The sequence below is a fragment of the Gopherus flavomarginatus genome, chromosome 4, assembly GCF_025201925.1.
Source record: "Gopherus flavomarginatus isolate rGopFla2 chromosome 4, rGopFla2.mat.asm, whole genome shotgun sequence".
Taxonomy (NCBI): Eukaryota; Metazoa; Chordata; order Testudines; family Testudinidae; genus Gopherus; species Gopherus flavomarginatus.
Genome location: NC_066620.1, coordinates 111,670,991 through 111,742,258, shown reverse-complemented (window position 1 = coordinate 111,742,258; position 71,268 = coordinate 111,670,991). Strand labels below are relative to the sequence as shown.

At 44.9% G+C, this 71,268-nt stretch overlaps 3 protein-coding genes across 3 annotated transcripts; all 3 read right to left on the bottom strand.

Moving 5' to 3' along the window:
• Positions 1-9,065: 9,065 nt before the first annotated feature.
• Positions 9,066-24,669, bottom strand: IL22RA2 (interleukin 22 receptor subunit alpha 2). The gene is made up of 6 exons (XM_050949892.1): positions 24,559-24,669; positions 23,595-23,733; positions 22,218-22,396; positions 18,799-18,968; positions 18,043-18,202; positions 9,066-10,366 (listed from the first exon to the last, which is right to left on the bottom strand). The coding sequence occupies exons 1-5, from the start codon at positions 24,650-24,652 to the stop codon at positions 18,047-18,049; spliced, it is 738 nt and encodes a 245-aa protein (XP_050805849.1). The 5' UTR covers positions 24,653-24,669; the 3' UTR covers positions 9,066-10,366; positions 18,043-18,046.
• A 14,369-nt stretch (positions 24,670-39,038) lies between these two features.
• LOC127049202 (interferon gamma receptor 1-like) lies at positions 39,039-65,495 on the bottom strand. The gene is made up of 7 exons (XM_050949759.1): positions 65,353-65,495; positions 50,538-50,652; positions 50,121-50,293; positions 47,576-47,709; positions 45,076-45,253; positions 44,068-44,183; positions 39,039-41,134 (listed from the first exon to the last, which is right to left on the bottom strand). Exons 1-7 carry the CDS (start codon positions 65,444-65,446, stop codon positions 40,616-40,618), a joined length of 1,329 nt encoding a protein of 442 aa, XP_050805716.1. The 5' UTR covers positions 65,447-65,495; the 3' UTR covers positions 39,039-40,615.
• Positions 40,616-50,783, bottom strand: LOC127050073 (interferon gamma receptor 1-like). The gene is made up of 7 exons (XM_050951607.1): positions 50,762-50,783; positions 50,538-50,652; positions 50,121-50,293; positions 47,576-47,709; positions 45,076-45,253; positions 44,068-44,183; positions 40,616-41,134 (listed from the first exon to the last, which is right to left on the bottom strand). Exons 1-7 carry the CDS (start codon positions 50,781-50,783, stop codon positions 40,616-40,618), a joined length of 1,257 nt encoding a protein of 418 aa, XP_050807564.1.
• Positions 65,496-71,268: the final 5,773 nt, after the last annotated feature.

Genomic DNA, 71,268 nt, shown 5'->3' with positions numbered 1-71,268 from the left:
AGTTGATACTGCTCTCAGCTCCCTGCCTTGCAAGTTCTAAGGACTGGAAGACACACAGTGCCTACCTTCAATCATTTTAAAAGTTCTGACCCCCTTCCCCCACTCCTCTCTCATTCACTAAATGCAAATTATGCATTCCTAAATACCCATCAGACCAGATAAGCAACTGCTCAACACACTTCCCCCTCCCCCTCTGCCGTGTGAGCGTGCTGTTTCTCTCTTCAAGCAAACAGCTGTGAACATTCCAAAGTAATTCCCCTGCCTGCCTCCGCTCGCTCAGCAAACAGGAGCTGTGTTTGTTTTTTAAATAAGCAGTTTGGCTGAACTCCGAGCTCTCCCTTTCTTCTGGTTTGTTGTGAACAGGAATTCTGGGATATCTCCTTATACCCCGGAGGTCAATAAAAGCGCTGGTGGGGTCCACACTTGCTGACCAGCGCTGGATCACCAGCGCTGCAATCGCTACACCCAAGGCTCGACCGGGTGTACAGCCAGCACTGCAACCAGGGAGTTGCAGCGCTGGCCGTGCTTTGCAAGTGTGGCCACATCCTAAGTTGCAGCGCTGTAACCCCCTCACCAGCGCTGCAACTCTCTGTGTTACTGGAGGATTGAGGAATTATCAGACAATCAAGCATTATCAGACACCAGGAGGAAGGTCCTGTGGTGAGGATAAAGAAGGTGTTTGGAGGAGGCCATGGGAAAGTGGCCTAGGGAGTTGTAGCTGTCATGCAGCTGTTACAGGAGGCACTATAGACAGCTGCAATCCACAGAGGAGTTGACCCAGACTGTGGGTTCCACCAGAGGGGAAGATCACTGAGGTGAGCAAATCCGCCAATAAGCGCAGGACCCACCAAGGTAGAGGAGGAACTTTGTCACACATTGTACTTCATAGATATGTTTTTGACTCTTGCAAAGTGCCCTTACAGGAAATTTGTAGAAGGGCCTATACTAGTAGATAGGATTGACCAGAGCTGTTTATTATTAAACACATACTTTTTTATTAGACCAGCACTATTATTTGCACAAACATTATATTAGCACCCAGAGAGTCCCATCAGAACTGAGACCTCCATTGTGCCAGGTGCTGTAGAAACACTTCATTAGAGACCTTGCTGCCCCAAGAGCTCACTGTTTAGTTTAAGAACTAGTGCAGCCTGTAGGTGTGAAACAATTGAAAGAAACAGGAGGGGCAAATGAGAGGAACAGTGGTAAAAAGACATGGAGACATAGATTACCCATGTGTGCAGAGCTAGATAGCTTCAAATCAATTAATAAAAGACCAAGGTATGCATATACTGAAAATCAGTGTCCAAACTCTCTATGATGTACTAATTGGTTACTGATACTTCATGAATCAATGGCTACCGGCAGCCAGAGGTGTAATAGCTGGTTTTTTGGAAAAGGAGAGAGCCCCCAGTCTTAGTGGTATGAAAAAGTAAGGTATGGGAGATGATTTCAGTGGAAAAAATGACAGACAGCCTTATACCAGGATCAAGTAGATTTTTTTAATGTACAATTTCTATTTTTGGAATTTGAACAAAATTAATACACAAATAACATGTCTAAATCTTGCAAACTCTTTCTGCAGAACATCTCCTATTTGTCCACACAGCTAAAACTCTCCTTCAGACTCCAATCATCTCAGTTACTGCGGGCATGGCTACACTGGAGAGTTGCAGCGCTGGTGATGGGGTTACAGCGCTGCAACTCACTCTGTGTCCACACTTGCAAAGCACGACCAGCACTGCAACTCCCTGGTTGCAGCGCTGGCTGTACACCTGATTTGCTTGGGGTATAGCTATTCCAGCGCTGGTGATGCAGCGCTGGTCATCAAGTGTAGCCACCAAAAGCGCTGTTATTGGCCTCCAGGGTATTAGGAGGTATCCCAGAATTCCTGTCCACAACAAACCGGAAGAATGGCTGAACTCCGATCTCCCCGTAGCTACTTAGCTAAAAAACAAACACAGCTGCTCTTTGCTCCAGCGAGCGGAGGCAGGGGAATTGCTTTGGAATGTTCACAGCTGTTTGCTTGAGGAGAGAGGGAAGGGGTAGTGTTGAGCAGCTGCTTATATGGTCTAAAGACTATTTAGGAGTGCATAATTTGCATTTAGTGAATAAGAGACAGGTGGGGGAAAGGTCAAAACTTTTAAAATGATTGAAGGTAGGCACTGTGTATCTTCCAGTCCTTAGAACTTGCAAGGCAGGGAGCTGAGAACAGTGTCAGCTCCAAAAATCCACACTCTCTGTCTCCCCCATGCTCCCTGTCACACTCCACCCCACCCCCCTCTTTTGAAAAGCACGTTGCAGCCACTTGAATGCTGGGATAGCTGCCCACAATGCACCACTCCCAACAGCGCTGCAAATGTGGCCACACTGCAGCGCTGGTAGCTGTCAATGTGGCCACACTGCAGTGCTTTCCCAACACAGCTGTAACTCCCAGCGCTGCACATCTCCAAGTGTAGCCATCATCATGGGTGGTGGGTGACACTTCCCCTTGGAGAGGCGAGCTCCTTGTCCTGCTTCTTCCACCACAGCCCCACCCACACTCCACCCCCTGCTCTGCCCCAGGCCCTGTCTCTGCCCACCGCTGACTTGCTGTTCACCTGTTCGCCCCCCTTGTGAGGTCCCCCCTCCACTAACTTCCTCCCCTGCCCAATTGCTGCTTGCCCATCTGCTGCTCGCCTTCTCACCCCCCTGCCCACCATGAGACTCCCCACAACTTCTGTATAGCTTGCTCGCCACCACCTCACCCTGCCGCTGCTCCCCCCCTCCCCGTGAGACCCATCCCCCTTTTCACCTTAAAGCACTAATAACGTTCTCCAAGGGAACGGAACAGCTATAGCTCAATTGCCAGATGATTCTCCTCTGCATGGCAGGGAGTTTGGTGTGTGCTGTATAGAGGGAGACAAAAAGCAGGCTACCCGCACCAACCTGAAACCTAATCTCTCCTTTTGAAAAAGTGTTTGTCATCGACAGCCTGCATTAGGGCAGTAGTTTTGTAAGCAGAGTTAGGATGAGCGCTACCCTGACATCAGGTGGTGAATTGTAGAGAGTGTGGAAAGAATTTCAAGAATTGCATTGGCATCCACCCCACAGCAGCTTGGGATGGTGATTTTAACGGCTCTGGGATCCCCAATTTCTTTGTTATTGGGGCAGGAAAAAAAATTTGTCACCCTGATTGTGTGAATGGGGAGCTGTGGGACTGCTTTGTGACAGAAATGACTCAACCTCAGTTGGGTGGTACTTGCTAAACATGGGACATGGATTCCAAAACTCCATGAATAGAGAGAGGTTGGGGATTGGTGTGTGTACCTGATGATATAGGCCCCTTTTGAGGGCCTGGAACACCAATTGCATATCCTCTCTCCAATGTTAAAGAGTAGAGCTAATTTTTGATTCTATTAGGAGTCAATCTAGAGACAGCTGAGCTGAATTCATGTTGGGCCAATGGTGCACCAGCACCAGGGCTCCCCTGTTAAGAGCTGAACTGAGATCATGGAGTGCTGTTTTAACTAGTGGGGGAGCCTGAAGACCTATTGTTAAGCGGCTGGCAGAGCAGTTTGCAGCATGTTGGAGCAGCCCGTGGAACAGTGAGCGGAGTGAAGTGGTTTGCAGGGACAGCTGGAGGAGCGGCACAGCTGGTGTGGTGGAGCTGGTCGTGGTGAAAGCTGCAGCAGAACTCCATGGAGAGGCGGAGCAGTTGGCCCTGGCCCACGTGAGATGCCCCTTAACACCCGGTGTGGACTTCCCCCCCCCCTTCCACCCAGGCTGTGGGGGGTAACACTCTGCAGATAAACTCTCGAATTCTGGGGTGGCACTGACCAGAGACTTTTGGGTTGTTGGACTTTGGGGTGATTGGATTAAGACCCTAAGGGGAAAAGGACATTGCCAAACATACCTGGGGTTGGGTTTTTTTTGTTTGTTTATGGTTTGTGTTATAATCCTGTTTGTGGTGGTTCTCCAGTGGAATGCCACATTGTTTCCTTCCTTTATTAAAAAGATATTGCTACACTCAGACTCCGTGCTTGCGAGAGGGGAAGTATTGCCTCCTAGAGGCGCCCAGGGGTGTGTGGTATGTAAGTGTCCCAGGTCACTGGGTGGGGGTTATGCATGGTGTTATTGAAACGGAACCCCTGGATACTGAACCCGGCCCTCGTTGCTGCCAATTCAGAGGGGCAGAAGGGTTACAGTTTAATCACCTTTCTTACATGGAATTCCCTGCCTGACTCATTTACTTAAACTGGGCTTGAATAAAATCACTAGATCAGGAAATAAACTCACTGGCTATGTCAGCTCCTCCTTGAGCGAGCTTGGTGAAAAATACTTTTGTGTGGTACAGAGAATAACTGATGGGTCTCTTGGAAACTGTTTTTAACCCCATAACATTTTTCTACAATATGAAAGCCTGCTGAATGTGGCCAAAAGGCTTCCTGGGCATTGGCAAATGCCTGTTAAAGGGCAATAATACCATTTAACAGTTTCAGTGAGCTGCTATTAAGTCTCTGGTCTGGGTAGGGTGACCAGATGAGAGACATGGGGGAGGGGGTCACCGGCAGAGGAAAAAAAGCCACCGGAGCATAGGAAAAATTGGTGGGGCTGAGCACCTACTGGCAGCACCCCGCCGCACTGCACCAGCTCACCTCTGCCTCCCCTGAGCGGGCTGCCACGTCCTGCTTCTTCCCCCTCCCTCCCAGTGCTTGTGCAGCCATAGAGCTTATTCGCGCAAGCCTGGGAGGGAGGGGGGAGGAGGTGGGGTCAGGGCAGGGATTTGGGCAGGGATCCAAAGGGGCAGGGAGGGGGCGGAGTCGGGGCTGTGTTGGGGGCACGAGCCCCCGCTACCTGTGCACCGGAGTGCAAAATACCAGAACAATTTGCGTCCTGACTGAACATTGGTCGGGACATGGGACAAACAAGTAAATATCGGGACAGTCCCGGTAAAACTGGGACATCTGGTCACCCTAGGTCTGGAAGGCTTTTCCACTTTGTAAAGTTACTCAGGAATCCCCTCCGCTTCTCACTCCCCCCCCCCGCCACTCCCATCCTCACACATGCGCGCGCACACAGCGCCTCGCAGGGATGTGGGGTGAGGAAGAGGGATTGCCAGCAGCTGCAGAAGCCTCCTAAATGGAAGAGGGTGGAGTGGAAGAGAGGAGAGAAGAAAGACTCACCAGGCGGCGGCGGCAGCAGCAGCAGGCGGTGGGAGCCTCCAGGAAGGGTCAGAGCAGGGAGAGGAAGACCAGGAGGGGGGCAGGTGTGAAAGTAGAATGAATTATATTGTAAAAATAAGAATGGACTAAAGAAAAGCTGTATGTACCTTTAAGGAGAAATAAGGAATGTTGAATTACAGGTGTCAGGAAAAGAAACATTAAGGCATAAACAATGAGTCCGCTTAAGCTGATAGTGGAAAATTAACAGGAGAGAGATAATAGTTAGCAAGGAAATAAGATATGCATGTCTAGCCCAGGTAAACTTATCAGATTCTGCTTCCTTTGTTATCTTGTTAAGTTTGCATCCTTTTATCTGTATAAATATGATAGTTTGTGTCTTGCATGGTACTCACATTATCTGGGTGTATTAGCAGAGCACTGTGCTAATAAAACAAATTGTGAGTCTGAGTCTGACTTTGACACAGGATACCACAATCCAGGTGTTGGGCAGCAGGGACGGCTGCGCTAGGGGAGGCACCGCCTCCCTTTGCCTATTATACCTGCCACCCATGTGCATCATCCTTTTCTCTGGCCTTGACAAGTGCCACCTTGACCCGCTCCTAGCCTAGATGGATTACCTCAGACAGAGATTTTTTTAAAAATCTAAATACAATATCTCCCAGGATGGCTCAGTCAAGGTTTGGATGGTGCTTTGTAGCTACATGGACCAGTACAATATAAATGCTAAATATAACATGAAAAAATTTCACATTTTTATACATTTGGATTGTGTTGTTCAGACTGAACTAATTCACTTTAAATTATAACTCTTACGTAAATTGCAGTAAATGTGGTTGAGTAACCGGATACATTAATAACGAACCATTTTATATCAGTTTTACATGATACCTTGCTGCCAGTTCCTTTCATCTAATTTACGGTAACTGGTGATGCAATGTGGGATTAGATAGAAGCTCCTTTGTTGCAGTTTTCACAAGTCACTTCCCTTCTCCACCCCACCGCACCTAAAGGGCATTGAATGAGATTCAAGGCTGGAAATCCTTTTCTCTGCTGAGCATGATGATCAATAGAAACTGATTTCTTAGACTGAGAGGAAGCAAGTCTTGTGGATGGTGATTCAGATGCTGGTTTACCATGAATTACACCCACTTTTACAAACATCCTCTTTGTCCTACCTAACTGTCATTGATAGAATGAGGGGGCGGTTCCTTTATGACTTTTGGATTAGCTCACATTTCAGTGGGTTTGGTCATTTAGCTCCCACCTAGTCATAGGTTGGCTTTGCTAACACAAACGCTACGTCTACACTACAGCCGGGATCGATGCGCTGAGATCGATCCATTGGTGGTCAATTTAGCAGGTCTAGTGAAGGCCTGCCAGATTGACAGAAGATCGCTTTCCAGTCGACCCCTGTACTGTACCCTCAATGAGAAGAGTAAGGTAAGTCGATGGGAGAGTGTCTCCCATCAACCCCCTGCAGCGTAGATCCCGCAGTAACTCAGCCTAAGGTACAATCGACTCCAGCTCTGTTATTCACATGGCTGGAGTTGTGTAGCATAGGTTGACTTACCATGGTAGTGTAGACATAGCCAAAGTTACACCTGAGCTTTGAAGGCAGAACACTGCCTTGGTGGGGATGGGATAGTGGGTGGGGGGGGAAGACTGTGTGGCTACCCCTGCACTACACACCAGTGTTGGCAGCGTGTAGTGTATGTGGAGGTGCATGCTGCCGTGAAAAGCAAGCTGCATCCACACTGCTGTGTGTACCTCCATATGCTGTCAGTGAAAGACTCCAGCAGTGGGAAAAGGCTTCAGCAGCTCCCCACTGCTGGAACCTTTCATTGTGCAGAAGAAAGGCTTGAAGGGGGGGTAGGGAAGGAAGTGGGGAAACCACCCCCCTGCCAGAGCCTTTCCCTGTGGAAGGGGAAGGCTCAGGCAGTGGGACACACTGCTAAAAAGAGCAGTGTAGAGAGGGAGGCACTGCTTGAGTGAGTAAAGAGCCATGAAGGGTACCAACCCAGGTGTACACCCACATCCTGCAGGTGTGTCTTTGCTTGCCTGAGCTGTGCCTTGCTGGCTATACTGCTATTTATGCCCATACTGGGGGCAGGAGGTAGTATGCTACATGCTGCCAAAAAGCATGAAATGTAGACATACCTGGTGTGTTTTTAAAAACAGCATACATTTTCTCTAGAGGTTGTATTTTGTTATTTACATTGTTCTGCTAGGATGCAACTGTTTACTCCTGGGGGAATTCTGTGCCATTGCGCAATGCAGAATTTGATGTTTTCCCCTGCAGAATTGGGGCTGCGGGGCTGCAGAGCTGCTGGCAGCCACTAGGGGCTGCTGGACTTCAGAATCCAGCTCACAGTGAGCAGAGCACCCAGCCCCGGGGGGATGGAGACTGCACATTCTGGCTGCCTGGCTTGATCCTCATCTGCCCGGGGACGGGAGAGGGTCTGGGAGACCCAGCTGTGGCAAAAGGTGGGGAAAGGCAGGGCCACAGTGCACCGCATCCCTGGTTGGACAGTGAAGAAGCTGGTGGGAGTAAAGCCTCTGAGGGGAGGAAGGTATGGGTGTCTGGGCTGGGGTGTGCCCCATGGCTGGTCTAGGGGGGAGGGGATGCATGGGCTCTGGGGAGGGAGAGGGGTGCCTGGGCTCTGAGGGTGCTCCGTGACTGGGCTTTGGAGGGAAGGGGGTTCCATGGGCTCTGGGGATGCCCCATGACTGGGCTTTGGAGGAAAGGGGGTGTGTGGGCTCTGGGGGTGCCCGGTGGTTGAGTTCTGAGGGGATGAGGGTGCCCCATGGCTGGGCTCTGGGTGAGAGGATGTAGGTGTCTGGGCTCTCAGGGTGTCCTATGACTAGGCTCTGGGGTGCAGGTGTCTGGGCTCTGAGGGGTGCCTTGCAGCTGGGTTTTGGAGGAAAGAGGGGTGTGGGTGTCTGGGCTCTGGGGGACCCCATGCAGCCCTCTCCAGCACCCACCAACTGCACTTGGGTTGTCACAGTGGTTTCTTTAACTCCTTATTCCTGGGGGAATCTTTTTTTTTTGTTGTTGTCTATATTGACAAGTAATTTGAAGTAAATTAGCAAAATATTTGAAACTGGTGTGATATTGTGTTCTTTTAACAAATGAAATATGCACAATTTTTAATTTTTTAGCGTAGGATTCCCCCAGGAGTAGCAATTCCACAGCACTTTTCTTTTGGTGGTGTGTAGTGTACATACATATGTAATCCACCTATCCCCGGTAATAAACAACAGTATAGAAGTTGAGGCATGGCTTAGGCAAGTACAGACACACCTAAAGGATGTAAGGCTGCACCTGGCTAAGTACCCTACATGGCTCTCTACTCAGCCAAGCTGTGCCTCTGTCTATACTGCTATGTTTAGCCAAATAGTGTCCTGCTGCCTCCCACCACTGGAGCCCTTCCCTGCTGCAGGGAAAGACTCCAGCAATGGGAGATGTCTATGACAGAGGGGAAAGGCTCTGGAGGGGGCAGGGTTGTGATAGGTTCCTCCCAAGGTGTCACCTGGAACTGGGGTGCCACTGAGCTCAACTGACCCACCAACCTGGACTCCCTTTACATGTAGCTACATACAGATGCTGAGATCAGCTCTGCATGGGAAGGCTTCAGCTAAGGAACTGCCCAGCTGCTCAAGTGCACACCCCCCCTTGGGGGCGTAAACCCAAAATTATAGTGTCTTGTGCTGCACAAAGATCTGTACAGTGTAGCTCATGAAATTTGCCCCCTCCCTCAATGTTGAGAGAGAATATACAAAGCTTTTTGTCCCAAGTTATAACTGCCGCACACTGGTTTGTGATAAAGCAAAAGCAAAATTTATTAACTACAAAAGAAAGATTAAGTGATTATAAGGAATAGCAAACAGATCAAAGCAGGTTACCTAACAAATAAACAAAAATGCAATCTAAACTAAATATACTAAAGAGATTGGATATAAGTAGCAAATTCTCACCCAAAATGATGATTTAAGATGGCTGCAGGCTCTTGAGGTGCAAGCTGCATTTGCTTGCAGCTTAAAAACCCCAGAAATCCCTCTAGCCTGGGTCCAGCACTTCCCCCAGTACAGTCTTTGTTCACCAGATATTTCCAAGAGTCTCTTCTTGGCAGGGAGTCAGTGAAGAACCATGATGATGTCACTCCCTTGCCTTATATAGCTTTTGCATAGGGTGGGAATCCTTTGTCTGCAAGGTTGGATCCCACGCCCAGTCAGTGGAAAAACACTGGTATTCCAAGTTGGACTCCAGTACCACGTGATCTGGTCACATACCCCTGTAATGTCATAGCAGCCATGACTCAGAAGCTGTTTAGTGTCCTTAGGAAGGCCTCCCAGTAGGAGATTAGCCTCTTCTAAGACCTTTTGTTTTCTCAAATGGTCCTTCCCAGCCAGCCAGCCATCTAGACTGAGTGCATTCTGCCTACTGGGCGCTCTCCACATGTAAACATACTTGTAATACAGATACACGGTCAATATTCCTAACTTCAGATACAAAAATGATACATGCATACAAATAGGATAATCAGATTCCGTAAATCATAACCTTTTAAATGATATCTCACATGACCTATCTTATATAAAATACATCATAGTTATGCCATAATCACATCAGAATATTACTGTGAAGAGGATGGGGTGTAACATCACACGGGTTTCCCTGCTGTCTCCCACCATCCAGAGCCTTTCCTCCCTACAGTGAACAGCTCTGGCAGTGTTGAGCTGCTGAAACCTTTCCCCGCTCCCAGAGCCTGTCACTGCAGCATGTAACTATCTACACGCTGCTGCTTGTGATGTGTAGCATAGATATAGAAATAAAGAATTGAAACTTTTTTTTAATTCCAAGACTCAAAAAGAAAAACGAATTCTAGAAATGATCCTCCTGCATATTTTCAACCGCCAGAGGATCTCAAACATATAAAAAGGTTTCCAATGAAATGATTTATGCTGTACCTGGCAAGAATGTATAAATTGTATACGTTTTAACATGTGATAAGTAAAGATTTTATTTCCCGTGCTCCATGTTACATTAATTTGATTTGGTGAAGCATCAGAGTCCATTGGTTATTTTAAAGGCATTTGAATGTAGACTTGCAAATGTTAAAAAATACAGGAGTCCACTTGATCACTAGAGCCAGTACAGAAGGAAGCATTAAATGTATCCTCTTCCACTGTTATCTGTAATGCTAGGAGTAAAAAAAAGAGAGAATGGAAAAGTCACCAGAGCACTGTAAGCCAAATACACAACAACTCTTATGATACTGAGCTAACCCTTTTTGCAGTGTGTTCAGTTATCCCTAGCCTCTGTTTGCCAGAAGCTGGGAATGGGCGACAGAGGATGGATCACTTGATGATTACCTGTTCTTTTCATTGCCTCTGGGGCACCTGGCATTAGCCACTGTCAGCAGACAGGATACTGGGCTAGATGGACATTTGGTCTGACCCCACATCATAATATAACAATTCAAGGGGAAGAGTACGTGGCTAAAAGATAATGGCAACACGGACCCAAATCCTGCATTCCTTTGTATGCAGAACTTCCCCTCAAATAGTTCTGAGACTGCCAGTGACACAAGACGCCAGCCTGGAACAGCTGGAGCTTTTCAGATAGAAGCAGCTACTCCATCACTGAAAGCAAATTCTTCAGTACCACATCTACCTCTGTAGAAAATGCCACTGACTGAATTTTCTGAGAAGACCATCACTCTGCAGCCTAACATGAAACTGACAAGGAGGACAGTCTTGGGGTTAAGGCACTGCCATGGCATTTAGAGTATATGTGTTCAGTTCCTGGCACCTCCACACCTTTCGTTTGTGAGCTTGAGCAAGTCATATAAGGCAGGATCCAAAGCCAATTGATGAAAGTGACTTGAGTGCACTTGGGATCAGGCCTTGAATCTCTCTCTGCCACACCTCCTGTCAAATGGGATTAATACGAATTCCCTGTCGCTAACATTTGTGAAGCACCGACATGCTGTGGTGAGAGGCCATATAAATGGATAAAACAGATTTATTGCTGTGGTTTTTCAGATAAAGTCACTGCGTTTGTTCTCCACTTTAGATTGGGCAAAGAAAAGTTTGATAGTTGATGCCTAAAAAGCACATGGCTTGGAAATATAACAAATGAGAACATAAAGTATGAAGTGTTCCATAGGAGGACCCAGACACTAACTACTGTTAGTGTTACTGTTACTGGGTGGAGCTTTGTAAATCCCTAACAACAAACAACTTTTATAGCCCCTCATTGTGCCACAGCTTTACAATCACTAAGGGCATGTCTACACTTGCCATTTAAAGTGCAAAAAAACCCGTCACTCACTTCTCGTATCTTGTTCTTTGAGATATGTTGTTCATGTCTATTCCAATCAGGTGCGTGCACAATGGCCGGAAGATTTTTCCCTTAGCAGCATCCATCGGGTTGGCCTGGGCTTCCTCGGGAGTTGCGCCTTCATGGCGGTCAATATAGAGCCCTGCCGACCCCCCACGCTTTCATTTCCTTCTTGCTGACTACTCCAACAGAGTGGTAGGAGGGTGGGTATTGGAATGGACATGAACAACACATCTCGAAGAACAACAGTTACAAGAAGTGAATAACCGTTCTTCCTTCTTCGAGTGCTTGTTCATGTCCAGTCAGGTGAATCCCAAGCCAAGTTCAGGTGGTGGGATCGGAGCTGTCCATTGACTGGAACACTGCTCTTCCAAAGGCCGCATCGTCTCTGGCCTGCTGGGTAGTCGCATAACGTGCAGCAAAAGTGTGTATGGAGACCACGTCACCGCTCTGCAGATTTCCTGGGTGGGAACCTGAGTCAGGAATGCTGTCAATGAAGCCTGCACCCTGGTAGAGAGCGCAGTGATTGGCAGTGCAGGAACATCTGCCAGGTTGTAGAACTCACGGATACAGGACATGATCCATTATGAGATGTGTTGGGATGAAACCAGCTGACCTTTCATCCTGTCCACCACTACCACAAACAGCTGAATTTACTTTCTGAACGGTTTCATTCTCTCAATATAAAAGGCCAGAGCCCTGTGGACATCCAGAGAGTGGAGTCTCTGCTCCCTGCCACTGGAATTGAGGTTTAGGGTAGAAAACCGTGAGAAAGATGTCCTGGTTGATGTGAAACTGCGAGAAGACCTTTGGGAGGAAAGCAGCCTGAGGCCTGAGTGAACCTTGTCCTTATAGGACAAGGTGTAGGGAGGTTCTGATGTCAAGGCCCTGAGCTCAGACACCCTCCTGGCTGAGGTTATTGCTATCAGGAACGCGACCCTGTAAGAGAGGTAGAGCAGGGAGTATGTTGCTAAAGGCTCAAAGGGGGGCCCCATGAGCCTTGAAAGGACCAAGCTGAGGTCCCAGACAAGGACCGGCTGACGGACATGAGGGTATAACCTGTTGAGCCCCTTCAGGAATCGGCTGACCATGGGGTTAGCAAATACTGAGTGGTCCTGCACGCCTGGGTGGAAGGCCGAGATGGCGGCTAGTTGTACCCGTATAGAAGATGACGAGAGACTCTCCTGCTTCAGATGGAGGAGGTAGTCCAGAATGTGCAGCATTGAAGCCAGTGTCAGAGGCAAATGGCGCTGCGCCGACCAGACTGAGAATCTCTTCCACTTGGCAAGGCACATGGCTCTTGTAGAGGGTTTCCTACTACCAAGGAGGACCTGTCTGACGTGATCTGAACAGAAAAGCTCCAATGGATTTAACCACGGAGCTTCCATGCCATAAGATGGAGCGACTGGAGGTTTGGGTGTTGGAGACATCCATGATCTTGTGTGAGAAGGTCCGGGGACAGCAGCAAGGTAATCAGGGCTCCCAAAGACAAGTCTAGGAGGGAAGTGTACCAGTGCTGATGGGGCTAGGCTGGTGCTATCAGTATGACCTGTGCTCAGTCTCTGTGGCTCTTGAGCAGCACCTTGTGAGCGAGCGGTATGGGTGGAAAGGCATATAGGAGAGAACGTCCCCAGTGTAGAAGGAACACATCCATGCTGGAGCCTGGGCTGTGTGGAAGAAGCAGAACTGCTGGCACTTCCTGTTGCACCACGTGGCAAAGAGGTCTATCAGGGGAAACCTCTACCTCTGGAAGATTGAAATTGCGATTTCCGGGCAAAGGGACCAATCGTGGCTGTGGAACAACCTGCTGAGGTGTTCTGCCAGCTCGTTCTGAACCCCGGGGAGGTACGATGCCTGCAGATGAATTGGATGTTCTACACAGAAGTCCCATAGCATGAGGGCTTCATGGCACAGGGGAGAGGAGTGTGCACCCCACCATTTGTTGATATAGAACATTGCTGTTGTATTCTCCATGATCGATACACATTGTCCAATTAGGTAAGAACAGAATGTTTGACATGCTAGGTGCACCATTCTCAGCTCTCTGACACTGATATGGAGACCCAGATCTGCTTGCAACCAGAGGCCTTGAGTTCTGTGGCCTCTCAAATGAGCTCCCCAGCCCAAGTCTGATGTGTCCATCACCAACGACAGAGATGGCCATGGGGCAGCAAAGGGGACTCCTGAGCACACCTGCTGAGCATCAATCCACCACCGGAGCGAGTCAAGGACCGGGCGAGGCAGGGTCACAATCCTGTCCAAGCTGCCCCGGGCTGGGCGACACACTGACGTTAGCCACGACTGGAGCGGTTAAAGCCTGAGTCTGCGCTTTGGCATGTGCTTCCCCCAGGCCACACAGTTTTTAAACCTCGGGAATCGCGGCACATCACGGCTCCAGGGAGACGGGATGGGGGGGAACTCCAACAACTCTATACTAAGAACTCTAATACTTAGAAGACAGTAAGGTAACTATATACGATGAGTACAGAACGCGCTTGCTAAGCAAGGGCTAAGGGACGTTCCAGCAACTGTCACTGGCAGTAAGAAGGAACTGAAAGGGCGGCTGGGCTCTATATTGAGCACCATGAACGCGCGACTCCAGGGGGTGCCCAGGCCAGCCAGATGGATGCTGCTGGAGGAAAAATCTTCTGTCCATTGTGCACGTGCGTGCGCACACACCTGATTGGAATGGACATGAACAAGCACTTGAAGAGGAATGTCCCTTTTTGGTGCTAAAACCGTGGGAGCTTCTACACTTGTTAATGACTTTTTGTGGCAAAACTCAGAAGTTTCACCTCAAAAAGAAAACCACCTTCATGAGAGGTGTACAGCTCTTTCCACTTCTTTTTGCACTGATGTGAAAGTGAAGACACGGTTTTCTTGTGTAAACACCTTTTGGTCTCCGGAGGATATCCCACAGTTCCAAAAGTGACCACTCTGGCCAGCACCTATGCTGCTCTGACAGGTAAACGGACGTCTGCCCCGCCCCCTGTAAAGCCCCAGGAAGTTTGAAACTCCCTTTCCTGTGGCAAGTGCTCATCTGCCCAGGTGACCACAGCTGCTCCACATAGCAAATGATCCCCATCTCGGAGCAATGCTGAGCTACTGGACCTGATCAGTTTTTGGGAAAAGGAGGTTGTGCAGTGCCAGCTGCATTCCAGCTGTAGGAATTAATACCAATGAGCAGATTGCATGCAGGAGAAGGAGCATAACAGGGACACACCGCAGTGCAGAGCGAAGGTGAAGGAGCTGAGGAGCGTGTACCACAAGGTGAGGGAGGCAAACCATCAGTCTGGTGCTGCGCCCCAAAGCTGTCATTTTTACAGTGAGTTGGATGCATTACTAAGTGGTGACCCCACCTCCACTGCAAAGAGCCCAGTGAATACTTCTGCATGTCTGGAGTCAATGGAAAGTGGCCCTAGCTAGGAGGAGATGATCATGGATGAAGAGGCGGCGGCTGAGGAAGCTGTGGAGCCCGTTGCTGCGTGCACTCAGGACCCCTTCTGCACTCTGGAGGTGTTTAGTCAGTGTGAGTGGCCACAATCTACTGAGGCAGAGGCAGAAGAGCAGAACTCTGGTAAGTTGCTTTGCTTTGACAATGCATAAAGCAAGTTGTGGGCACAGAAAAGTACTAAGATGGCTATGTTTGTGTGCTGGAAGCCCTCCCTTCACTCTAGCCCTTTTCCGAATGAGTGTATGCAAGAAACCCTGTAACTCTGCATTCCCTCACCATTGCCGGATTCTTGTGCACCATGGGTTTGACTTTTGTCACCCAGACAGTGATTTCTTACCAGTGGTGTATTGCAACATACACAGTGATTCCTGTATGTATGTTTCAGAGCAATGTGTTGCTTTTGTCTCCCCAAAAATGACTCTGGAAGATCCATCCCCGCTGAAGCAGACTGTCTGCGATGCATAAGAAAGCAGCCAAGGTGCACTAGGTGGACATGTTGCGTGAGGTGATTCAGCACTCCCAAGCAGAGACACATGATAAAAATAAATGGAGAGAAACCATGACAAAGTGGAAAGAGGGAGAGAACCAAGACCGGAAAGAGAATAATGCTTTCCAGGGGGACGCCACAGAGAGGCTAATCAACGTTCTGGAGCGTCAGACAGATCTGTTGCATTCTCTCATTACACTGCAGAGTGACCCGATTCGTGCCTGCCCCCCATTGCAGCAAATGGGAAAGAATTCTGCATGCACTCCCCAAACTCCCACTGCACATTCTTATAGGCTCGCTGCAAATTTTTCCATTTCTCAACAATCCACACCCCCAGACAGCTCGACAAACGACAGCTGGAGTTATACACAGCTGCGAGGTATAAGCATCACTCGGGATTGATATATGTGCATGTGGAGTTTCTGTTTTTAAAATAAAAGCACGAATTTTCCAAAAAGCAACTTTATTTGTGTGTTCAAATTTCTGTACCTGTCATCACAGCTACAAGTCAACTAGCACTTCAACTTCACTGAAATTACATAGAGAACTGCCATGTAGCACAGCACATGCTGTTAACACTTCCTTTCCCAAGCACAACAGCAAAGTTTCACGATTTTCATTTTCCAACTTTTCCCCCAAGGCATCTTGGATCCTAACTGCCACATGTTGAGCCCCTGTAATAGGCCTGGTATCTGGCTGCTGAAACTCAGCAGCCAGGCGTTCAGCCTCCAGGCTCCTTTCATGTACGAGTAAACCTTTCACCCTGCCCCTCACAAATGTTATGTAAAGTACAGCACACCACAATAACCATGGGAATATCTTTCCCACTCATTTCCAATCTAGTGTACAAACATCTCCAGCACGCCTTCAAACAGTCAAATGCACATTCGACAGCCATTCTGCACTACTCAGCCTGTTGTTGAAACATCCCTTACTGGCATCTGGGTTTCCAGTGTATGGCTTCATGAGTCACGGCATCAATGGGTAAGCTGGGTCTCCCAGGATCACAGTGGGCATTTCCACGTCCCCAATGGTGAGCTACTGGTCTGGAAAGAAATTCCCTGCTTGCAGCTTTCTGTACAGGCCAGTGTTTTTAAAGATACATGCGTCATGCACCTTTCCGGACCATCCAGCATTACTATCAGTGAAGCACCCACAGTGATCCACTAGCACCTGCAAAACCATGGAGAAGTACCCCTTAAGATTTATATACTCAGTGCCAAGGTGGGCCAGGGCAACAATAGGGATGTGCGTTCCATCTATCGCCCCATCACAGTTAGGGAAGCCCATTCCTGAAAAGCCATCCAAAATGTCACGCACATTACCAAGAGTCATGGTCTTGCACAGTAAGATGCGATTAATGGCCTTGCACACTTGAGTTACCATGGCACCAATGGTCGATCTCCCCACTCCAAACTGGTTCACCAGCTTCCACAATGCGATTGCCACAAGTTTCTCTACAGTGAGTGGGGCTCACAGTCTGGTGTCCTTGTGACGCAGGGCTGGGGAAAGCTCAGCACCCAGTTCCACGAAGGTGACTCTCTGCATTTGAAAGTTTTGAAGCCACTGGTCGTCATCCCAGACATGCATAACGATACGATCTCACCACTCTGAGCTAATTTCCCTAGCCCAAAACCGCCGTTCCACACTGCTCAGCTCCTCAGTTAATGCCAAAAGCAATCACATGTTACTTATTTCCATTTCAGGCAGCTCATCAGGCATCTCTGACTGCAGCTGTCTTTGCAAGTTTAAAAACAGCTGCACTGCCACATGCTATGTGCAAGTGACAGCTATCAAAGTAGTGGACAGCAGTGCAGGATCCATTCCTGCATGTAGATGTGGGGGGGGAAAGAAGCCACACAGCAGAGGGGGGGTTAAAAAATGCCACGAAAGAAACAAGGAAGTAATGGGGCTGCTGGGATAAGAAGCAGTGCATCACGGGCCACTGAGTAGGGATCCAGAATGCCTTTTGCTTACCCCCTCTTCCCACAAGACCTATTGAGAGAGCTGGACAGGGGGGATAGCTGCCCTAGAATGCTGCTCTCATCCGCGATGGAATGTAAACACTCTGCCTGAACAATTCAGTGACTACACAAACCAGTGCTTTACTTTCACTGGTTCCCGATCACCGGGGAAACTTACAGTACAAAACACCTGCAAATACAGACAACGCAGACTTGTAACTTAAGAGTATTTGTTACTTCCAGGCCATCAAAGCTGATGGAAATAATACTGTGTATCTATATTTAAACATAGGGAAATAAGGGGCATTCCTGATCTCTTTATATGAAGGTTTTTCCTAAAGCAGATACTGTGGTGATCTCAGCACTAATGTCAACAAGCAACTAATTAAACGTCCTGTACCTACCATATTTCTTCTGCTTTGGCTTCCTGAACAATTGTGACATCAGCACAGGTTTGAGAGAAGTGTGTGAAAGCTCTGGTTATATTGCCTGAGTTTCAAATACAGTAGCAGTTTCACATGACATTTCGTTCTATCTTGTGTTGGCAAGGGCATGGACTAGGTAGTGCGGTAGGTCTTTACCATCTCAAGCTTCTGGGATCCCATGCAGCTTCTCGTTTGTTTACTTACCATGTCATAGGGGTACCGTGCATTTCTTACTGCTGTACACACTGCTGCGGTCCAGCACTGGCAAGTAGGTTGTAACCACTATGCAGTAGCTGACTTCAGGTTTCAAATCTTCTATTTTAACAACTTTGTCTGTTCCTTCATATGCCAGTATTTTGTTTTTCTGCATATGGGGGGAGGGGGAAATCACAATCAGTACGCTCCTGTAAGAAGTATTTCTATGGCCTGGCTTTGTTAAGGACAGCAGCATTGTACAGCCATGTTTAGGATGTGCGGTGAGCGTATGTAAATAAAATAATTGATTTGCTTGTAGCATCTAAAAAGACCTAGAAAGCCAGAGCCCCGCCCCAGAGAGCTCATTTAAGCATGATAAAGGAGAGCTGAAACACACTAACAAAGGGATAGGATAATGGTTGGTGATACAATGATAAAGTCATGAATTATTTTCTAAAACCTCTAGATTCATTTAGTTATACACAAGCAAATCGGGAGGGTTAATTCAATTGTAAACAGAGGCTGTGCTAGCCCACTGAGGGCCCTACACAGAAATATTTTTGCACTCTCACATACTAATAAACTTGTTAAATAATTCAGGTTAAATGAGAAAGTGAATGGGGGCCCCCTTGAGCTGCTCAGGGCCCTAAGCAATTGCTTAGTCTGCTTATGTCTAGCGCCGGCTCTGTTAAAGCAGGAAGGGTTTGCACAGGCTTATGTAATTCAATTTTTAGAAGTACAATGTGTACGTGAACGTGCACTTACTTCATTTAGCATGTTGTTGATTAGAAACACTCGATATAATAGATCATAATAGTTTGTCATTGGTATCTTGCTGCCTCTTCTCCTTGTATAAGGTGAATTTGGAGCCTGGAGCTTTAGTTGTATGGATTTGTTTCTAGGAGTCACATTTACTGAGGGAGGGCCTATCTTTGCTAGAGTAATAAACAAAAATATGAAAATAATTATAACTTATTAATGCTTACCTCACAGTCCTGAATTGTAAGCCATTGGGAAAAAACAGACCATCAAATAATTTAATTTGTAATGTTACTATCTTTGTATTGTGGCATCATGCTAGTAAAGTGGTACTTACAGCTGATGGGTTGCTTTTAAGGTGGTTTTTTTTTAAATAGTCCAAAGTTTTAATTTACAAACATGAGAAATATCAGCTCAAAAGATGAAAACTTGTGAAATTCCATGTTGCTGTTCACAAGGTATATTTGTTGTAAGCAAAAGGGAATTTTCATGAGCTAGGACTTTCAGAAGTGTCTGTGTGTTTGGATTACTCAAAATGGCTACCTTAAAAACATTTGTCTTGCCATGGACATGTCCTCAGTGAGGACAGGAGCTTTTGACATATTTGAAAAACATTTGGGTTTTTAAATAGCTACGGGGTAAATCTTGTGCAATTTCCAGTGACATGGGAAGGCAGAATCAACCCAGTATTATTTCTTTTCTGGGTGGGTGAGTGGAGTAGGAGGGGAAAGGTGAGCAAGGGTGCTGGAGGTGCTGTAGCATCCCCTGGCTTGAAGTGGCTTCCGTTATATACAGAGTTTACAGCTTGGTTCAGTGGCTCTCAGGATCCCCTACTGTAAAAATTGTTCCACTACCCTTGAAAGTGAGACAGGTGAACATGTTCCATCACCCAAGCTACTGTCATAAAATACTAGTCTCTGCGACAAAGCTTAGTCTCAAACTCAAGAAAATGGTTAACGAAAACCTCAGTCCCTTACACTGTAATGAGGATTGTTAAGTCTGACTCTCACAGATCCACAAGATCAACTGTACCAATCAAAAGTGAGTTGGAAAAGCATGCTATCACCTCTCCTGTTGCTGCTTCTCTGTATGCATCACTAGGATATATATCATCAAAAGAAAAAGTTACACCTACACACATTTTGCCAACTTCTAAATACAAGCTGTAAACCTCCTGTGTCAAAACAAAGGTTCATCTGCTATGAATGTCCCTTCAAACTTGTTCCCCTGGCCCCAGGTAGAAGGAAATGCGTTAGCAAGAAAGTTCAGCATGCAATTAGGAAACAGAACATAGAAGAGACTTCAGTGCAGTAAAGGGTGGTGATCACAGCTATACACCAAGCTTTACAGACTGTTCCTTCAGTGAAAGATGTACTGTGCTCTTGAAAGCACTGAACTTCCACTTGACAGGTGCTGGTGTAGACATTCCCATGCAGCCTATAATTCTTGACTTTCTGCTCTTTTTTTCCATAGCTTAAGGAGGACACATTTCCCCCCGCTTACTCTCAGCTTTCTCGATCCTTTGTCCAGACCTGGCCGGGGTGTTGAATGCTAATGACAGTGCTTGTTCCAGCTCCAGGCCATTTAGTTATCTTGGGGCTTGTCTACATCACAAAGTTGCAGCGCTGGGGAGGGGGTTACAGCGCTGCAACTTAGGAGGTGTACACATCTGCAGGGCATCACCAGCGCTGCAACTCCCTATTTGCAGCGCTGGCCGTACTCCCGTTTTGTCTCGGGTGTAGAGGATCCAGCGCTGGTGATCCAGCGCTGGTAATCAAGTGTAGACACTTACCAGCGCTTTTCTTGACCTCCGTGGAATAAGCAGGTATCCCAGCATACCTGAGGAAGCCTCTGGTAATCAAGCAGGTCTCCTTCCCCGGTTTGCTCTCGCCTTCCCCGAACCCCCGAGCAAGCAGGTCTCCTTCCCTGCGGTTTGCAGGGTGGTTCGGGGAACGCGAGAGCAAACCGCGGCGAAGCTGGTCTCCTTCCCCGGTTTACTCTCGCGTTCCCCGAACCCCCGTGCAAGCAGGTCTCCTTCCCTGCGGTTTGCAGGGGGGTTCGGGGAACGCGAGAGCAAACCGCGGCGAAGCTGGTCTCCTTCCCCGGTTTGCTTTCGCGTTCCCCGAACCCCCCTTGAAGCCGTCCAACAGCGCTGCAGTGTGGCCACATCTTAAAACACCACTTGCAGCGCTGGTTGCTGTAAGTGTGGCCACTCTGCAGCGCTGGCCCTATACAGCTGTACTAATACAGCTGTAACAACCAGCGCTGCAAAATTGTAGATGTAGATGCCCATTTCTTAAGCTAAAGAGAGTCAGCCTGCTCTGGTTTCTCAGTTATGTATAGCATCTAATTAGTACTTGTGTGTACTCAAGCTAAGTGGAATTTTGTATAATGTATTTGTTTTGTAATAGCAATTTTCTTGAGAATGGCTGATTCCTGAGAGCTAGATGTCTGACTGTGAATGCTCTGTTTCTGAATAAGGTTCAGACACCTGACGTCTGGTGCTTCATCTGATGTGCTTCACCCTAGGACTCATACATCTTTTTGTTGCTCATCTGCCACACCCTGATTTAGCTAACATATCTTCAGCCTACCACCTGATACAGATTGCATGTTTGTACCGTACAGCAATACTACACAGCTGTTTTATCCTGCATGCTAAAGCAACTGAATTTTGCTGACCTTCATAGTTCAGAGCCACCTAGGAATCTTTCCTCCCCCCAAGCAATTGAACATTTTCACTATTTCCTCAGCAATGCACTCTAGACAGAAGCACTGAATGTAAGTAGGCTCAGGCTAGTGGTAGCTTTATATAGTCCAGTCTCTAGGGAAGTGGGCATCTTCCACAAACAAAGTGTACCCACTGCCAGCTAGCACACAGCACAGTTTTGCTAAATTCACTCTTTAGGCAGAAAAAGGAACTTCTGCATCCTTCTCATGGTATTAACATACTCGGAGATCAATAAGCCAGCAACGTGGAGGAGAACCAGTTTGACATAATGTGTACTCTCTTACCATAGAAACCTGTAGAAGGCTAAAGCCGACAAGCATTTAGCCCTGTAGAGGGCATCTTCAGTAAGGCCTCTCATTTTGCACCAGCACTTTTGTGTCTGCTGTCTACTATGACTACAGTACTGAGGCTGCAAACAATTACTGTCACAAGCAATAGAGCATAGACGTCTAGCAACCCATTTTGCGGGTACAAATGTGCATTCAGAACAAAAAGGATCATAGCGTGAAACAAAAGGTATACCTTTAGATTTAAGGACCACAGTGTTAACTTGGTCTGCAATGTAATTGTAATTTTTTTGTTAAACTTTTAGTTATAAAGCGACTATTCAAAATTACAGGTTGTGGGGAAAAAACAGACATCTCTTGAAGAGAGAGCCCATATACACATAATGGCTAAACACTTTCAGACTTACTTTCCCTCCATGGAGTAAATCTGCTGCTGGTGTTCCAATCTGAATGGACTCCTGCTGAAACAGATTTCACTCTGCCATAATAAGGTTCTCTGATATCAGATGTCTGATGTGTTAGGTCACAAAAATCTTCACGAATACCCCAACATTCTTCTTTATTTTTCCATAGGCTTTGCCCATACCTGTGGAGAGGGAGAGGGAGAGAAGGTGTAGACTTCAGTAATTTCTGACCATTGGTTTAAGGTTGTGCAGGTTCTGATGTTATAGTTCCATATCCAGTTGCTGAGCTGCACCCAAACACCAGATCCTCAGATCTGTCATGGCAAGTAGCTTTTTCATCCAAGTTGATTGCAGGAAAAATTGATGTCATAGGTGCTTTCCAAAGTGTATTACTGCATTTCTCTAAAGGAGACATAAAACTGAAATGCTGACCATTTCCTGTCATTAAAAACCTATGGCACTTTTCCCCCTCAGATAAGGGGTGCTAGCTGTGGCCTACTAGATATTTTTCCATGGAGGCAAAACATCAAACTGCCCATCTAAGCCTTCCTGCAGTTACAATCAGCAAATGAAGTCTTGTTTCTCACTTCCAATTGCTGGGCACTGTGGCTTAAGGTTTCAAAAGTGACTAATTATTTAAGGTGCCTCCATGTGGGACACTACGTGATATGCCAGAGGGCAGGAGCTCAGTATATCTAATAACCAACCCTCTTTAAGGTGTCTCGAAACCTGGACAACTAAAGACTGAGGCACCCAAGATTACTAGTTGCTTTTGAAAATGTGGGCCAGTGAGATAGCACATTCCACCCCAGAGACAATGAGTGATGAAGATGCTCAGCACATTGCAGGGAGTTACTTGACATCTTTTGTCGCAATTGACTAAGTCGCCTCTTTTGAGGTAGCAGAGCCTGGCCATTCCCTGAACATAGGAAGGAAGAGAAGAGTGAAGTTTTTCAGGGAAAAATGCAGATTCAGCAACAATGAAATATTTTGTGAATTCTTGTCAATTTCATTGAATGGTTGTGGACGGGAAAAAAACACTTTTTTAAGTCAAAATGTTTCATTTGAACATTTTTGCATTCAAAAAGACTGTTTCAAAATTGCACACTACTTTACTAATAAATAATAATAAAGCCATTTGAAAAGCTCAAAATTGAAACAAGACACTTTGACCCAAAATGAATTTTTCTTTGACTTTTCACTTTGCCAAATATTTTGCTAAGCATTTCCTTTGGGTCAACCCAAACCAATTTTTGTTTCTGACTTTTTGGAACTGCCAGTGAACTGAAAAAAAATCAGTTCCTGCTCAATTCTACTTTTCAGCCCAGCTATCACAGACATAAAGACAAGCAGGAGCTGGGAGTTCCTCACTGTACTTACACTTTGTACTGCACAAAGTAGATGATTTCATCTGTGGCAGCCCTCCCAGGCTGCCAATGTAAAGTATTGTTGAAGTTTAATGAGTGAAATTCGACCTTTTGTGGTTTAATTAATTCCTGCAATTCTCGAGTTCCTGAAACTAAAGAAAAAGAAACTGCAAATAATAAGTACTAAAGGATAGAAAGCATTTGTTTTAGACACATACAGAACTAAAGTAGTTAAATTGTAAATTTTGGCATTAATTTTCTTTTACAGAATAGTGAATTTAGTGCCAGTAAAAGGGGCATATTGACATCCTAGAAAATTGAAGCATTTTAAGTCAATTCACATCAGCAGTTTCTAGTTTCCCCAATGCCATCCCACCCACATGTCTCAACCATAAATGATAGGGATTATTATTGTTACTATTTATTATTTATGCAGTGCCCATAAACATGCTAAGGATGAGAGGCTCTGCAGGCCTGTTCAAAATATTAACATCTGAATGGTCAATCAGGGTTCCATTTGTTGTGGTAATTTGCGATGTCAACTCCTGTCCAGTAAAAAGTGATCTGGAATTTACCAGTTTATGCCACATAAGAAACTGAAAATTTATCAGATAGCAACAATTTTCATGCTAATCTGAACCAGTTAATAAGCTTCAGAAACATCCAATTTCCCCCTTTCAGTGATACAATTGACTTCCTATTCTAGCTCTGACACTAGGCATTATAACAGAATGAACGAAAACACATTAGTTAAAGTGACTGATGATACAGCTATAAAATGATTTTTAATGGGAAACATTTATCTTAGCTTCTAATTCAGAACCTTGACAGACAATAAAACCAACTAACATTTGGAAATGACAAAACTTTATACATTTGTGAAAACACCTAGAGATCCTGTCTGAGTCATTTGTCCAGACTCATTAAGGAAACCCAACATTGCCTCCACATCAAAAGAACTAGAAGTGTTAACTTACCAGTTACACCAGTCCAAAGCAAATGTATCAATGAGTACAGGGGGTAGTGTTTAATCAGCATGGTTAGAAGAGCAGCTGCATGGATGGAGAGCATCTCTGTAGCTCCTGGTCATATATAACCAAATGTATCACTACTTTAAAAAGGAAGTGTGTGTTGTTCATAAGTATCATTGTTCCATATTTAGTTCCCCTTTTGTTGGAGACCCACCCACCCATTAACAAGGGTAGGTTTGGGCCCCGGGGTGGGACAGGAGTTGATAAGACCCTGGGAAGTGGAGGGCTGAGGTGACATGGCCTGAATTGGATCTCCCTGCTCCAGGCTCCTTGGGCTTGGAGGGGGGAGAGCGACCCCTCTCCAGCCTCTTCTTTTTCCAGGGCACCGGAGACTGAGAAGATAGTCTCTGGGCAGAGCCGTGGCAGTCCTATGACTCCTTGGCAGGGTCAGTGCAACCACTAGGCGAATGAGGCGGCTGCCTAGGGCGCCTAGTGGTTGAGGGTACCTAAAAGCCCGCTCAGGTGAGGAGGTGGAGTGGAGGTGAGCTGGGACGGGGGGGGACCACGGGGAGTGTCACCTGCAGTAATGAGGGGGACGCACAGGGGAACCGCTCCCCGCCCCAGATCACCTCCACTCTGCCTCCTCCGCTGAGCACACAGCCCCCGCTCTAATTCTCCTCCAATCGGCACCGCAAGCCTGGGTGGGGAGGAGAATTAGAGCGATGCTGGCATACTCAGTGGAGGAGACGGAGTGGGGGAGAGCTGGGGAGAGCTCTCTGAGCGGTGTTAGCTTCCACGGGGTGGGAGGGGGGCTCCCTGGGTGGGGTTAGCTGCTGCAGAGTTGGGGGCTCCCAGCACGGGGTTAGCTGCAGACAGGGGGTGGTAGCTGCTGCAGCGGGGGCATGGTTAGCTGCCGCAGGGCAGGAAGCGGACAGGGTTAGCTGGTTGGGGGCGGGGGGTGGCGCAAGGTGAAAGTTTCACCTAGGGCACGAAACTTCCTTGCATCGGCCTGCCCCTTGGGGTCCTTCCTCGGCACTGCCTCGTGGACTGTCAGCACCGGAGCAGTGCGCACCGGTGAGGAGGTGGTGGGCATGGGTTCTGCCGACTCCGGGTCGGATTGCGGCCAGAGTGCTGCCTCCATTAGAAGCACCTTGAGCCTTCTTTTGAGGTCCTAGGGCTAGGGATGAAAGTAAGTTAAAGGTACTTACCGGAGTCCTGGGCAGGGGCGGGGCCTCAACCGGAAGAGGATGGGCCTTTAAAATCAAGATTTAAAGGCCCCAGGGCTCTGGCTGTGGCTGGGAGCCCCGGGGTCTTTAAATCACCCCCAGGGTTACCAGCTGCAGAGGTGGCTAGGAGCCCCAGGGCGATTTAAGGGGCTCAGGGCTCTGGCCACCGCTACTGCAGTGGAGCTCCGGGCCCTTTAAATCACTGACGGAGCCCTGCCTCCACTACCCCAGGGCTCTGGCAGCCAGGCTCGGGTGGCGATTTAAAGGGCCCGAGGCTCCGATGGCAGGGAGACTCAGCCCTTTATCGCCACCCGAGCCCAGCTGCCCGAGCCCCGGGGTAGCAGCAGCAGAGCTCCAGTGGGGATTTAAAGGGCTGGAGGCTTCGGCTGCTGTGGGGAGCCCTGGGCCCTTTAAAGCACCGCCTGAGCCCCACTGCTGGAGCCCCGGGGTAGCAGCAGCACGGCTCTGTCGGTGATTTAAAGGGCCTGGGGATCCCCACAGTGGCTGGAGCCCCGGACCCCTTTAAATCACATCTGGAGCCCTACTGCTGCTGACCCAGAGCTCTGGCAGCGGGGCTTGGAGGCGATTGAAAGGGCCCCGGGCCCTTTGAATCGCCAGCCTGGGGAAGCCAGTTGGGTCCAGCATGGTGTACCAGCTTACTTTCACCTCTGCCTAGGGCAGAGCCCTTTGCAAATCCTGCACCTCTCCTTCTGGTGGCTCTCCCTGAGACACCGCAAACAGAAAGAGTGTGGGTCACTCTTAGGCATAAACTTTCCACAGTCCTCACAGAGCTTGAACCCTGGGGAGTGGGGCATACCCCAGTACCAGGAGATCGTTGGTTGGAGGGGGAACCCCCGAAAGGAAACTTACGAACTACAGCTACTAACTCACTCTACTAACTATGACAAACTATAAACATGAAGAGTGGACACTGCCCAAACTGCTCGCAAAGCAAGAGCAACAGTTCATTCCAGCTAGCCAGCGGTAAGAATGGACTGAAGGGGTGGCAGGTTGGCAGGGCCCTATGTTGGGCAGCATGAAGGGTGCACCCAGTTTGACCCTACGGATGCTGCTAAGGGAAAAATCTTGCAGCTGTAGTGAATGCGGCACGGGCACACCTGATTGGAATGGACATGAACAACGCAGCTCGAAGAACAACAGTTACGAGAAGGTAACTGTTCTTTTGGGCCTTACATAAAAATAACGTTTGATCTAACCAAGTTAATATCTTCATTGTTCTGAATTAAACAAGGCTACTTGTTCTTGACTTGGCAGCTGCGTCACTTCTAGGCTTGGAATAAAGCTTTATAATAAGCAGGCCTGGATTTTTGGGCACCGTGCACTATGGAAATTGCCTCCCCCACCTCAACTAGACAAAGTGACCCTGCCTCATACCAACCTCAGCATGCTCCTCCCACCTCACATATACCCCAACACAACTCTCCACTAGCCCCCATTTATCCTGATGTCCCCCCATACTGCAGTAGCTCTGAAATCCATGCCGCTATCTGCAGCCCAACACCTCAGCATCACAAGCCATAGCCCTCAATGCTCCCCACTCACCCCACAGCCCACCAATAACTCATCCCCAGCCTCTCATACACTGCCCCCAGGACCTTCCTGGCCACTTAGCAGTGCCTCCCAGGCCAGTAATCCTGTCCCAGGCTAGGGCAGATCCCTGCCGCCCAGCTTCACTCACTCCATATTCTGACATCCCCACACTACTCAGGTTTGGCACAGCTGTCCTTCTGTCACAATGGAGAGCGGCCAAGCCCAACTTCAGTGAGTGGTGTAGGGACCCAACACCCCGGGGCGCAATGCTGCTCAAGTTTGGCCTGGCTGCTCCTCCATCCTAACTAGGCTAAAATTTAAAAAAAAACAACAAAAAACAAAACCTAGGTGCCTAAAGTAAGCATCTTAAGACCACATGTAGGCACCTAAATAAATGAGCTGATGGTCAGAAGTGCTGAGTACCTACAATGTTTTATATCTATTCTGAGGCCACCAAAAATGCCACGTGTCTGTTTTGGGCTATCACTTGCTCTGCGGGGAAGAGGCTTTTGCTTCTTATTCTGCTTCGCTGTTCACCCATCCAAAGTCAAAGAATATGATAAAACTGCTCTTCACAATGTACAACACTGCTATTTAAAGGTAATCTGGCTTGAAAACCTTGGTTTTGGGTCCAGAATGCTTTGAATTTCCAGGTCTATTTAACACATTCATTTTTGGAATGTAATTTTGGAGAGATGTGAGTGAAAATACAATCACTTTATGTCTTTAAATAGCAGAAAAGTGCTAAGCACCCAAAACTCTCACTAACTTCTATACAAACTGCAGCTGTATGAACCTTTAGGAGAAAAAAAAAAAAAGCAGTTAAGTCATAATGGCTTGATTTTTTTTTTAGTGCCATGCTGTACAGCAGCCTCGGAGTTCAGTCTCCAATATGCTTTACTGTGCTATCCAACTGTTTGTTGTACCAACTGCTGTGTTTATGAACTTATTTAAATGCACTTAATACATTGTTGTCCCATCTTCTGACACCCCTGTGCCATTCAAACACCAGCATCACTCTGTGGAGAGGTAGCAGATATTGCGGCTTTGCAGTGGACTTCCCAGTGAAGGAGGAATCAGTGATATGGAATCTGGGTATATTCTAAGTGTAACATTTTATTTACTGATCTACCTCAGTCCTGAAATAAGATGCATGCAGCCAGTTCTTTCTTCCCAGAATATTAGCCCAACCCCAATGTCCTGTTCCTAAAGCCCAAGCCTGCCTCAGGAACAGACTCTAATCAGAGACCAAGCTCTCCAGCTTCTTGCACAAATCCCTCTCTCTCCTGAAGCTGCCTATACACAAAATTAAAAACAATAGAGCATGTCTTTCCACAAGGCCCCCTTTGCTCACTCTTACCTCCCTCTCCCCGCCAAGACTAGTTACCAGCGTCACCTGGTGACGCCTCTCAAAAAGATATAACTAATGCACACCCACTACATATGTGCAGAAACATTAGCTTGGATGCAGTCTGTCCTGCAAGGACAAAGTCCTGGTCCAATTGAAATCAACAGCAAAATACTCACGAACTTCAAAGAGCACAGGATCTGGCTGCAAATAATGGTTTTAATGAAAAATGAAAGAAAGAGTGGCCTATGTGAAGTTGTGACCATACTTTAATACACTAGTAACCTGTAAAAAAAGCCAGTGGTAGCTGCTTCCACATATGGGGCCCAATTCAGCTCCAGTGTAAGTGGGGACATGTTCTACTTCCTTAGCGAAGTTGTACCAACGTACATCAGGGCTGAATTTGCATCGAAGATTGTTAAAAATTGAGATTTTTTTCTCTGACCTTCTTGTCAGCTGTTTGAAGTGGGTCACTCTCATTGCCACTACAAAAGTGATTTTGCCACCCTTGGTATCCTACTGTTAATTGAATTGTCTCGTTAGAATGACCTCCTACTTGGTAAAGCAACTCTCATCTTTTCATGTGCTGTGTATTTATACCTGCTACTGTATTTTCCATTCCATGCATCCGATGAAGTGGTCTCTAGCCCATGAAAGCTTATGCCTTTTGTACCAAGTCTTTTGTACCAAGGTACAGGTTCTCCTTTCTTCTGCAGAATAAAGCATTTTTCCTTATCCCTGTCAGGCTGTTATTGGCTCTCAGCTAGGCAGACCCGATATTTCGGTAACACAAATAAATTTGTTAGTCTCTAAGTTGCCACAAGGACTCCTCATTGTTTTTGCTGATACAGACTAACACGGCTATCCCTCTGAAATCTGACTAATTAGTCAATCAGCCCATTTGGTGGGCCAGGAATTATAGGAATATGAGGATTGAAATCCAAAAAGAAAAGAAAAATCAGCAAGGGCAGAACATGATCCCAAACAGTACATGTGCTACTGACTGGGAAATTGTTCTTATCTCTTGATTTCCCCGACACACCTCTCAAACAACAATGACCTTTAAGGAGTTCCCCTCCCTAGAAATAACTGATTTCATAATATTTTATGAGCTCAAATTCAGGAATAAGGAACTTTTACACAGTCCAGTAACAAGACTGATGTAATCACTGAATTTTACAGCCATGCTCTCTTCAACACAGGCTGTGCTTGTAGACTTTGATCTGTACCAACACAACTTGATGATGATGTCTGCTTAGCTGTGGGGTGATGTGTTTTAAAACCCTGTGGCTTTTCAATTATCATTCTTATTCTTCAGTTCCTCCCCCCAGTATAAAATATTTCAAAACCAGAATTTCAGAGAGGGTGAAATCCTGCTTCTATCGAGGTCAATGGCAGAACTTCCATTGACTGCACCAGGGCCAGGATTTCACTCAAATGGCCTACGAAAGCCTTTTGTTCATATTTTAGTTCTACTAGAGAGAAGTTCCTATCCGAATGCACGAGTCACGGTGTTCTGATTAGTGCTATGGTTCAGGACAAGTTCTAGTTCACACTGAACTTTATTTGTAAAATGATCAGCAGCTATTATGTTGAGCTGTTTAACTATTTCTGTTTATTGAAAAATCATATTAAAATGTGCATATTAAATTCCAGTACCACCTGGAGATCCCACTTTCCAGGGCTGGTGTCTGACTGTACTCACTGCTCTACAATGAGATATGTTCCCAAAAGATCACCATCTACCTCTAACCTGTATGAAATGTGTGTACATTTCATGCAACATCTAGGTCTTACGTTTGTCAAAAAAGTAACATGACAGTATTTAAGGAGTATGGCAATACTGTATATTTTAAATGAACATTTATAAATAGGAGAACCAACCTTTTAAGAAAATTGTGAAGTGTCACTGAAAACTAGAAATACTAATGTTTCCTGCAGGCTTTTACAGAAAGTGTTTTAAATATACTCATGTTAATTTAAAAGGAAGCATTAGTTGGATTTAAGATTCTGCTCCTCCCATTTTATTTCAAAGCACTTGACAAATAATGATTAAACAGCAGTATTGTGACAAATGTGCAGATGCAGTAAAAGGACACCCTTATTTACTTAGTATGAGTGCACACATGGATTACTGGTCCTTAGAAGTACTTCTATTTGAGGCTAAATATAGACGTCAATGCTGGCATTACAGCATAACCCCTTTGTGAGACTTGGATAGAAACAAGGTTGCACGCACGTAAGCAGCTGATTGGAGTTCCCCTTATGCACTAAGCCTTTGACACTACCAAAACATAGACTTGCTGTAGAATAAAATGCATTTCCCAGCTGTAAGAGGAATTATTCACTATGGGTGAAATTCACCCCGGCAAGGATCTGTACCCACACTCTGCATTATTTAATTCCCCACTAAAGTCCTACTTTGAAACCTATGACACACAAGTCTGGAATTAACCCATTGCACATGGTTCAATTTAACTTTTGCTATGCACACACATTTGAAGGAAGTGGTGGCAGGGCAGAGCTGGAAATCAGACAATCTAGTTTACAATGAACATTTCTCGCAACTAGCACAGATTCCCTGCAAAGGCCACACAAGTATGAGACCCAGCTCCTTATCAAAAAAATACAAAGATAAGCAGTTTGATAGTATGTGGGTTATACGCCTTGGTACAGAACCTATGGAATGCTGTTGAAAGAAGCAGTGGTGTCATCGATTGTTCTGTTCAATACAGAGGAGAATGTTTAACAGTTAGTATGTGAATGAATCTCTTTTCTTATTTTTCAAGCAGCAGGGACTTTTTGCTTCTACCATTCTTTTGCCATGCCCCAGGGACTAAGATGGGAGAGTACACTAGCTGTTTGGGGAAAAGGTATTGCACAACAAGATTTATTGCAGGCAAGTTTCCAGGAAAGCAAGTACTGAGCTACTTTGTAGAGCGAGCAAATCCACAGCTTCCCAGTCAGGGATGTGGGCTTTAACCTTCAAAACAAAAAAGACTGGGATCAAGCTTGTAAATTACAGCTCTAAATCCCAAATGCCAAAGGCAATAGACTAGAGTGTGGGTTCTTGAAAAAGGTAAGGAGGTTGGAGCTGTGAAGGATGATATGTTAGAGGTTTATTATATATTAAATAAGTTACTTATTTTCATTTAAAATATTTATTTAGCATCATGTGAAACCTTAAATTATGCCAAAATACTAGTAAGCAACAAAAAAATCTGCATTATTTCATGTGAGATACCAAATTTATTTCAGGGCGGAATTAAACTTCCTTTCGCTTTCTAAGAAGTGCCAGAGTGATTGTGGTGGAGAAGAGAGACCTCTATTTAGGCCTGGATAGGTACAACACAAGCAGTGGCCACACAAGCTTCCTATTACTGCTGCACCAAGATATCTCAAATGTAAGGGGAGGGAGACTCCATGCCCATTCTGTCCTTCACAGACAGACTGCAACGAAGAATGGCAGACCTGGGTGGTGGTGGATGGATCATATTTCACCATCACTACAAACATGGCAGACCACCCATTGGGCCTTTAACATCAGCCACTTGCACAACCATATGACAGTGACGATTCTTGATCAACTGAGCCATATTCAACAAGGGTTCTATAGCCCTTAGCCACTAACAAGTTGTGAATTTGCTAAATCACCCCTCCTCAATAAAATGGCCCCTTTGTCTCACTGTGCATCCTGAAAGTCAGAAGTTTATTAACTTACAGTATTGTCAAACTGAGTAATTGTTTAACTGCCCAAAATCTATGAATCATTTGGTTCAAACTAGGATGGGTTTGTAGAAGGAAAAATACTATACCGCTGCCTGATGGACGCAGAGACTTATTTGAAGGCCAGACTCTCCCTAGGTCAGGTATGAGGGCAGTACATTTTTCTTCTCTGTGACCTGTTTTATCTCCAAAGTTTGTGGGGACATGAACAAGGAACTGGATTCATCAATGAACTCCATTCCCTTCCTTCTCAAAAGCCCCCAGCAGCACATTCACAGCTCCTATGTAGTGTTTGATCTGCCCCCGCTGGTCTTGTTCTCTTTGCTGCCACCCCCTCCCTTTTAAGTTAGTCTCACAGCAGCACCTTCCTCTCCTCCCTTTGGAAAGAGGCCTTCAGAAGCCCTTGGTCTCCTCCCATGTGTCCAAGCCTGGGTAGAGGGCTCTTCCTCGCTGTTCTTCCTGTGAGCACAGCTGACAGAAAGGAAGCTGGACGGATTCTTCGATTTGGCTCGCCCTGCGGTCCACATCTGGCATTGTGTCTGCTTTTCTGCTGCTGAGCGGCGCTTTTGTGCCTTTCATCAACTGTTAAAAGGCCGCCGTATGGGAGTGCTGAGTCTTTTGGGGTTGGGACTGGATCCTTATACTGCAGAATTGTACCAGGTTGTATCAGACCAGTTGCAAACAAAATATTGCACAGAGCCTTGCAGCAAAACTTCCACTCAGTAATGAGAGAGCAGACAAACATATACTTGAAGATGAAGCATGCATGAAAGAGCTTGCAAGCTAAGTAAATGCAGCTCTACTTAGACTGTAAGCTCCCAAGGACAGAGACCATCTTTTTGTTCTGCATTTGTACAATGACTAGCACAATAGGGTCCATGTCCATCACTGGGCTTCTAGATGCTTAATACAAATTAAGTCAACCACCATTTGCAAACCTGCAAATTAAATCACTGTACGAGGTCCTTACAATTGTCCAGGGGAAAGGGGCAGGGATTGTGACTTGGCTTAAAAGTTCCTATAGGCTGACACTTGGGCTCAGCTGGAGTTTGTGTTTGTACACTCCTCCCCCAACATGCACAAACTGCATGCTTAGATCCTGGAACAACTCAGTATTACATAGTATGTGACTTGATTTTAATCTTCATTTAAGCAGACTACTGTGCTAATCTGAACAGTATGAGCCAGCAAAAGCGTTTCTTCAGTCATCTTAAACTGTTTCTAGGATAACTAGTTACTCAATTTGCTTTACATTTTAATACAGCTGTAAAATTGGTTAGTTTTGAGTTGGAGAATGGAAAGGATAAATATTTAACTGCAAACAGAGAAAGATCTGTGCTTGGACATAACTGTTTTCTGAATTTAAGTTGCCCAACCTCTGAAACTTGCATAAGCACTGCTCTCCTGTAAGAATTCAAAACCTTAAGGCAACTGTATTACTCATCATACTGGAAGTGTGTCCACAGATAGCTCATTCCATATTACCAGAAGTGGCAGCTTTGAAAGCAGAAGTTTTAAACTAGAGGTGTTAATCATGAGTAGACTATATCTTCATGAGAGGTGCATTGTAAGAGCTTTACATTACAGGTTTTGTTTTACACTAGATGTTGGATGACCCCTCAATATCAAAATTCTATTACCAGGTTCCAAGTTCTTCTGCGTAATAACCATCTAAACTGTGGAGAAGCAAAAAAAGAGCTTTGTGTAGGGTCAAAAGGTTGTCTCTTTCACCATCAGAAGTTGGTCTAATAAAAGATATTACCTCACCCACCTTGTCTCATTAAAAAGACAGTAGAACCTCCAAGTTACGAACACCAGAGTTATGAACTGACCAGTCAACCGCACCCTTTTTGGAACTGGAAGTACACAATCAGGGAGCAGCAGAGACTAAAGCAAAAACACCCTGAATATAATACAGTACTGTGTTAAACTTAAACTAATTAAAAAAAAAGGGAAAGCATTTTTCTTCTACGGAGTTAAGTTTCAAAGCTGTATTAAGTCAGTGTTCAGATGTAAACTTTTGAAAGAACAGCCATAATGTTTTGTTGAGTTAGGAACATTTCAGAGTTACGAACAACCTCTATTCCTGAGGTTTCATAACTCTGAGGTTCTACTGTACAGTAATTCTGCAAGCCAATGCAAGTTCCATGTTGTAATATACATGTCCCTAAGAAAAAGCATCAATGCTTTAAACTGGTAGTTTATTATTTATGCAATTTCAATCTTCACTCAACTTTACTGGCAACTTAAACCACTTTGTTTAAAGCTCATCCATAACAGGTAACTGGAAAGGTTGGCAGTTTCAAAGCAGCCCAGCATTCTTCGTATGCTGCAACAACTAATCCATTCACTGCAATGCGGCTACATAAGCGTCTTGATAATTTTCAAGAGAGAGGAGTGGCAAGGCACTAGCTTAGAACTTGGGAAACCTGAGTTTAGTTCCTTGCTCTGCCAGATTGTGGGTGTCCTTGGGCAAGTCACTTACTCTTTCTGTACTTCAATACTCCCACCATAACATGGTGATAATAGCACTCCCTTACCTCAAAGAAGTATTGTGATAAATACATTAAAGATTGTAAGGCCCTCAGATACTGTGCTGCTGGTGGCCATATTAGTACCCAAGACAGAACACAGCAGCTGTTTTCTCGAAGCTGGACTACAGCATACACTACACACATTGATCTGCACTGTAGCAGCTTTCTTCCACAGATAGACCAAAACCAGGATCTCAGACCTGATCCCCTTTCCTTATTATTATTTTTTTTTGAAAGTGGGGGTGGGGAAGGATAGCTGGACCTATAAAGGTTGCACTTAAAATCTGAATCTGCCTTTAATCTTCACCTGTTTATTTAACCTAAAGGGTTGTTTCTGGAAGAAATCTTATGAGAAGCTTTAAAATCCATCAGTTAAAAAAAGGTAGCATTGTTACATAGTATCACCTGAAAAGGTTAAAGAAAATCCAATAATCCTTAAACATATGAATTCTGCTTTTTAACTCAAAACATTGTTTATTTATGATGGAGCTTTTACAAGAGACGCTTTATCCTCATGACAAGGAAACAAGCCTTTCAACTGAAACATTAGTTTACTACTACTTTTTTAAAGTATTAAAACATATGGCACAGAAAGTACACTCAAAGTTTGCGGACGATACCAAGCTGGGAGGAGTTGCAAGTGCTTTGGAGGATAGGATTAAAATTCAAAACGATCTGGACAAACTGGAGAAATGGTCTGAAGTAAAAAGGATGAAATTCAATAAGGACAAATACAAAGTATTCCACTTAGGAAGGAACAGTTGGTTGCACACATACAAAATGGGAAATGACTGCCTAGGAAGGAGTACTGCGGAAAGGGAGTGGTTGATCTGACCCAGCTCTGGACAGGGGAGGGAGAACTTAGTCTCCATCCTACTGCTCCTCCTTCCGCCCACTCCCCTCAACTGGGACAAAATGTCCCTGGGCAGCCAGGGCATCCCCAGATCCCCACCCCCCCACAGTGACTTACACCTCCCTGGCAGGCACTGGGAGCAGTCAGGTGTGAGGTGAGTGAGCACTGGTGAAGCTTCTCTTTGCTTCCCCACAGAAAAATGATTCCTGTGGGGAAGCAAAGAGAATCTATGAGGATACATGTTTCTGTGCATGCACAGTGGGGCACAATTCCCCCCAAGCATAGTATTTGCAGGGCCTGACTGCTATGAACAGAAATGGCTATGCGACCCATATTCATTTCATTTGAGACAAAGACTTTGTTTTGTAACAAGCTTAACATTTAAAAACAGGTTTCTTATCCATCCAATTGATAAGAAGCCAGGCCCATGCAAAAGGAAAGTGCTAAGTAGTTTAGGAGAAAGTTAAAGTACAGCCATTAAAACAATGGTTTAGAATGCAATTGGCATGGTATTTCTTATAAAGAATGAACAATCTTTGGACTCTTATTTCTAAGATACCTTTGGGGTCAGAGTGAGAGGAATATGAAGCAGCCATTAAATACCTTATAGAGAGAGTAAGAATTTCCTGAAGCAAAACTGAACGTGGAAACTTCAATCCAAATGGCACACAGAAGCTAATATCTTGCAAGCCTGTAGAAGGTATTTATATTAGAGTCAGAGTTTAAGGACAGAAGGGATCCCTAGATCTAGTCTGACCTTGTGTATATCACAAGCCAACACCACTACCCAGCACTCACACACTAAACTTAACTGAAATGAGCCCTAAGTGTTGCAGCCTACAAGAGGCTAGACTAAAATATAGACTAGACACTCAAATATAGAAGTGTTCTTACTCTGCTGATGGTAAAGGGGAAACACCAATATGAAGATTTTAAGGCTAGATTTTAAAACTTTAAGACTATTATTGATACCATAGTGAAGGGTGGCACAGAAGAACCTATAGATACCTAACCAAACTGCTTTCTTACAAGAAAAAATTTTAAGGCATAAATTTAAATGTTAAAAAAATTTCACCAATGAGATTCTAAATGTAACTGAATGTTTCCAAAGTACATGGCAGTTGATGGTACTACAGAACTGTAACAACAATACTACAGTTAGAAATAGAATATCAACTAAATTTTACTTTTAGTTAAAACTCAACGTTTACTGTCCAGACTAAAATTTTTCATACTGAGTGCAGCCCAAAAGGGGGGGAGGAAAATGCAGTCTTAGACAGTTTCTAATAGTTCATAGTCTCTGCCACAACTGCCAAAGAGGCAATGAAATATCATTTCTCTGGCAAAGAGGTGACAGAGTCCAAGCCAAGAGAGCTTTTCAGAACGTAAGTCACTTAGGGTATGTCACATTTCAGTAAGAGATCTGCAGCCCAGCCACAGCTGACCCGGGTCAGCTGACTTGGGCTACCTGGGCTACACAACTGCAGTGTAATGTTGAGGTTTACTAAGGTATGGCTACACTGCGATCAAAAACTTGCAGCACCAATTCTCAGAGCCCAGGTTCCAGCCTGAGCCAGAACGTCTTACACTGCAATTTTTAGCACTGCAGCCTGAGCCCCATGAGCTTGAGTCTGCTGACCTGAGCTCTGAGACTTAGTGCCACAAGTTTTTTTTAACTGAAGTGTAGACATACTGTTTGTAAACCCACATTACTTCCACACAACCCCAGAAGGCAGCAAGTCTTGCTGCCAAGGGATTATCTTATTTCAAAGAGAATCAGAATTTCATTCACATGGACAACTGAAACTATAACCTCAAAACTCCCTTTTCAAGAATTTGGCCCATTCACATAAAGCAGGGGTGGGGAACCTACGGCCCGGATCTGGCCCACTGCTTAATTTCATCCAGCCCGTGGCAAATCTCTGCACTGTGGGCTGGAATCTAGGGTTCCCAGGCCACTAAAAGCAGCTAGCATGTTGCTGTGGGCCTAGGCACAGGGGCAATCAGGGAAGCTACATGTGAGGCTCCCCAACCCCAGTGCCGGCTCCACAGCTCCCATTGGCTGAGAACCACGCAACCTCTGCTTAGGGGCCAGACATGCTGGCAGCTTCCATGAGCAGCATGGAGCCAGGATAGGCAGGAAGCCGGCCTTAGCCTTGCTGCACTTCTGGTCTTAGCCCCTGCCCCAGGTCAAAACCTCCTCCCACATCCTAATTCCCTCTCAGACCCCATACCCCCACCTCCTTCCCCAGCCCAGACCCCCTCCTGCACCCCAAACCCTTTATCCCCAGCTCCACCCCAGAACCCACATCCCAGTCAGAGCCCTGACCTCATCCCACATCCCAACCTCCTGCTCCAGCCCAGAGCTCCCTCCTGCACCTCTCATTTCTGGCCCCACCCCAGAGCCTCAGGGAAGCCCCAAGGCTATGTGCCCCACCACAGGGCTGTGTGTGGCCCATGACTGATTTTTTTTCTGTGGGTCAATGGCCCTGACAGAAAAAAGGTTTCCCACCCCTGACAGAAGAGTTTTTTTTAGAGATAGGCACCAATCAGAACCACCTATGACTGATTCCTGCCTTACCTACATAGTAAAAGGAGTAGCAAATTCTTGGGACACCAGCTAAAGGGAAAGGGAAATCTGCTAACCATAGTCTGACCGATTCCAGAGAAACCACTGCTTGACACTAATGATTTGGCAAACTAATCCTTAGTGGCCAACTTTTTCTAAGCAAACTAAAAGACAATCTAAGCACTCTATCGTCAGCTCCTGCCCATTTCTATCTAAAATTGGCCAGGAGATTGCTCCCCGACCTGTCAGTCTCACTAAGAGATCTAAACATTTATGAAATCCAGGCTTGAGGATTACAATTCATATTTTAGGTATAACCACCCCCAAATGTCACTTGGTACAACATGCAGCAGTCCAAATGCTTAGCAACACAGACTGCCATGAGTACATCATGCTTCACTGTGTTCCACTCCATTCACTGGCTTCCTACTGAAGACAGTCCAATTCAAAATTTCTGTCCTGATAATCAAAGCCATCAATATCAGTAGCACAAAAAACTTGAGAATGCCTCTCCCTCTACAACCAGGTCACCTATCTTCTATTGGAACTTGAGGGATGCACTGAACAGAACTTTCTTGGGCTTAGACCTAGAATATGGAATTCACACTTGCAAGAGCTGAAAGTCACCAGAAGTCTCATTTCATGTAGAATTAAGAGCCAGATCCAAAAGCCAAGCATGCAAATAGAAATCTTTTTATTGATTTAGCTAGTCTCTGGATTAGTCCTAATTGCAAAATTCACATCTGGCTTGGCTTTTCCTCAGATTTTACACAAACACATAAGTGAACTAATCAACTGTTTGTCCTGTAGGCTGAGAAGGGGAAAAAAGAGCAAGATACAGATGCTATGGTACTTGAAACCAGATAAATACCCTTTTTCCCTTGAGGAGATTGAGTGGGGGCAGGGGGTGTTAATCCAGTGATTGCTGTGGAAATTAACAGCGGATTTCCTTGTTGTGAGCGTTCATGTCAGTGAAAGATTTGTCTTTACATTTATTGTTCTTTGGAGAAGTTCATTAATGGTTCCCCATTAAAACATTCAGTTTGCTCCAAAGTGCAACTATTTGGCAAGAATTAAGCATTTTCAAACACATGAAATACCTCTACACAATGCACCCATTAAATAAAGATGAATGTTACTATGTACCTGAAAAATTATACATTTCCTGTCTTTTTCCTGTATTGTTTCCTAGCTTCATTTGGATCCATTTTAAAACACTTTTGGCAACACAATAAAATCCTGTCTCCACATCGTGTCTACAGGCCTTTAAACAGTAATGAAGAATTGAGATATAAAATCCAAACCTTTTATCTTCAGTTTGATAGCTTCATGCTTCAGAGTTCCATCAGGGGATCTAATTAACTACACCAAATTACCAAAATATATTCTGTTGTCTCAAGAAGATGAAAAAATGCTATTAAATGGTCATTTTCAGTTTGCTAGTAAAACAGTTATTATTTCCATAAAGTGCAATGGAATTATTAGCAATCCACATATATCTTAAAGAATTAGGATAAAAATGCTTTAGAGGAAAAATGCTAAACATTTTTAATAACTGCTGCTTAATAGTCTTGCTTCTTTAGAAACAGTGCAGCTAAGAGTACAATAGTCTTTTGAAATTAGGGTCAGGTAGCATGCTAACATACAGGTTCTCAGAGCATAAGATGTGACTGCACAATATGACTTCTGTATACAAAACATGGATAAAGCTACAAGCACAAGAGATAGCTGTGTCAATAAGTGTAAATGTACAATGTGGGCATTCTGAAGGGTTGGCACACTGTCTTGCAATTAGTGCAGATGTACAGATTTATGACCCACCATGCAGCACTTCTAACTCCAGAACAGGTTCCAATATAATCTGTTCCTGGCCATGGAATCGGGAATTCCCAAACAGATATGGTGTATAGATGATTCTTCAGTTGACTTTATTTAGAAGATACTGCAGAATCTTTCTTTTTGTATAAAGATAGTTCTTTAATAGCCTAAAGGAAAATGTCAAAGGCAAACCACCTAGTGGCTTAATGCGAGACATACACCTTCACAGCAGAACCAATATGTTGCAGTCACTTGCCCCTTTTCTGCACTGTCAGAGACAACACTAGTTGCAGTTTCCATCTGAGTTCCCTTCAATTTTAAGAGTCTGCTCTAAGAAGTTACACTGATAAGCCCATTAGGACTAAGATGTTCATAAACTTCTAAATGTCTATGTTGTGCACACAAAAAGGGACTCCTTGTAGTCTTCAATGATTCTCTTCATGACTCATGCACTTCATCAGTATGCCTATATGCAATCACAGACTCCTCTTCACCGACATCTATGAGGAGATCCATTGGTACATGAGGTTTGTCATAACCAGAAATCTTGTTGCAGCTCTTTAGGATAAGGGACTCTTGCACCTCTGTGTTGGAAGGCTCTGGGTTTGAAGAAATACAATTTAACTCCGTTTGGCTACTATTAGAATGAAAATAATTCTCTTTCACTCTGGGGCTTTCTTCATCATCAGGGGTCATTTCAGCAATGCTTTCATGGATAGACATCTCTTCTGTTTTGTTTGATATCTCCTGGGAGCTGACAGTGTCTGTTTCTTCACTGCAGTCTTCAGGATTAGAGGTCCCTATTTCTTTAACTTGGTCTACTTGGTCTATCAAGTTTACCTCGTCACTCACTGAAAACATTGGCTTGGGTGATGATGAGGTTATGACAGAGATATATTTTGCTTCCGGTTTTGTTTCTAAAACGTTGCGCGAGTTCAGATTTCGTATCACAGTGACCTTAAAAGTAAAGAGGAGGTACTTTTAGTTATACATAAATTACATGTTTTAGTTTACTGTTTACCATCTCTATAAATCAAAATTTAGAGGCAAGACAAAATAATGCTTTAAAAGGGATACATATGATAATTTAACTACATTTTCCTTTCAGGAAATCTGAATTCAAATAGGAGTTAAATGGAAATCAGAGGTTGACATGAGTGTATGGCTTTGACACCAACAGACTTGCTGGACTTCTTAGATGAGATGTCACAAATTCCACAACCACCTAGCAGGGAGCTAAAAAGAGGTTTCATCAGCCATTAGACTAGAAGAGGTAGTGGAATGTAAACGAGAAGAAAAGAGGAGGAAAAAGCAGAAAAATATTCCTCCTACTCCTGTTATTTAAGCAATCTTACAAGCTTCAGCTACAAGGAAGTCAAATCCTGAAACTAGCGATTTTCTTCACCAACTTCCAGCCCAGCAACTTCACTGGCAGAAAGCTGGGCTCTTTAGGTTATTTAGGCTGTGTCTACACCACCACTTTTATCAGTAAAACTTTTGTTGGTCAGGATGGGAAACCTGCCCTCAGGACCAACGTAAGTTTCACTGGCAAAAGTGCTGGTGTGGACGGCGCTAGGCCTCTCCTGCCGACAACAACGCTCACTGAGGGTGGTTTAATTATGCCAGCAGGAGAGCTCTCTTCTGCAAGCACAGAGTGGCTACATGGTAGACCTCACAGCAGCACAGCTATGCTGCTGTAAGGTCCGTAGTGTAGACATAGTCTTACAACAACATTAGAACCCTAAAACATTCCTTTTATAATCATTAGGTATATTAAAAAAGTGATATTTCTCCTTGAAAATTAATCCACACGAGCACCTGAAGTGCTCTGGTTGATTTTAACTTGCTGAAAGAAGAGGAGTTGAGGGGTGCTTTAGGGTTCTCAATCTCTTCGGACTAGAAACTAAGGAATATGGGATGGAAAACAATGTAATTTTAAACTGTCATGAGCCCTGACACCTTTTTGGCAGCTGTGTCTCTCTAAACATTTGTCACTTCTTTCTGTTCTAATGGAGACAAATATTCAGGATCTATTTTTTGCACATGCCACTTTCAGATCATTTTGAGCATGCTACTGGGTAAAAAGCTGCTAAAGGACAGTCACAGAAAATATAGGAGTGTTCATGTATCTCCAAGTTGTTATGAACTGCTGCAATTAATCCATAACTTTTTGTACCAGGGTGGGAGGGTGATGAAGAGAATCTTACATTGCTACTTCTAGGTAGACACAAAATAGGTAGAAGTCCAAGAGGTTAAAAGTATCTTGGTCCTGGAATGAATATAAAGCTCAAATCTCAACTTCTGGAACCAAATTACAGTTAACTCCCTCTCAGGTACTGGGAAACTGGATGTTAAGATCTAGATACACACTAGATAGAAGTAGGAATTGAGCTGTGTGTAAACAAATCTCCTCTCTTCACTCTTAAAATATTTTATGCTCTGACATTCATTTAGTTCCTTGGAGCAGCTTACAAAGCCAACTCCAATATCTCTTATAATTGGAGGGTAAAGAGAGAATTCCGTATTTAAGCCTGAATATGAACCACGGGAATTAAACTGAAATTAAATTCTGTAAAAGCTATTAGCAACAAGAGAACAAATTGTGCATCTGTGATAATGGGTAAAACATCTGCATCCTGGCTACCCTACAGTTTCCAAAATTTTAGCACCAGCGTCAAAGATCTCTACAATTTTTTCTAACAGTAGACTATGCCTATGAGTGAGCAAGGGAGCCTTAATCTTGATGTTGTTCTTAACAGATGTTCAGAATAGACCACTGTCATCATCATCATCTAATCTTGACTTCTTCTGAGTTTGCAGTGTTATGTTATAGTATAGTTCTTTACACTGCTCTACATTACACAGTCATGTTAGCAATGGAAACTATGGTGACAGAGGCTCTCTTTATAAATGCTGAGAGGTTCTTGCAGCTAAGGCTTTTGTAATTGACAGTAGAATACTTAGTCTCCGCAGTTAGTTTTTGAACAAAGCAAGCCCTGGTGTGTACACATGGTATATCCACACTGCAATTAGATACCTCGGACTGGCCTGTGCCAGCTGACATGGGCTTGGGGTGCAGATCAAGCTCTATGACTCTCCCAAACTCGTATGGTGCTAGAGCCCAGGCTCTTGACTATCTACACCATACTTAAACAGCCCCTTAACCTGAGTCACCTGGCATGGGCCAATCACAGCTGTCTAATTGCAGTGTAGATATACCCATAGACCTACCTATTTCTCTTGCCATAAAACAAGTACGTAGAAGGGTAAATAAACACCTCTCCTAATCAGAGATTTACTAATATCATCAGATAGATTTACTGAAGATAGGTCTAAAGGTTCCTTATAAAATATGATTCAGTGACTTCAAAAAGAATTTAGCAATTCAAGGAGTCCAACTCCCATAACAAACTTAAGCACCACTCCTCCCATCACAAGGGCACCTCCAGTAACCTAAGAATAAGTGCAATTAAGACACAAGTTAATTATTTTATGAAAACTAAGTACTTGGACCTGGCCTACTGGAGTAAACTCATTAGTAAGGAGAAAGTCTAGTATTAAAGGAAATACAAAGCATCTAGTTGAAGTAAAAAGCTTACTGGTTTATAGATTCAGAACACATATGAGATCATGGTGGAAGGATGAAACAAGTGCAAAGGATTTAATTTAAGAACCCATACAGATATTGTGACAAAGGCTATTTAGTTAGTTAATACTATGGCTATACAGTATGCAATTTTGTTTACTGATGTCTGTTTTCTCCTACATGTTGCCCACTAGGTATTTCAATAAAAATACTAGCTGTAAGACTAAGCTTGTTAGATATTAAAATGTGCTATACAATTACAGACTTACACCAAGTGTGCTACTGAACAGTACTGTAGACTTACCAAAGACTTGGGCAGTTCAATTTTTCTCTTCTTTAGTTGCTTGCAAAGACAATACATGGCCAAAATCAGTCCAAGTCCAATGAAAACAGCAACACCTATTATAATATTTTTTAAGTCTAGAAAGTAAGAGAAAAATAGAGTGAGAGGTTTGGAAAACAGGACATTGCTTTGATGTTCACAAAAATCTTAAAACAGAAATGGATCTTTAGAGTGACTTAATCCACAAATTAGGGTTTTCACAATTGAGTGTATAGTTTGGAATTAAAAAATTCTCTTGGCCCAAACCACACATTTAAGAACAGCTTTAGGGTTTTTTTTTTAAATTATGAAGAAGTCAAGAAATGCATGAGCAAATTATAGCTTTTTCTGCTCTTTAGAGAGATTCGATGTGGATAAATAACTTGATATTTTTAAAAAACTAAGTGCTCCGAAACATAAGAATTGTAAAACTACTGATTACAGACATAGGGGTAACAGTGGAGTTGGTCCCTTAAATAGAATTGGGCCCAGCTCTCCTGTTCCAGTACAGGTGTGCCCTAGTTTGGTATAATGACGAGGATGGGGCTACCCCAGGAGTTATAAATGAGAGAATCCCAAAGGCCGGAAAATTCAGAACCCAGAGCTGAGAAAACACTAAGGAAGATTAGCCATCCTCCCTCATTTTTCATTAAACCAAGCAAGTTCAGGAAGGGAAAAAAAAGACACTTGCTTTATATTTTTAATCACAAGCTTACGGTTGGTTACCTTAAGCCCAGGAAATCCTACACAATTTTATTGGTCATAAATTTCAACTGAATATCAGTTGTGCAATTCCAATGTGTGTCTTCCAACAACTAATTTAATGATCTATTTTTTATTCAGTAAATTACACAACTGTCTAGCTGCAACTGAAACAAATTCTGGTACCAATCAAGTAGAAAATGACAGCCATACGACTGCTGGACAATGTTAATACAATACCAGTTAAGTCTTCAGAAATATGGATCAGATTTTTATATATTACTTTACCTAGTGGCTGTTTTAAAGGAACACGAATGCAACTTTTATTGGATTGGGAAAATCCTCGATCTGAAACAATCGATGAACGTCCTCGAGCTGAAACACAGTAGGTGGAACCAGTAGAAAAAAACGGAATGTCTATGCTACATAAATGCTTCTTACATGGTCCTGCTTCATGCTCTTCAATCTGAAAGAAAAAGTAAACTTAGATTCAGGCCCTTAATTATTTTGAACTTACAATATTGACTCAATATGTAAAGATAGTATTGTCACCTTACAGTGCCAGAACTTTTAAAGTGCTGGGTGTCAGACCTGCATCTTTGTGCACTGCAAAAGCTGTACATCTCAGCTAACAGCTATTTGCAAGGCAACAGCTCTAACTTCTAGCATTATTAAGAACTCATATTAGACCATGGGTTAAATTTTCAAGAGCATCTAAATAACTTAGGCTCTTAAATCCCATTGATGTTCAAACACCATTTACACTCCTAACTCACTTTTGAAAATGGGACTTAGGTGCTTATGAAAATGTTAGCCTATGATGAAACAGGCCTGTTTCCTCATCTCCCTCCCAGGGACTCACCCACCATCCTAACTGAGCAAAAGAGAGAGCGCAATATCTTGGAAATCACTCCTTCAACATTAAAGCATGTTTCAAGGAGTAAAGTGGACACATATAAAGTTACCAATATTTTGAACACAATTTTTGAAATCCCTTGAGGACTTACAGAAATCCAATTCTGAATTGAGCCAGTTTGCAAAATATGAAGTAATTACAGATGGGATAGAATAGCTAATATTGCTTAAACATTTCCATTCTAAGGCTCTTTCAGTTGCTTATAAACTGAGAAACATTCCCCTGTTAGACTGAACTGGTTTCCACCTAGAGATAAACTTCCTTTAAAAAAAAAAAAAAAAAAAAAAAAAAAAAATCTGAGCATAAATGGCTTAGCATTTTTTGAGAGCAAAGCTCTCATTTACTATTTAAAAAAGCGTTGCAAGATTTTTTTTGTATTGCTTTAGTACAGGTGTGGGCCAACTTTTTGGCCTGAGGGCCACATCTGGGTACAGAAATTGTATGCTGGGCCATGAACGCTCACAAAATTTGGGTTTGGGATGCGGGATGGTATGAAGGCTCTGGCTGGGAGTGGGTGGGGGGAGGGCACTGGAGTCGGGCTGAGGAGTTGGGGGTGCAGGAGGGTGCTCCGGGCTGGGACTGAGGGGTTCGGAGGGCAGGAGGGGGAAATCAGGGCTGGGGCAGGGAGTTGGGGCATGAGAGGGAGTTAGGGGGACAGGCTCTGGGTTACACTTACCTCAGGCAGCTCCCAGAAACAGCAGCATGTCCCCCTTCCAGCTCCTACACAGAGGTGCGGCCAGGCGTCTGCACGCTGCCCTGTCTGCAAGAGCCACCCCTGCAGCTCCCATTGGCTGCGGTTCCCAACCAATGGGAGCTGCAGGGGCAGCACTTGGGGTGGGGGTAGCGTGTGTAGCCCCCTGGCTGCCCCTATGGGTAGGAACCAGAGAGGAGACATGCCCCACTCTGCACGGCTCCCGAAAGCAGTGGCAAGACCCCGACCCCGCTACCCGGCTAGAGGGAGCAGGGAACTCGAGGACCAGATTAAAGTTTCTGAAGGGCCGTCGTTTGCCCACCTCTGCTTTAGTGGCTTAGTTGATAAGGATATACACTTTAAATCTTCCACAGAGGTGGTCCCTAGACTGGATATGTGCCTTTAAACTGTCCGGTGAGCACTGATTTTGAAATTAAGGATGTAGATGTTACATAGAATAAAGTAATTTTTAGGTCATTTAAAAACACTAATCTCCTAATTTTGCATTGGCACAGATTTTTCGATCATACAAAAACATTTCCCCTGAGAGCCGCTGCTTCATTCAGCATGCAGAGCAGACTGGAGGGTGTTCAGTGAATGAGGTAGCTCAACGTATGGAAGAACATTTGAGTCTTGCCTTATATGGGGTCAAATTCTGTGTATCATTATCATGCAGTAAATTCATACAAATTAATGGATGTACTTTGAATCCACAGTGGTGACTGATTATTTGGACAAGATAAGTGGGATACAGTGAACAAGTTAGTGGACAAACACATTTAACTATGAGGATAAAAGCCAATACTGAACAGCTCCCTCCATTCAATGTAAGGTTCTCAATCATCATAATGAGGGACGTGAAAAAAAAAACCCAAAATGGCTTAGCTGTCCAAAAAGGTACATTTAATACAGAAATAATGGCATGTGACCCATGATTAAAGATTACTGCAATGGATGCTCAAAGGACAGGTCTATGGTTAAGGTTCCATGCTCAACATTTCAGGGATTCCCTTTTGCATCATTAGTAGTTTTTAAATTGTTTAAAGAAAATTACACACACATCCTAGAGAAATTAAGGTAATAAAAACCTATTATTTATCAATATATGCTCTTTCTAAAACAAAGTGTTTTTGTAAAAAAAAGGCCAAAATACAATCTGAAACTTTCAATTTAAAACATACCAGCTCTTCACTGGACCAAAGAAACACCTTGTATGTGAAGTCCTTATATTTTCGAACAGCGCGTGGGGGGTGAATCTCAACCCTAATTTGGTCTCTCTCAATTGAGACATTCAGAGTCGGTGGTCCTATTTTTCCTGAAACAAAGGTATACCTTCGTTATTGGGTTGAAGGATTTTGATACAGAATTCAAAGACAAATATAGAGCTAACAGATATGGCATTTATCGTTCATTTTCAAGAGGAAAAATTGTTTCCAAAGACATGCCAGAATAACGAGAGTGATTACACACCTGATAGGAGGGATGCTGCAGAGGAGTTGAGTCCTGGTTAAGGGAATATATGGTTTTGGATGGGCATAAAATCTAGCAAGAATGGGCAGTACCAGTGAGGACACTGGGCAGAAATGTCTGCCGGATAGCATATAAAACTTTACATTTTTCTATGGCAACATATGGATGAGGCTGGGGGGTGGAAAAAAAAAGAGTCAAATGGTCTAAAAATGGGCAAAGGTTAAGCACTGAACAGAAAAAAGGATATGGCAACTGGACAGACGTGATGCTTGTTTACAAGTGCTTACACATTCTTATTTTGGTTAAAGGGTATCTCCATCCCACCCCCCACCCCCCCCCCAAGTGTAGCTACATCACTTAGGATGAGATACAAGCTAAACTGGAACAAGCCACTTTTAAACCAAAAACAAACAAACAAAAAAACTTCACACCAAGAGTTTGCACTGGTACAAAAACAACTGGGATAGACTCAGACTCACAGACTCCAGGACTGGAAGGGACCTCGAGAGGTCATCGAGTCCAGTCCCCTGCCCCGATGGGCAATTCAAACATAGCCAAAGGCCACAAAATCCACAAACTCTTTGACAAGCCTTTTTTTTTTTTCTTTTTTTTCATAATTAAAAGAGGCTTCAGGATATAGCAGAAGACAAAGCTGTTGTGGTCAAGGAAGAAGCAGTCCTTGCTGTCCTGAGGCAGCTCGCCTGGCTGCTGCTGTGAGAACATGTGCCAGAGCAGCAGGTCCTCCACTGATACTGCCATGCTGGGCTGTGTCAACTACACCTGCCTGCCCACATTCAGCTCCATGATTTTCAGGAAGGCAGCAAGCCTACTAAAATTGGAGAGCTGCTGCCTCCACCAGGTGCCAGGGAACAACCTCCTCTAGGCAGTGGAAAGAGCCTCGCCCCTTTGGCCGTCCTCTGGCTCCATGCTGGCAGAGCTTCTTGCCCCTTTCCTCACTCTGGACACGGGAAGAGCTGCCTCCTCAGGCTCAGATTTAGGGGGGCATGGGTATTAACATAGCTGACTCAGGCCCTCCTACGGTTACATACCTGGTTAGCAGGCCAAATAAAACAAATCAGAGGGCCAGACGTGGCCCAGGGCTGCCAATCGCCCATCCCTGATTTTAGTGTAACTTTCCCCACACATATAAGGCCTTAAAATTCATCTTCTTGACAGCAATTAGAAAAGCAAAACAAATCATGTATACGTGAGACTAAAGCACAAAATAAGGTACTACTGACTAATGAGATTTCATTTGAGTATCATGCAGAATCTACCATATTAAAACAAAGATTATTCAATTTGAAAAATAATCTCAGGAATTACCAGGACAACAGGCTAGAAAGTTGCTCATAAAAAGGTAGCATCAATTTATGTAAGCAATTAGGCGTTGGAAATGGATGTGATGAAACTATCCTAATGGGCTACAGGTTTAAGAACTCAAGACACCTAAGTTTAAGGCAAGGATTGGGCATAAAAGAATTTAGGGAAAGGTTTATATAAAGTTTAACATTTATATAAGCTAAGGGCCCTGCAGATGCATCCTTTTTTGTGTAAATCTAAATGAAATGCTATTGATTCTGAATGCGCCCAAAACATTTTATAAATGAAAACTACATATGCAGTACATCCTTAGTTATCCAACTATAAAAAGTACATTAAATGTATCTGGATAATCCAAAAAGAGATAGTTATATGCATAAGTACTGCAATGCATAACTTTCAGCACAGGACATTATGGTCTGCAGTCATACTACAGGGGACTTCCGCTTCAAGGTAACAGTTTTGGTTGATCAGAAGATGGATAACTGAAGCCACATTGAATAGGGATCACTTCACCCAGCATTGTAATACAGCAACTTCAAGGATGTCTAAGGTGGCAGGACTTTCCAAGCACAACAGTGGTCTTCCTACCCCACATTGCGGCACTGGGATAGCAGCAAAATAGGGAAAGCATGCCATTCAGTGCATCACCAGAACCACTTCTCTTTTTAAAATATTTGGAAAGGTGCTCAGACATTAGTGAGAGGGCCATACAAGCAACTACCTATAAAGAGTGTTCCTAAGCAACTGTTATGCTCATCTTTCAACCGGAACCCCAGGTTACTACTGTGATATTCCTAACCAAACATACAAATATTGCACCAGAAATATATTTATATTAATCTTTAAATTTAACAGAAATACTATGAATTCATCTAAGTGATCTCAAATCAGTTTTCTAGATGTAAAATTTAGGTTTACATTTAAACTTACCATCCCGTCGCAGAACAAATTCTTTGGTCTCAACATACTCAGACTCTTCTAACCCAATGAAAGCTTTAACTCTAGCCCAGTGAGACTGAATCGGATCTTCTATTTCCTTAGACAGGTCACAATAATGTTTAGTTGTGTTCATGCAGGTGCTGACTGGCTTATATTTTCCTAGCCTGTAAAACAGATTAAAGAGTAATTAATGTAATTTTTACAGCCAACATATTATGCAATACAGATGTCAGAATAGAGACAAATTCCGTCTTCATTTACACTCATACTGAATTCCATAGGGACGGCACAATTTCACAGTGTAGAAATAAAACTTTCCTGGACATATGGCAAAATCAAAGGACTTACTACATGAATGCCTTTTAAAGAAAATAAGGTACAGGTATAATGCAAGACATGGAAACTTACTCATACGGTTGGATTTCCACAATAAAGTGAGGGGGTTCAGGCATGCGCATGTAATCCCAGCGCAATACAGTCTTGAAGTTCAAGGATTCTATTACAACATTTGTTGGCAGAGGCACTAAAAAAAAGAAATCAAACAGAAATCAGTACCTTGATGGAGTAGATTTTTGTGATGTATGAGAACAGCCATCAATATTCCTGAAGTAGTCTGAAGACAATGCATTTACTGTAAGTTACTTCAGAAGTCATTACGCTTTCTGCCTATACAAACAGGGCAGAGCCTGGCAGACTGATTTGCTGTTCTTCTTACACAAAAAGTTAATCCTTTTTGTCCAAGAGTGAGCGGAATGTCTCAGAGTTTCTCTTTCTTCTCTCTTTTCCAATATTACGTTCATTCACCTCCAGAATATATTCTGTCTCTTCTTCCACTGCCTCCACTCAAGGGGCGCTCTCTCTCTCCATACTGGATTTCATTACCCAGACACCACACATACACACACACTGCTGCCAATCATCCACTCACACAGAGGGAAATATCAAGCTCCTGAATCCCAAGAAGTAGTAAGATTAATAACTAAAGGCAAATATGGAAGATGAAACCCTCAACCTCACTGGCTGGGGTAATGGCCCTGGCCCTAGGGATACGCTATCTCTTACGCCTCCAGATGCTGGCAAGGGGATGATGCTGTTAGGGCCAGCTCTGGCTTTTTTGCCGCCCCAAGCAAAAACAAAAAGGGGGGGGAGCAGTAAAGCGGGGGGGAACAAAAACAAAAACATGGTGTGGTCAGAGCGTCAAAGAGGGTGGGGAGGGAACAAAACAAAACACTGCCGCAGCTGGAGCGGCAAAGTGGGGGAGGGGGTGAGGGGGTGGAGACAAAAAACGGCATGTCTGAAGCAGTAAAGCCGGAGTGGGGGGGGAAACACGGCGTGGCTGGAGCGGCAAAGCGGGGGTGGGAAACAAAACAGAAACGGTGCAGCCGGCAAAGTGAGAGGGGGGAACAACAGCGCGGCCGGCAAAGCGGGTAAAACAACAAAACAAAAACCCTACAGGGCAGTCGGAGCCAGGGTGCAGGGGGACTCTCTGTGCTGCAGAGTGTGTGCCTAGCCTAGTGGAGGAGAGGAGAGGGTGGGGGAGGGAGCAGGGAGGAGAGAGTGAAGGGGGGGGGCCAGTGCTTCAGCGGGGCACTCACCCCGCAGCCCCAACTGCCATGCCGCACTGCCTGCTGGTCGGCGGAGAGGGAAGGATGCGGGCTGCCCTGCCGAGTTTGCTGCAGGGCGCTCCCCTCCTCCGCGCTGCCGCCCTCTATAGGGTGGCCAGAGCAACGAACAAAAAAGGCCATGCTCCCCTCGGTTTGGGCGGAATGCCGCCCCGTAGAATCTGCCACCCTAAGCACGAGCTTGCTCGGCTGGTGCCTGGAGCTGGCCCTGGATGCTGTTCCTGGACCCACCTTCAAAGGCTGCCTATGAGACATGAAGAGGAGCATTTACTGTTTCGTTCTCTAATCAGACACCAGCTCCTGGTGTAGATGACCGTAGAATCCCCATTATTCTATGCCTTTCAGCCTCTTGGCTGCCGCAAGGGGTTTGTGTCTTCACTATTCTATCTTCTGGCCTCCATTTTTGGGTCCCCAGCTAAGTGAATGGCTTCAGTTTCTAGCTCTGAGCTCATAATTCCTAAAAGCAGTGAAACTAACATGATTCTTTTCAAGGTTACTACTGCCTACAGGGTTCTGAACAGTAGCAGTGAAAACTGACAAGACTTTCATTGTTAGTCTGCTACAGTTTTTAACAGCTTTGTGCAGTAGCAACACTAGAGTTATAAGCAGACTAGGTCTTATTTACACACAGAAGTTGCACCATTTTAACAGAGTTTTAAAACAATTTAGTACAACTGTGTGTACAAAACCCTATATTAGCAAGTTTAAATTGACTTAACTTGCTCCTGTAAATTTACTAACAAGTTATCAGTAGAAGACAGGTTTAAAATTGATTTAAAATGTCCACACAAAGTTGCACTGATTTAACTACATCAGCATTAAAAAAACTCCACACTATTAGTTAAAACAGTGCGAAAGCTGCTTAGACCAGGCATAAATGGGCTAAAATAAAATAATCACACCTTAATTTAAATAGTGCACCTTTCCTCACATAGACAAGCCTACAGAAAGGTTACACTGCATTGTTTCCCATGGGGTTCAGGTTTGAGAGTTACCTTTTTTCAAAAAGAAAAAACCCCAAACAACTTAAATTCTGCAGAAGTTGATGACACCTGTTTAGGAAAACTTCCTCCTAAGTGGATTTTCAGGCTCTGTCCATGCTTAGACACTTAAAACGATTACAAGACAGAGGATGTAAAGAGTTTCTCTTAGAAGTATCGCTGCTCACCTGAAACAGATAGCCAGAACATAAGCAAAGAAAGAAATGCACCTGACCTGTCCAAAAGCATGTTGGCCCCAAGTGATCAAAAAATTATATGCTTTTTGATCCTCCTCCCTTACCTCTAAAGAGGGACATCAACCTGGGGGGGGGGGGGAGAATTCACATCTGTTTGAAGTGTTTATAGCATCTGTGGGTTGAGAAGTAATGCCTATCATTACTACAACTGAAAAATTGATAAAGTGCCTCTCCTTCAGTTTATTTACATTAAGCATGAAAATCCACCCAAATTCAGCAGAGTGAAATTGAAAAATGTTATTTGCACATGCTCAGTGGAGCTTGTTAGAGACTGACTTCTAAAATCTCCAAAGTTTAATCTCCAGCATAGTCCTGCCAATAGGGATCCCTACATCACAGCAAAAGCACGGGACATGCTCCCTGAATAGGGTGATAAATCCTAAATTAAGGGAGCCTTGCTTTTCACCCATTTTATTATTAAAGGTAATGATGATTCTGTCATTTCAGGCAGAACTAGAACCAGAATACGTGTCTCGTACCATTTCCACTTAGTCACACTGCTTTTCAGAATATGCAAACTTTATGTAGTTAGCTGTGCTGTCTATAATCACAAACCTATATTCCCCCCCAGAGTTAAGAGTACAACCCAGGATTTCTCATTTCCAACATATTTCTGCAATCTGGAAAGTAGTCACGTAAGCTCTGACAAACTACATGTACCTCCACCCTTTAGTTGAAGCTGGTTCATATAAGATAACAGCATACTGCTGATACCAGGTATTGCTTTAGCTCAAGAGGTGGAGGTCTCTGCTGGAGACCTAGAAGTCCTGGAAAGTGTTCAGCAAGTGAATCAGGGCTGTGCAGTGAATGCAGCTGTCTGTAGGACATTGTAGAATTACAAGGTGTGGAGAGAGTGACGATGAGTTAGGGGACTACAGAAAGAGAAAGGACTGCCTTCAAAGGTAACTGCATGCCACCCAAGAGAACTGGGTTCCATCCACACATTTGCCATAGACTGCATATGTGATCGTGGGTAAGTCACTTAAATGAAGATTTTCACATTGTATTCCTCATTTTCTGGGTACCCAACTTGAGACATGGGACCTTGTTTTCAGAGTTGCTGAGCACTCAACTATAAGTAAAGTCAATGGGAACTGCAGCTGCTCAGCACCTCTAGCAGCAAGATGTGGAGTTGGGAAGTCCTGGGCTCCAATTCTGATTATACCACTGACTCACTCTGTGGCTTTGCACACGTCACTATCTGTTTTAGTGTCCTTGTGTTTAAAAATGGGTATAATATTTACCCATCTACTTCATACTGTTGGCAGTGGTTGGTTAGTGTCTGTACACTGCTTTGAACATATACAATTATTAAAAATGCAAAATACTCTACAAATGGATCCCTAGTTCTCAAGTTAGGTATCCAATCATGGAAGCAGCCATAATTAGTGGACATTTCTTCAAATTGTAGCCTAGGTTCCTTATCTGTAAAATGAGGATAACTTATCTCAGCGGAGTTGTGAAGACACATTCATAAGACACTCATACTATTATCATTAATACACAGAAAAATAATAATTAGGCATTAGAAATTAATAATTCTGTATCCAGCATAGCATTTGGATGGTGTTCAATAAAAACAGCATGAGTTATAAGCCTAGGAGTAACACTGGATAGTTTCTTCAAACTAACCACCACCCATCCTGTGCAGTGATTAAGGTAAGGGTCATACGGTAAAAAAAAACAAAAAACGTTTGTGATCATGTAGTTAGAGATTGTCATAATACATATATACAACGAGGCCAAATTAAGGTTGAATAGGAAATTTTACTTCTGGCATTTTCTAACTTAAATGTTTGACTTTGCAATCTTATTTTAAGGTAGGTTTTTGTATATAAAACTGATGTCATAATAGACCATAACTCAAAACTTACTTCTGCCAGATTATGTTTTTGTTTACAAAATACAGCAGATAGACTTGATGCTGTATGTTAGAGAGCCTAGACTTTGCTTCATGTTATACTAATAAGGGAAAGTAAAAAACATTTCCCTCATCTTAGAATGAGACCACAAAGATTCAACATGTGCAATGTGCAAGGTTTGAAAGTGGTTTAGTCATTTTCCAACACACGCAAGGTGTCATTCCAGTTATTGGAAACAGCAGCAGATTCTCAACCCCAAGGAAAAAAAGTGTCAAAGTATTTATCTATTCTAAAATGCCTAACAGTAAATACAATACTTGCTGCAATAAACCATGCAGAATACAAATGCAAATTAACATACTATTACAGAAATAAAACTACATTGAAGATATTAAGGTTGCAAAATCAAGCAATGAAAAGTTAGGAAATGCCACAATTATGGCTGCCTGTGGGACCTTAATTCAGCCCCCTTACACATGTAGTCTTTAATTACATGATCACATACTATTTTTTCCACAAGCCCCCTGCCTCATTAAGTGCACAGGAGGGATGGTGGTATTCACTTAATAAGCAACTATTCAATGTGTTGTTTTCTCCTCATTCTTCAATGTGCTCCCCTGGGCCTTGTTTACATCCATTGTTCAAATTCTGTTCTGAAGGCAGAAATTTTAGTTCCCTCATAGGCTTTCTATTGTGCTTGTCACTATGGTATCTGGTTGTTTCATAAACATTAATGAATCAGTTTAGACACCCCTGTGAAATGAAGGGATATTATTCCTATTTTGCAGATAGGGAATTGAGACACAAAGATTAAGATCAAAACTATCCATTAATTTTAGTTGTCCAAATTGAGACATCTAGAAACAGATTTTCTGAATGCTTTGGATTATATAGCATTTTATATGTTCAACGCACTACTCTGATTAGCTACAATTGCTGTTACTGAATGCTCGGCACGTCAGACCCCAGGGCCTCAGGTCAGGCATCCAGAAAATGAGGTACACACAATTATGACCACCTGTGCAAAGTTTGGTTTAGGTGACTTGCCCAGCATCATACAAAAATTCTGAGGCAGAGTCAGGGATAGAATGCAGTTCTTAAGGGGAACATTCAATTGGCTTAACCATGAGACCATCCTTTCTCTACCTGCAGTTCCCTACGTCATTCACTACACACCACCTTCCAACTCCTGAAACAAATGAAGAAGGGGTCCTACAGTCACCTTCACTAAAGAACATGTACATCTCCAGAGTGTGTCTATCTTGTGCATTGAATGAGGCAGGGATCCTGTGGAAAAAAATTGTCTTCAATTATATAATCACACATTATATGCACAAGGGAGGGTGAATTAAGATTAATTATGCAGGTAATCTTAATTCTGGCATTTCCTCACATTTGAGTGCAGACTTTACACTGACACCTGCATGGGAGACATCAGCAAGGGTAGAACATATAGGTCCATTGTAGAGACTTCTGTTGCTTCAACTAATGGAGTACCTGATAGCAGTACTAGGCTGTTCTCTTCTATGGGGACCAGCACTAGAGGGGAATGAGACACTTTACTATCTGTGAAACCTGCTATTTGCTGACAACAGCAGAGTAATAGCAAGACTCAGGAATCATGGATTCCTTTCCAGGCTCTCAAGGAGAGTGTACTGCAGTGGGCATAGACCAGGAGTGGGCAAACTACGGGCCAGGGGCCGCATCTGGCCTTTCAGACATTTTAATATGGCCCTCGAGCTCCCACCAGGGAGCGAAGTCCGGGGCTTGCCCCCCTCCATCACTCCAGCCGTGGAGCAGGGTTCGGGGCTTGCCCTGCTCAGCTCCCAGAAGCAGAAGCATGTCCCTCCCTCTGGCTCCTACACGTAGGGGCAGACAGGGGGCTCCGCATGCTGCCCCTGCCCTAAGTGCTGCCCCCCCCCCACAGCTCCCATTGGCCAGGAACTCTGGCCAATAGGAGCTGCAGGGGTGATGCCTGCTGATGGGGCAGCGTGCAGAGCTGCCTGGCCACATCGCTGTGTAGGAGCCGGAGGGGGGACATGCCGCAGCTTCTGGGAGCTGCTTGAGGTAAGCGCTGCAAGGAGCCTGCACCCCTGACCCTCTGCTGTGCCCCAAACCCTTGCCCCAGCCCAGATCCCCCTCCTGCCCTCCGAACCCCTCGGTCCCAGCCTGGAGTACCCTCCTGCACCCCCAACCCCTTATCCTCAGCCCCACCTGGAGCCCTCCCCCCGCATCTCAATCCCTAGCCCCCTCCCACACCCTGAACTCCTCATCTCTGCCCCACTCCACAGCCCACACCCCCAGCCAGAGCCCCCAAACCCCAATTTCATGAGCATTCATGGCCTGCCATACGATTTCCATACCTAGGTAATACATAATTAAACATTTCTTTGTTCTACAATATCTCATCCTGCTCTGCTGGCCTAGTCACAATTCTGGGACACCAATAAATATTGGTTACAGACAGAGTGGTCAAACATAAAAGCCTCCTAATAATACCTTAAATCTAAATAAAATGCACACAAAGTGCAACAACATTTGTGATGCAAAAATCATGTTTAACCATGAGAAGTTAAGCATGAAGTCAGGAAATTCAGCAGTATACTGGGGCATACTGCATATCCTGTGTAAATATACAACATGACCCACTTTACCACTGAGTTTCTTGACTTCTCATAACTATTTTCTTTGCTTTAACGTTAACCATTCAAATGCTTACAAATAGGATTTTAGAGCTGTGGAAGTGCCTCTCTCTCCTTCTTCCAGTTTCACATCTTTTATAATGTCAAGTAAAAGTAAAACTTATCTAACTGAAGGACAGGTGAATAAAAAAACCCCAATGATTTTTTAAAAAAATTTTTTAAATCAATTTTTTTAATTTAAATCTGATTTTTTTGATAAAATGCTTTTTTAGGAAAAAAGCAGTCTAAAGATGGTTTTAATTAAGATACATTATAGCTCAGATATTTCATGATGGAATAGGAATTATAAATTCTAATTCTATAGTATGAGACAGTATATTCGTGTAATGTTTAAGGAAAGTTTTGTAAATGAGTTCCAATAGAGTTCATGGATTAGGGACCCAATTTTATAGGGTTCCAGGGGCTTCTGTACAGATTATTTAGGTTAATTTTTCTATCTACTCAATGGGACTCAGTGCTTAGTCTAGAAGATACCATCAGATGTTTAGTTTTGCAGTTCTCAAACTGTGGATTTGTGTCTCCAGAGATAACATGCTTGTTAACAGCAAAAATGTTTTAAAATAAATATATAGAAGGTGAGAAATAACAGACCTCAACCCTACTTGTCCCTCTACAAATTTGTGTACACAGAGTCAATCCCTTACCTCTCTATAAAAAAGCAAAGTTTCAAGAAGTTCAATGAATAGAAGATTGTTGGGGGCGAAACAGATCTGGACAAGGAGAAGAAGCCTGGAGATAAATGTGAGAAGGGAGGGACAGGCAGTAGAAACAAAAGTTAAACTGTTTGAGCAGCATATTCCAGAAATCTTGAGGTGTAGCCTTCATTGATTTGAGATCTAGCACAGCATTCTCTCACTAGAAGGGAAAACCTATAATGGCAGCAGGCCATAAAAGAGACTCAGTTTGGGAATATTTTAATGAAGTTTCTCTACCTGTGAGTAAGACAGGCATGCATGCAAAGTGCAAACAGTTCAACAAAGAAATGTAAGACCTAGTTCCCTGAATTAAATGTCATAAGAAGTGTTCCTTCTCAGAAGGAAGCTGCGTTGAAGATGAAATGAACGTGTCTGAACATGCAGGATCTTCACAGATTCGAGGACTGGAAGGGACCTCGAGAGGTCATCGAGTCCAGTCCCCTGCCCTCATGACAGGACCAAATACTGTCTAGACCATCCCTATTTCATACTTCTTTCTTAAGGACTGCCTGTCTTCCTTCTGTACTATTCCTGAATTCTCATGTTTCAGCAAAAAATATAGTTGTTACTTTATGGTACTATTGTTTTAGATGCAGTTGTGATAAAAAAAATAAATAGCTGAAATAGGCAGATCTTCCTTTTACAATTTTACCTTTAAAGTAGTACTAAGTGTCGATGAATGGAATGAGTAATACTAAATTAGCAGTATGGTAGTAATAATTAAATAACTGCATTGATTTATTTGTTTAGGAGAATCCATCCTCAACATACAGGATTCTGAAGACTATCCACCTTCAAGATCACCATCATTTTCTATAGTTTCAGAGTTATTTGCCAATGATAGTGTTTCAATCACATATGTATGTCACATAGCCACAGTATATCACCCGTAGCAAAAAGAAAAAAGATCTCCATCATCCAGAAACAACCATAGATAAGTTTGTCATAGGAACCAGCAGATTACAAAAAGGGGTAATTGATGAAAAAATTGCCTGTTTATGCAACAAACTCTTCTTTCCATATGATTGAGAACCCACACTTCATTAACAAGGTTCAGGCATTAAGACCAGGATACAGTCCACCCAACAGAGCAGATGTCACAGGCAAATTACTGGATAAAGTGTATGAAAGAGAAATTGAGCACTGTGCAAAACGTCTAGAGGGTGAAATGATTAACCTGAGTCTTCATGGGTGGAGCAATGTCCACAATGATCCTGTTGTATGTGCTTGTGTGACAACAGAAGAAGGGAATGTCTTCCTTGCAGAAACAACTGATACATCAGGAAATGCACACACAGAACACTTACAAGAAATAGCAGTAAAAGCTATAACAAACTGTGGAAAAAAAATGCATGTCATAGACAATGCTGCAAATGAATCCAAGATGAGAAGAAATTATTTAGAAGTGAAGAAAGTCCCAAACTAATAACATACGGTTGCAGTGATCATTTAATGCACCTCCTAGCCAAAGACTTCAGTGTTCCAGAAATAAAGGCTAATGATGTTGAAATTGCAAAATACTTCTATTACAACCACTTTGCAGCAGCTGCTCTGAAAACAAGTGGGAGGAACCAAGCTAACTCTCCCACAAGATGTGCAACGGAACTCAGTAGTGGACTGTTTTAGGCACTATATCAAGAACTGGCCTGATCTGATGACAGTTTGTGAACAAAATCGTGAAAAAAATAGATGGCACTGTCATAGCCAAAGTTCTCAACATTGGGCTTAAGAGAAATGTTGAACACGTGCTGAGTACCCTGAAGCCTATTTCTGTAGCCTTGAACAAAATGCAGGGAACTAGCTGTTTTATTGCTGACGCTGTTGAAATTTGGAAGGAAATGAATGAGATCTTAGAAGAGAAATATGCAATGATAGAGTTAAATTACAAGCATTAATAAAATGAATGGGATAGGCAAATATTATCAATACTCAATACCAGTGTCAAACCTTAACTTCTGAAGAAGAGGAGTTGGCTATGACATGGACATCCAGCAATCATCCCTCCATAAACGCTAACTATAACAAAACGCAGAGCTAAAGGTGAGCCATTCAAGAAGTAGATGTTTGCTGATAATGTTTTAAAGAAAGTCACACCAGTGAACTGGAGGAAGTCACTTAAGCACTTGGATTCAGAGACTGTTGAAGTGATAATCTCACTTTTAACAGCAGTAGCTTCTTCTGCTGGTGTAGAAAGTCCAAAGGAAGAAAATATTCTAATTAATTCCAAATTGAGAAATTGTTTGGGACCTGAAAAAGCCAGAAAAGCTTGTTTTTCTTTTCCAGATTATGAACAGACAGGAAAATGAAGGTGAAGACGACTGAGTTAGCCGCAGAAGCCAATATTTTAATTTTTCTCATATTTACCTGACTGACATAATCAATTTAATTTTTTCTCTTTAACTATTTCATTTACCTATTTTAGTTAAAAAAACAAAAACAAACCTGATTTTAAAGAAATTGAATGTTTAACTAAATTCAAAAATTCATGCTTGTTTTGTTAAAATATTGTGTTGAAGAAAAAAATCCAGAATACATACATTCAAAACCAGACTTAAATATGGGTGGGGGCGGTCTTTAATGACTAGAGAAAAGGAGAAGCAAGGGGATCTGTCCCTTATCTCTAACACTGTTAAGAGAGAAGACATTTGGAAGGATATATCAAAAACATCCAAAGTTAGGAATTCAGGTTTTCTGTCCCAAAATCCTTAGAGGCAAAGCAACAGCTACACAGTTTGTCTGCCTACTGTAACAAGCCACTATGATCTTTCTGGATGCCAACATAATTTTAAGAATTTTGTTTGAAGACAAAACGGAGTAGCAAGAGGACGAAACTAACTTAGTTTAAACACAATTCAGTAAAGTGTTCAAATCTACATACTGAATGTTCAATTGTGTTTAAAAAAAATAAGTTAGTGAAGTCCCTGTGCTACTAGGTGTCTTGTAAGTTTCTTCAGCCTGTACATCTGAGGGGTGAATGGAAGAGATTTGTTCTCTCTCCTGCTTCTTATCCTATCAAAACAGACAGAGCAGTGTTTTTCAACCTGTGGGTCAGGGCCCAAAATTGGGTCACCAGAATGCTTCAAAGGGTTATGTGGCAGCTCCTGAGGCTACTGTACAACAGGGCTGGCTGGGCTCACCTCCCTGCTCTAGGCACTGTAACTTCTGGAGTCCCAATGCCACTCCAGTTTGGTCCAGCCATCACTATGACAGGAGTCTGGGTAGGCCAAATATGATACTGCCTTTGAAAAGTAACCATGTGCTTAACATCAGGTGAGTGTAATTTTGAAAGAGAAATTCCACATTTAGAAAGTGGACATTTCTAACAGAATGATTATTTTTAATGTCTTTTAAGAAACTCAGAAGTTTAGAATGTTAGAAGCAGTTTAGGAAATAGATTAGTGGGCTGAAGGTAGGTGGAGTACACCTCTACCCTGATATAACGCGACCCGATATAACACGAATTCAGATACAATGCGCTAAAGCATTGCTCTGGGGGGGCAGGGCTGCATACTCCAGTGGATCAAAGCAAGTTCCATATAATGCTGTTTCACCTAAAACATGGTAAGATTTTTTGGCTTCCGGGGACAGCGTTATATCCGGGTAGAGGTGTAGTTAAAAAGTATGTGATAGTTAGATGCAACTGATTAAATACTTCTATCACTTGGAATTATATAAATCCCATCTTGCCTTTCTGAACCAGCCTTGAAAAAGCTGCCATTTAGCATACATACATACCCATTAAATCATCTTAAATATGTTTAATCGAAGTATTAATATTGAAAAGTCTGAAAAGACCTGTTTTTACACACAAACATTTACAAGCAGAAAGGAACAAAATGAAAATAGGAAGAAATATTTCAAGAGTAAAACCTGGATGCCACTCTGTAACTATTGCTTCATTACTGTCATTTATTTGTTCTTTGGCTTTATTTACATAATAGTAGATGTATAGGATGCTACAAAGAAGTTTGTGTCTGAACCGCAACCATGTATGAAAGACTGGGAGAAGGAAGAAATACAACTCTCTGCATTGATTCTGTGGCTCTGTAAACAGTGCATCTCTGTTTCAAAGAATTCTTTTCCATGTATGTTAAGGACAAATGCAAATTAGACTTGACTATGGCACATGTTCTCAAATACTACAGAACTTTGTCCTTCAATCTTAAAAGTGTACATAAAATATTCCTACTTCAACTGGAGCTGGGTTTTATTGTTTACAGTGTGTTTTATATGCACTTAGAATACTGTACAGGAAGGTAACCTTGACCTACTTTTGACCAAATTTTGAGCAGAAAGGATAATTTTTCAGTGAAGTGTGTTCTTGGAGTACTCAGAAGTAACATAGTATACCTTAATATTCCATATATATTCCACATAATATAGTGCTACCCCAACAAACGCTGTAACCAATAGCAATGAGTCTAAATCAAACTTACTAAATTATGCTGAAAATCCAGTAGAATTTTAAGTGTCACCTTTCCCTGTTTCAGCAAAACCATGCAAAAGTACAGTTTTTCTACTCACTACCCTTTCTAAACCCAATGCAAGTATTTAACTAAGTGCAGCTGAAAGTATTTAATTAATGTTTCCTAGATTGAGTGATCAAGAGCTCAACAAAATAAGTGTTGATGCACTGATCCAAAATGAGACATTTAAGAAAATTAGTGCAGGAACCTTAAAAAGGATTATTAACTTCTTTATTTTTAAAATATGATTTAATTTTCATATTAAACATTAGAAATAAAAGGAAATCAGGATAATGTAGTGCATTTCCTTTTTATAAGATTATAGTATATGCTCAATATTTTCTATAATTTCACCTTCTCTAGTCAGCATTTTTATTGTATGTGCTGCACAAGTCACATTAAAGGGATTCTAAATTGACTGACAATCGAGAGACTAATTTGGTGCTGAGGGCACACACACAAAAAAACCTGTAACTAAATTACATCTTAGAATCATTTGTTCCAGAAGGCAATTCTAGTGGATCACTTACTCCAGTCCAGCATCATGGCAAGTTTGATTTATATGTCCCTAAACTTCTTGCAACTGAAGCCCATTACAACTCATTCTGTGCTGACTGGAAATTAGTTTGGCTGTTGGCATTGATGACTTAGGTCTCTGATGTCCTGCCTATGCACAGCTGATATGTTACTGCAAAATATATATTTAGATCAGCAAAGTCAGTGTATATTTTCAGACCTCATTTTGGGAAAGCAGATCAATATCTACACCAAGGGTCAGCAACCTTTCAGAAGTGGTGTGCCGAGTCTTCATTTATTCATTCTAATTTAAGGTTTCGCGTGCCCGTAATACATTTTAACGTTTTTAAAAGGTCTCTTTCTATAAGTCTATAATATATAACTACTATTGTTGTATGTAAAGTAAAGAAGTTTTTAAAATGTTTAAGAAGCTTCATTTAAAAATTAAATTAAAACGCAGGGCCCCCCGAACCGGTGGCCAGGACCTAGGCAATGTGAGTACCACCGAAAATCAGCCCCCGTGTCGCCTTTGGCGCACATGCCATAGGTTGCCTAACCTGATCTACACAATGGACTATTATTAGGTAGGCGGGCAGAGTCTGGAAGAGTGTCACTACCTTTCCCCCCCTCCAAATCACACCCCCGCATATATGCCTCAGTGTTTAGACCCTTTCATGGGAAGGATAATATACAAGGCTTGATCTAACTATTCTTTAATATTAGGTGCAACTGCAATGACTTAAACATCATTTAAGCAGTTAAGACTAGACAGGTTTCAAAACCACTTCAACAAGATTTTCTACCAGATCTGAACACACTTGTATGAACCATTTTTAAAGAAAGGTGTTTTTTGATCTCTACTAGCACATATCAATCATTCTTAAAACCTGTTAAAATGTTGATTATACAGTGTTCTCACGATGACAAGTCTCAACCAGGCAATTTTTTGGGGCTTCTGGCAACACCCAGTCAGGACCATCCCTAGGGGAGTGCGAGCCTTGAGATAACCCCTCACCCTCCAGCCCAGGGCCTACCCCCACTCCACCCCTTCCTAAGCTCCACTCTGCCTCTTTCTGGCTTCCACCCCCCTCTCCCAGCAATGCCAGGAGTGGAGCGGAGGCAGAGGGGGAAGGTTCGTCGTGACTGCCAGCACAATGCCCCCTGCTAACCCTCCAAGCCAACTTGGACCCCGCGTCCTGAAGCGCTGCGCCCCCCAAAGCGCAGAGTGCCCTGGTCCTTCCTATGGACAGGACGGCTCCGCTCACAGTTGCTGCTGTTCCCCACTGTACTGCAGCCAGATGTTCTTCCTAAAAAGGAAGACATTTGGAGGCGAGTTATTTTTAAAAAAAATCCTAAAGCTCAGTGCTATGATGCTATCCAAGATACTCTTCCTAGGCAGGAAATCCAAACAAAACCAGAACAATCATGAAGGGGATGAGGAATAGGAATGAAGAGTGGGAACAAAAGGAGGAAACAAACATGCTATACCCTCCACATCCTCAAACTCAGATAGGCACGCACATGAGACCATGCCCTCTGTGACCTAACGTACCCACCACGGGCAAAACCTTGTCTTCACTACATCTGCAACACAGAGCCTCTCATCCTGTCCTAAAACCCACCATGACCACTCAGTCCTCTCTTACCCAAGATCCTACCTCAGCCACAGCCCCGTTGCCAAAACACATCCCTCTCCTGCCCAACCACCCCAGCATAGCTCCCTTCCCCTATTCCCTTGCTACTATTTCCCCTTCCCCCACAGCCTCCGCCCCTCATGTCAACAACCTTCCTCACAACACCGCCCTGCTGTTGCTTAAAGCCCCAGATTCTGGAGTTCAGGGATTACATGAGAATCCAGTGACCCCTTTCCAGAGCCAAGTGTGCATTTCTAGCAGCGTGTGGCTCGGGAAGAAGAGATTGAAATCAGAGCCCAGTGCCCCCTTCAGGCTCAGAATCCAGGGGGCAGCAGCAGACCCACCATCTGATTTTGGTAAATACCACGGTCTTCTAACCCGTCGTTTTGGGGGAAGGGGAGAAGAAGAGTGCGATGTGATATCTGAACTCCTAAGGGCTGGCCAGTTACTGCTCCCACCTCCCCCGCAGCGCCTCGCGCCCCCCCGTACCTGTTTCCGGGAGTTCCCCGGAGCTCGCCGCGCTGCGGGGCAGCAGCGCAGAGAGGAGGCAGAGAAGCGCAGCCGCGGCCGGCACAGGCCGCATCCTCGCTCGGGGGTCGCTGGCCGCGCCAGCGGAAGGCGCGAGGGGCAGCCGGGCTGGAGCGCAGCAGCCACGGCCCAGCCGCACCGCCGAGTCCGGGCCGAGAGTCGCGAGGAAGGTGGAGCGCGCCGCGCCCAGTCCTGGCCACGTGACTGCGCGGAGGCGGGAGGGCGGCGAGGCCAGCCTGTCTGGCTCCGCGCCGCGCTGTCGTATTGCGGGGCAGGCTCTGCGCCCGCCCCCCGCCCGCTTAACCCTCTGCTGCCTGCACGTGCCCCGGGGGCGCTCCGCCAACGCGCACACTCCAGGAATAACCACTCCCGCGGCAGCCCCAGTCGTGAACATTTCATGTGTCTGCCTCACCCACCCCTCGACTCACAGAAACGGGCGGTTAGGGTTGAGCAGACCTCAGGAGGTCCGTCCTCTAGTTGAGGGGTGGGGAAAATATGGCCCGCAGGCGGGATGCAGCCCGTCTAACATTTCTGTGGGGCCCACCAGGCTCTTCGGCTCTCCGGGCCGCTAAAGGTCCTGTGGTGCAAGGACACAGGCAGGCTGCCTGCTGTGGCCCCCTGGTGCTCCCAGAAGTGGCTGGCTGCTGCTAGCATGTCTCTGCATACCCCCGGGGGGAGAAGAGGGGAGGCAGCTCTGTACACGGCCTTTGTCCCCAGCACTGTCATCACAGCTCCCATTGGCTGGTTTCTGGGGTGGTGCAGGCAGCACACAGAGACCCTGCTGCACACCCCCCCCCCCCCCCCGCAAAGGGGCATGCAGAGTTGTGCCAGCTAGAGCTGCAGGGCCGGCGCTTCCATTTAGGCGGCCTAGGCAATCACCTAGGGTGCCAGGATTATTGGTGGGCAGCATTTTGCTGGGGGGGGGGGGCGGCAGGCGGCTCCGGTGGACCTGCCACAGTTGTGCCTGAGGAGCATCCGCTGGTCCACGGCTCCAGTGGAGCTGCCGCAGTCGTGCCTGCGGACGGTGGGGTTCTCATGCGGCTCCGGTGGACCGCCCGCAGGGACGACTGCGGCAGCTCCAAAGGAGCCGCGGGACCAGTGCGCGGGTTGGCGAAATTATGGTGCACCTAGGGCGCTAAAACCCCTAGTGCCGGTCCTGTACAGCTGCTTCCAGGAGCAGCATGGGACCATGGCATGCAGGCAGCCTGCCTGAGTCCTGCTGCGCTGCTGGCTGGGAGCCGCCTGTGGAAAGCGCCTCCCAGCCACAGCTTGCACCCCCTCCTGCACCCTAGCCCTCTGCCCCAAGTCAGACCCCTTCCTGCACCCAAACTCCCTCCCAGACCCCACACCCCCTCCATTAATATAGTAGAAATGTGCAGCTGGTGATGACTTACAAAATTAATGGAGTGGCCACCCCTGTGAATATTGTTGCCCAGCCCATATCTAGTCCAACCCCCTGCTCAACACCAACTAAATCCTACCAGCCAGGGCTTTGTCAATCTGGGCCTTAAAAGCCTCTAAGGATGGAGATTCCAATACTTCTCTAGGAACCCATTCCAGTACTTCACCACCCTCCTACTGAAACAGTTTTTCCTAATATCCAACCTAGATCCCCGATCCCCACCCCACTGCAACTTGAGACCATTGCTTCTTGTTCTGTCATCTGTCACCCCTGAGAACAGCCTAGCATCACCCTCTTTGGAACCCCCCTTCAGGTATTTGAAGGCTGCTATCAAATCCCCCCTCACTCTTTTCTGCAGACTAAAGACACCTACTTCCCTCAGCCTCATGTGCCCCACCCCCCTCTAATAATTTTTGTTGCCCTCCACTGGACTCTCTCCAATTTGTCCACATCCTTTCTATAGTGGGGGGCCCAAAACTGGATGCAGTACTCCAGATGTGGCCTCACCAGTGTCAAATAGGGCCTGCAAAATCATGATTTCTCTTTCAATTAAGTCATGGTTTTTGTTCTCTTTTCTTCTGATTTAACTCCCCCCTTCCCATCCTCACTATCTGTGATAAATACAGTGCTGGGGGCTCTCACAAATCTGTAACAAGTAATTTAAAGTGACATTTTAGGCCCTGCTGCAGAAGCTCTTGCCAGAAGACCCAACTGATATAAAATTACACAAATGTATATGAAATGCTGCCTGACAGTGCAAAGCTTCCAGCATCTACCAACCTGTCAATACCAGTTAATTCTGTGCCCTCCCAGCCCCACATGAGTTCTACACCCCCATATGTGCCCCAAACCTGCATTCATCAACTCAGTGCATCCAGCCATACATCCGACTATGGAGGTGGTTCTTCCTCCCCAAATGCAGGCCATGTGAGGCGGGGCAGGTCCAGGAGCTCTTTGACTACCACCTATCTCCTAGACCAAGGTGGGATGGAGCAGCTGCAGGGGCTCTTGGAGATCCTGATCACCACATGGCTCCAGCTGCTCTTTACCCACACAACTCTTCCCTAACCTGATATTGCAGGTACAGTTACCAATTTTGTGTGGATGTATTCCTGGAGGTTTCATCACTAGATAGTCTTTAATTAAAGATTAATCTTTAATTCCTGGCAACTCCAGGACAATCCTGGAGAGTTGGCAACTAGTTGCCGGACTACAGACTGGGATATGTATAGAAATTAGCCAGGGCTTGTCTCTCTCTGGTTCCCCACCACCTCACTAAATTCGGGAAGAGGTCTTGTGGGGAATTAGTCTGGCCAAGGAAGTCTTCCTCTGCGGCCTTTGTGAGGGTAGAAATAAACACAGTAAACCCAGGCCCTAGGTCAGGGCAGGGCAATGGCGAGTCAGGCACTCAGGCAGAGGCTGAGCAACAACAGTATCTAATCATAGGCCCAGTCCCTTGGCTCCAAAGGGCCTGGGAGAGTGGGAGACTGCCACCCACGAGTTGGGTAACGGGGATGCCAGCCCTCCCACTCCACTGCATCCCAGCCCGGAGCTCGGTTGCACACGTCTGGCCTCTCTGGCAGCCGGGGCTTGACTGAGCGCTGCCGGTGAGCTTTTATACTTCTGGGTCTGCGCCGTGACCTCTGAGGGCGGGCGCAGGACCCGGTGACTCCGCCCACACTGGTGTTAGGGGAGGTTTGTCCCTCAGTGGGGCTGTGGCGGATCCCACCGCCTCGCTATACACCCCCCTCCCCCACAAGGCTGGCTTTCGATCATTGGAGCCAGATCCATCTAACTCTCCCAGATGGGACAAGAAGTCCGTGTTGGTGTGGTCCTTACCAGCCCTATGGTGTACAGTAAAAGCATAGGGCTGTAGTGTCAGGTACCACCGTGTTAGCCACATATTATTATTTCTCATTCGGGCCAACCAGCGAAGCGCGGCGTGGTCGGTGACTAGAATGAAGGCGGCGCCCAGGATATAATAGCGCAGGCCTATTTTACTGCCAAGGCCTCCTACTCGATTACAGCGTAGTGCCGCTCTTGTGGAAATAATTTCCTACTGAGGTATATAACTGGGTGTTCCTCCCCATCCACCTCCTGAGACAGGACCACTCCTAGTCCTACCTGTGAAGCATCCGTTTGGAGAATGAACCCTCGGGTAAAGTCAGGGCTGTACAGGATGGGTTCACGACAGAGGCAGTCTTTGAGGGTCCGGAAGGCATGGTCACACTCCAGGGTCCACTCCACCCATCTGGGACTAGTCTTAGTCAAGAGCCCCGTTAAAGGGGCTGCAATGGAGGCGAAGTTGGGGATGAATCTCCGATAGTAGCCCGCAAGTCTGAGGAACTGGCGGACATGATGCTTCGTAGTGAGGGTTGGGCATGCCGCTAGGGCTTGAATCTTTCCCACAAGCGGTCCTACTTGTCCCCTTCCAATAGTATACCCAAGGTAAGTGGTCTCCTGCCACCCGATATGGCATTTCTTCGGATTGGCAGTTAGTCCTGCGGCTCATAGGGACCTCAGGACAGCCGCTACCCGCTCCAGGTGGTTCTCCCAACGGTCGCTATAAATGATGACATCGTCCAGGTACGTGGCCGCGTACCCTTGATGAGGATGAAGGAGGCGATCCATGAGCCGCTGGAATGTTGCGGGGGCACCATGGAGACCGAAGGGCATCCGGGTAAACTGATAGAGGCCCGTGGCAGTGGCAAATGCAGTCTTCTCCTGTGAAGCGAGGTCGAGGGGAATCTGCCAGTATGCTTTGCTTAGATTGAGGGTTGCAAGGAAATGAGTCTTATCTAAACGGTCCAGTAGCTCATCGACCCGAGGCATCAGGTACGCGTCAAACTTCGAGATGGAGTTGACACGGCGGAAATCGATGCAAAAGCGCTGGGTGCTATCTGGTTTGGGAACCAGGACTACTGGGCTGCGCCACTTGCTTTGCGATGGTTCAATAATGCCCAGCTCTAGCATCGCCTGGACTTCCTCCTCAACTACCTGCCGCATACAATAGGGTAGGAGCCAAGTTGATTCTTGGATTACCACCCCCGGCTCTGACTGAATAGTATGGTATACGAAGGTCGTATAGCCTGGCTGGGCGGTGAATGTCTGATGGAATGCCTGCAGGAGGCACCCGGTCTGTTTGCATTGCTCCTCAGTTAGTGACTCTCTGAGCTGTGGCATCATGGTGTCTTTGGGCGGGGTGACCTGTGGCCCTAACTCAGGCTCTGGTGGACAGGGATTAATTAGGAGGTCTTCCCTTTCTCGCCAGGTCTTCACGAGGTTGACATGATACTGCTGGGTTTGCTTCCGGTGGTCTGGTTGATTAATCTCATAGGTGACTGGCCCGACCTTCTGAATCAGCTCATATGGCCCCTGCCAGCGGACCAATAGTTTTGACTCGCTGGAGGGCAAGAGAAGCAGAACCTGGTCGCCGGGTTGGAACTCGTGAACTCGGGCCTCCTGGTTATAGGTGCGGGCCTGAGCTTCCTGTGCCACCTTCAAATTCTCTCGAGCGAGACTTCTGGCCTGGGTGAGACGCCCTTGTAGTTGGAGGACGTACTGCAAAAGACCCTGAGTCAGTGAGGGGGTCTGCTCCCAGGTCTCCCTCATAAGGTCCAGAAGCCCTCACGGACGACGGCCATACAATAGTTCGAAGCGGGAGAATTTGGTGGAGGCTTGGGGTTCTTCCTGGACAGCCAGGAGCAAAGGAGGGGATCAGCTGGTCCCATCAATGCAGGTCCTCTGGGGAGAACTTGCGCAGCATGCCTTTCAAGGTGCGGTTGAACTGCTCCACCAGGCCATCGGTTTGCGGGTGGTACACGAAGGTGCATAGCTGCTTAATCCTGAGGAGTCGACACATCTTCTGCAGCAACCAGGAGATAAAGTTGGTGCCCTGGTCGGTGAGGATCTCCCGAGGCAGGCCCACGTGGGCAAAGACCTTGACGAGTTCGTCCGCAATGGTCTTGGCGGTGATGCTCTGGAGCAGGACAGCCTCGGGGAAGCGGGTAGCGTAGTCCACAATGACCAGGATGTATAGAAACCCGGCGCGGCTTCTCGGGAGGGTTCCCCCCAAATCCATTGCCACCCGCTCAAACGGTGTTTCCATAATAGGCATGGGGATCAGGGGGACCGGAGCTGCCCGTGAGGGAGCGGCCAGCTGGCACTCCGGACAGGAGCTACAGTAGTTCCGCACCTCCTGGTGCACCCCGGGCCAGAAAAACCAGGACAGAATCTGGACGAAGATCTTTTCCTGGCCCAAGTGCCCGGCCGCTGGAATGTCGTGGGCGAGCCTCATCGCTGCTCGTTGGTGGCACCGAGGCACCAGCAGTTGTGTCTGGACCTCCCTGGTGCGGGAATCTCGATCAACCCCATAGAGGCGGTCGTGTCGTAGCTCAAAATGGGGCCAAACCTTGGCCCGGGCCGGATCAATCAGAGCGCCGTCTACCGCTGCCAGCTGCTCATATGCCCGACCC

Bases quoted from the DNA above. Each gene is read 5' to 3' on its own strand.
- IL22RA2 (XM_050949892.1), bottom strand. From the start codon at position 24,652: ATGCTCTCCATCCATGCAGCTGCTCTTCTAACCATGCTGATTAAACAC. The intron at 23,734-24,558 runs GTAAGTTAACAC...CTTTTTCTTTAG, and splicing joins GCTTTGGACTGGTGTAACTG to TTTCAGGAACTCGAGAATTG. The intron at 18,969-22,217 runs GTAAGTCTGAAA...TTATTACTCTAG, and splicing joins ATTTACTCCATGGAGGGAAA to CAAAGATAGGCCCTCCCTCA.
- LOC127050073 (XM_050951607.1), bottom strand. From the start codon at position 50,783: ATGACTTCTGAAGTAACTTACA. The intron at 50,294-50,537 runs GTAAGTTTCCAT...TCTGTTTTACAG, and splicing joins GTGGAAATCCAACCGTATGA to GCTAGGAAAATATAAGCCAG. The intron at 45,254-47,575 runs GTATGTTTTAAA...TTTTTCTTTCAG, and splicing joins TTTGGTCCAGTGAAGAGCTG to ATTGAAGAGCATGAAGCAGG.
- LOC127049202 (XM_050949759.1), bottom strand. From the start codon at position 65,446: ATGCGGCCTGTGCCGGCCGCGGCTGCGCTTCTCTGCCTCCTCTCTGCG. The intron at 50,294-50,537 runs GTAAGTTTCCAT...TCTGTTTTACAG, and splicing joins GTGGAAATCCAACCGTATGA to GCTAGGAAAATATAAGCCAG. The intron at 47,710-50,120 runs GTAAGTTTAAAT...CCTTTGTTTCAG, and splicing joins ATTTGTTCTGCGACGGGATG to GAAAAATAGGACCACCGACT.